At 39.5% G+C, this 58,733-nt stretch overlaps 6 protein-coding genes and 2 long non-coding RNA genes across 11 annotated transcripts; 5 read left to right on the forward strand and 3 right to left on the reverse strand.

Moving 5' to 3' along the window:
• Window positions 4,895–6,238, forward strand: LOC109947996. The gene is made up of 2 exons (XM_020559882.1): window positions 4,895–5,154; window positions 5,233–6,238. The coding sequence occupies exons 1-2, from the start codon at window positions 4,895–4,897 to the stop codon at window positions 6,236–6,238; spliced, it is 1,266 nt and encodes a 421-aa protein (XP_020415471.1).
• LOC109947948 lies at window positions 10,139–11,371 on the forward strand. Its single transcript, XR_002270744.1, has 2 exons — window positions 10,139–10,561; window positions 10,653–11,371. It is a non-coding gene; the product is annotated as an uncharacterized LOC109947948 (long non-coding RNA).
• Window positions 19,759–22,196, forward strand: LOC18784314 (putative pentatricopeptide repeat-containing protein At1g12700, mitochondrial). Its single transcript, XM_007217769.2, has one exon. The coding sequence runs from the start codon at window positions 20,008–20,010 to the stop codon at window positions 21,898–21,900; it is 1,893 nt and encodes a 630-aa protein (XP_007217831.2). The 5' UTR covers window positions 19,759–20,007; the 3' UTR covers window positions 21,901–22,196.
• Window positions 22,880–26,346, forward strand: LOC109947947. The gene is made up of 4 exons (XR_002270743.1): window positions 22,880–23,168; window positions 23,257–23,362; window positions 25,045–25,101; window positions 26,024–26,346. It is a non-coding gene; the product is annotated as an uncharacterized LOC109947947 (long non-coding RNA).
• LOC18784458 (pentatricopeptide repeat-containing protein At1g25360) lies at window positions 32,905–37,417 on the reverse strand. The gene is made up of 2 exons (XM_007216336.2): window positions 37,346–37,417; window positions 32,905–35,793 (listed from the first exon to the last, which is right to left on the reverse strand). Exons 1-2 carry the CDS (start codon window positions 37,415–37,417, stop codon window positions 33,295–33,297), a joined length of 2,571 nt encoding a protein of 856 aa, XP_007216398.2. The 3' UTR covers window positions 32,905–33,294.
• On the forward strand, window positions 40,759–45,982 carry LOC18783045 (aspartate aminotransferase, mitochondrial). Its single transcript, XM_020559649.1, has 10 exons — window positions 40,759–41,085; window positions 41,640–41,725; window positions 42,680–42,886; window positions 43,041–43,146; window positions 43,338–43,442; window positions 43,540–43,712; window positions 44,398–44,557; window positions 44,750–44,845; window positions 45,334–45,428; window positions 45,539–45,982. Exons 1-10 carry the CDS (start codon window positions 40,918–40,920, stop codon window positions 45,609–45,611), a joined length of 1,269 nt encoding a protein of 422 aa, XP_020415238.1. The 5' UTR covers window positions 40,759–40,917; the 3' UTR covers window positions 45,612–45,982.
• On the reverse strand, window positions 45,783–57,431 carry LOC18782772 (shaggy-related protein kinase zeta). 4 transcript variants are annotated; one of them, XM_020559650.1, is made up of 12 exons: window positions 57,208–57,431; window positions 55,595–55,687; window positions 55,224–55,283; window positions 54,871–55,143; window positions 54,678–54,752; window positions 54,539–54,595; window positions 54,086–54,226; window positions 53,930–53,980; window positions 53,757–53,852; window positions 53,354–53,437; window positions 47,013–47,114; window positions 45,783–46,486 (listed from the first exon to the last, which is right to left on the reverse strand). In XM_020559650.1, exons 1-12 carry the CDS (start codon window positions 57,328–57,330, stop codon window positions 46,433–46,435), a joined length of 1,209 nt encoding a protein of 402 aa, XP_020415239.1. In that variant the 5' UTR covers window positions 57,331–57,431; the 3' UTR covers window positions 45,783–46,432. The 4 variants fall into 4 exon arrangements, with proteins under 4 accessions (XP_020415239.1, XP_007215447.1, XP_020415240.1 ...); XM_007215385.2 differs by lacking the exons at window positions 45,783–46,486; window positions 47,013–47,114 and adding exons at window positions 51,878–52,516; window positions 53,006–53,107 and having other exon boundaries at window positions 57,208–57,428; XM_020559651.1 differs by lacking the exons at window positions 45,783–46,486; window positions 47,013–47,114; window positions 57,208–57,431 and adding exons at window positions 51,878–52,516; window positions 53,006–53,107; window positions 57,081–57,169.
• Window positions 47,427–51,077, reverse strand: LOC18782909 (pentatricopeptide repeat-containing protein At1g25360; the record flags this gene model as incomplete). Its single annotated transcript, XM_007216063.2, has 2 exons — window positions 47,427–48,144; window positions 48,501–51,077. A coding segment is annotated over one exon (2,511 nt), but the record flags the coding sequence as incomplete, so codon positions are not given.

A 58,733-nucleotide genomic window follows, 5' to 3' on the forward strand; every position in this document is an offset into this window, starting at 1 on the left:
ATGCGTGAGGGGCATCTGTCGACTGCATTTATGGTCACAGGATTATTTTTTTTATTTTTTTTTATTTAATTTTTTTTAAAATAATTTGACGGATTATTGGATGACATGTTATTGATTTGGACGACAGGGGGAAATTGAGAATAAAATTTAGTTTGAGTCCTTAATTTTTTTTAAAAAGGTCATGGGGTAAATTAATAATTAGGTACAAGTTCGAGAGGCATTTCGGCAGTTTACCCTAATATCTATAAAGTACAAACTAATGCAACTAGAAGAGTCCTTTTTTATTATTAATTTTTTAATTAAATAATATAGCTAGGCGGCCATACCACGATTTTTTTTTATAAAAAAAAAGTATAGCCAAGCGGCTATCCTTTTTTTGACACGTGGCTTTAATCGATAGAGGTTCTTCTTTAATTATAAAATAAAAAATAAAAAAAAGGAGTACAACAGCAGGGCTATACTCCATATTTTTAATTTTTTTAAAAAGACATGTGTTGACATGTGGCACCTAATGGCTGGGAAGTCCTCTTTTTTTATATTTAAAAATAGTATAGCCGTACGGCTATACCCAGTTTTTAAATATTTTTTTAAAACATATAGCCGCACGGCTATGCCTAGTTTTTTCTTTGGAAAATAGTATAGTCGTGCGGCTATACTTTAAAAGAAAAGGAGACAAACGAAGAGGAAGAAGAAGAAGGAAAAGAAAAGAAAAAGAGACAAATGAGATATTGAACAGAAGAAGACGAAAAAAGAAAAAGATAAAAGATAGAGAGAATGAGAGATGGAGACAGATGTGTGTTTTCTTGTTTTGTCTGAGGCATTCCTGTTGGTGGCAGGATAAAGGTTTTTACTTTTATTTTTTACTTCTTATATATTATATATTACTTATAATAATATATTATTTAGTATGTGTAAATACCAGTACTTTGGTTTGGTTAAATTGTGGTTTTCAATATCTAGCACTGAGCCTTTCTCTTAAAACATTCTTGTATCCAGTGACTCGTTTGTATGATGGTGGTCTTTTGGGATTTGTTGTGACAATAATTTGATGGTGGGGGTGGTTGATTAGGTGGAGGATAAGTTGTGGAAACAAACTATTATTTTTGGATATGTTGAAATTGGTGAAAATTGTGTAAATATTATAGCCGCACGGCTATACTCGGATATTTTTTTATAATAAAAATAGGCGTGGCGAAATAGGCGCCAGGCGGGCCTTTTTTTCCAATAAATAGTATAGCCGCTCGGCTATACTCGGATTTTTCAATAATAAAAATAGTATGGTCCCAAATTCAGCTGGGTTAAAATAGAATAGAACCGTTTTTTTTTCCCTCTCACACACAATATAAAATACAAAGCCAAAAGCTAGAAACAAACCCTAAATAACCAATAAGGTAATCATTTACATCCTAAATTAGCAAGGAAACTCAAATGCCTCCCAATCCGCCTAAGATACAAATTTCCAATCCACTACTAATCCTTACAATATCATCAAATATAGCTTCTATTTGGATTTAAGAGACTGAAGAAAAAAAAATTCAATGAAATCACAGACAGAGAAGGCAAATCATTATGAACCATATTAGTCATCCTTTACATTACAAACACTTGACAACACTGACTAAACTAAAAACCATCAAGAGCTTTCTCTCATTCAGCCACATTTTAAGTTTAATTTTGTTTATTCTGAATGGAAGGAATAGCTGCAACACATTTCACACTTGTATTTGCTTTGGTGATTATATCGTTTTTTGCTATGGCGCAACACATTGTCGTTGATGTAGGAGCATAGGGTGGGATGTTGATGATTAATAAAATAGTTTATTTGTGGCATAGATTTGCTACGATATGTGAGTTTGCACTAGCCCTAAATTTCAGTGCTCGTGTATGTGGTTGGTGACCTATGTCCTGACCTCGATCCCCATCAATTGGTATCAGAGCTATGGCTCAAGATCTGCTTTATTGGGGAGGTTTTTGGATGGGGGGTCGTGTTAACAACTACAACGACAATGACATGGAGGAAATTAGGAGGATGCTACGACAACTTAAGGAACGCATTGCTCGCATTGAAGCTCGAACCTGGATAGGTAAGAGTTCTGACGGGATGGGATGTGTGAACTCTTATCTTAACCAAGTAGCTCGCAATCGACACTCTAAGCCGTGGGAGTCTCGACGGGGAGTACAAGGGAGATAGCCTTTTTCATTATTGCGCTCCGTTGTGTGAGTCAAGTGAAGAGGGGCACGGTTATTCTCATTGTGTCTTTGAAGGTATAAATGAATTTGGCAATTTTGGTGCATCTTGTTATTCATCAAAGTTATTAAATTTGGATTTACCTCCAATATTTGATCCTTGCAATTGTGAAAATTGTAATGAAAATTGCTTGGGTGTTCAAAGCAATTTTGATAAATTGACCAGAACAGTAAAGAGATGAAAATTGAGAAAACTTTCGAAGATATTATTGATTTTATGAGCATTGATATTTTCACTTGGAAAGTTGCCAAAAATCTAGTTGATTTTGTCAATCGGTTGAAGATTCTAGAGAGAAACATTTGCATTGCTAGAGGGAGTAAGAAGCCAAGAATAACGAAATATTCCAAATATCTTTTTATTTGGAAAGGAATGTTTCAATTGGATGCTAAAAGATCCAGAATTAATATGAAGCAATTGAAGATTCTATTTGGATTTTCCTCAATCAAAGGCTTGAATTCGAGGACGAATTCTTTCCAACCATAGGAGTCTGATGTAGGAGCATAAGGGTGGATGTTGATGATTAATAAAATAGTTTATTTGTGGCATGGATTTGCTACGATATATGTGAGTTTGAACTAGCCCTAAATTTCGATGCTCGTGTATGTGGTTGGTGACCTGTGTCTGGATCTTGATCCCCATCAGTCGTTGAGGGTTAATATATGTCGTTCTCCTGAAGAGTCCAACTGCCATCCGGAAAATTGTGAAGCTTCATGTGGGAGCATATATTTTCGTCTCCAATTAGGGCACGCCACGTGGAAAAGAAGATTATCTCTTTAATTAATTAATTAAACCAGTTTATCTGGCTAATTAATTAATTGGGATAAATATCTTAATTAATATGATATTATCTTTATTTAAAGAGATAATATCATTAATTAAGATATTATCCTAATAAAGAGAAGATAATATCATTTAAATTAGATATTATCTTTTTAAGAGATAATATCATTTAATTCAGATATTATCTTCTTAAGAGATAATATATATTTAATTCATATATTATCAGGCCCAACTCGATTCCTACGAAACCCTAGCCCCGAGGCTCCTATAAATAGACGACCTCATTCATCATTCAAGGTACATCTAAACCTACTCCTGATACTCGAGAAAAATACCTGAAGCTCTCTCTCCCTCTCCACTCTCCATATTTTCTCCCCGCGGCTCCGGCCACCACACACGGCTCCGGCCACCCGGTTTACACCCTACATAAAACTCCGTACCCTTTGCTTAGCTATTGTTTTCCTACAAACACTCGAACTAACTTAGGCATCGGAGGGCCTTTGGCCAACACCCCCCGGGTGTGGTCTATTTACTCCAGTCTTTTTTACAGGAATCGAGGAAGAGAGAGAAGGAAGATCGAAGGTTGAAGGATCTAGAAGCAAATATTCTCCCGTGAGATTATTTACACAAACATTTGGTGCATTCATTGAGAGCACGAGTTATACTCAACGCGTGCTCAAGGAATCCGTTCCTCCTATTTTTCAATCCACCGAAGCCTTCCAAACATCCATGGTTGGAAGCAAGCGCACGAGGAGCAAAACCGCCGCTATGGCTCAATCCGTGACGGCCCAAAGCTACTCCTCCCATGATCCCACGATCGACAGGGCGGCTCCACCACCTCTCGCCGTCATGAACCCTCAGCAGCCACCCCGTGCGACTGGAACCACCGCACCGGCCTCCGCCGCCGTCGTACCATCTCAAGGCCCCATGGCCGAACCCAGCCACCTTCATAGCACCACCGTTGAGTATGGTGGAACCTCACATCTAGTTGGGCTCACTACCACCGCCGACTTTGGCCCAATCTTGGAGCAACTTCAACCATTCCCTCCATTACCTCCACGCTCGACGCATGCTCCCACGCACACATCCAACGAAAACATAGCCCGTGTGCAATTGGGCTCTACACATTTCTCTCCTCCCGATCCACGAAGTCAAGTAGACCTTAATCTGAGAGTTGACCAGCTAACTCAGAGAATGGACGACCAAAACAATTTGATGAGGCAATTCCTCAATCAAATAAACTTGGCTCAAAACCTTGGCCTTGGACAACATGGCGAAGAGAGAAGGATAAACGAACCCGCCGATAGGCAGTTTGGTGGGAACCAAGCAGGTCGAGCAGGAGTAAGCAGACAAGGAAATGCGCAACAACGAGATCAGCTCGCGGACATGTCGCAAGCATCCGCAAGCCACACTCAGAGCATACGAAGTTTCCCATCCAGATTGAATTTAAGGACCAACGTGCGCAATAGGCTGGGCCCAAGACCTGACATCCACGCTCGCCCGGGCCAGCATGAAGACGTTCATGAAAGGCTAGGCTCCCAGGGAGGTCAACTTGACGTCCATCGAGACGAGGATTGAGAAGAAAGGCAATCCGCTGCCTGCTGACAGAGAAATATTCACGAAAGGATAGGCCCCCAAGGAGGTCAACTCGACAATCATCACAATGAGGACCGTGACAAAAGGCGCTCCACTACTCGCTCTCGAAAAACCTATTCTCGTCGCCAAACTACTGGAAATCCCTCGCAAGCGCAGTCCACCAACACGCCGCCTAGACAGCGCAACCGGGAAGGTCGACCCTCGCAAACCAATGAGGAAGTCAATCAGCATCGTCTAAATCGCGAAGGTCATCAACATGACCGACTAGCCATGCGTGCAGAAGACGTTGAGAAGCTTGTGAATAACCGACTTCGAGACTTAAAGATTGGCGGAAATTTCAAAGATGCACTACGCATTGTGGTAGACCAAGCAAACTCCTCACCTTTCACCGCCAAAATCGAGCAGGCTGCTCCCCCGAAACGATTCTCAACGCCCTCTTTCACATGCTTCAAAGGCGATTCCGACCCCGAAAGTCATCTGAAGCATTTCAAGAGCCTTATGATCCTCTACAAAGCCGAAGACGCGCTAATGTGCAAGGTGTTTGCAATGACTTTGCGAGGAGCAGCTCAAGATTAGTTCCATACCCTGCCATCCGGGTCGATCAACAGCTTCAAGGAGCTTACTTACGTCTTCACTAAAGAATACACTTCTTATCGGACGATCAAGAAGAACCCTGACCATCTGTTCAACCTGTGCAAGAGGCTCCAGGAATCCCTTCGAGATTACATCAAGAGGTTCAAAGCAGAAAAGGCCAACATCGTAGGGTGCGATGACCAAATCGCATCCTCTGCATTCAAGAAAGGTCTTCCAGCAGAACATGACTTATACCGCAAGCTGACTATCACTCCCAGCCAGACTCTGGCAGAGGTTTTCGCGACCGCAGAACGCTACGCACTCTGGGATGACGATCGAATCGCCGCGAAGAAGTCCACTGAGCAGGAAGATCGACCAGCTAAACGGGCAGAACAAAGAGGCGACAGGCTTGGCAGCAGGGACAAAGACAAAGGCAGGTCACACCCACAAAGAGAGGCCACGACGAAAAAGAACTACACCAAGTTCTCTATCCCCGTACATCAAATTTTAGCCCAAGTGAAGAACAAACCTTGGGTAAAAAGACCGCCACCCTTGAAAGGAGATCCAGACAAGAGGGATACCAGAAAATATTGTGCCTTCCATGCGACACATAGGCACAATACGAATAATTGCTTTGCTTGGAAAGCGTATCTCGAAGAACTCGTGAGAGAAGGTCATTGCACGGAGTTCATTGCGAAGCAGGCCATCCAGCAGATAGAAGACCGCGATACCGCTAAGGAGCCACCCCAGAAGGTCATAAGGATTAACACAATCCTAGCCGACTCTGAGGAGTCCGGACTGACCAACAAAGAAAAGAAGAGGAAGATCAAACAGGCTACTATGATCTCCCAAGTCTCAACTAGCTTCTCACTGGCAGAAGACGATCCCGTGATCGGCTTTCAAAAGAAAGACTTAATCGGCCTTGATCTACCGCACAACGACGCCCTTGTCATCAGCATTCAAATCGCTCAGGCCATGGTCGACCGAGTCCATGCAGATGAGGGCAGTGCAGCCAACATCCTACAATTGGCAGTCATCTAACAGATGGGCTTAGAGGCAAAGATAAATAAATCAGCCAAGTCGCTGACTGGTTACAATGGCGCAACGACGGTTATCGTGGGCACGATAGATCTCGACGTCTACTCTCCACCTGTAATCAGCTCGCAAACGTTCATGGTCATTGATGAAGTCTCACCCTACAATGGCATTCTAGGCAGACCATGGATCGGCCAGATCAACGCCATCACCTTTGCCATACATCAGAAGATTCGCTACCCAATCCCTGGGGGTGGTATCGGCCAGATCAACAGCGATCAGGCAATGGCAAGAAAATGCTCAGCTCAAGGGCTGAAGAAAGGCAAGCAAACACAGTTCCTCCCTGTGAATCAGGCAGATCTAAAGGGAGTAGAACAAGCAGAGAAGAAAGCAGATCCCGTTCCTGACGGCCGAGCAGACCAGAAAGGAAAGGGAATAGCTACTCCCCAATAGCAATCAAAAAATCAGGACCAAGTCGAGGGAATCCGTCCGGAGGTCTCTTTTGAAGAAGGATGGAAGCCCGAAGAGGACGTTGAGCTAGTACCCCTTGATCCTGACAAGCCAGAGAGAAAAGCGTGGATCGGCTCGCGCCTAAGCCATGAGGAAAAGATAGAGCTTGCAGCCTTCCTCCGGAACAACAAAGACGTATTTGCATGGTCGCCATCTGACATGCCTGGCATCGATCCCCAGATCATCTGCCATCGCCTACACGTCAACCCAGCCATCAAACCTATAGCGCAGAAGAGACGTAACTTCGCCCCCGAGCGGGTTGCCATCATTGAAGTCGAGATCGATAAGCTTCTAGCTGCTGGTTTCATCGAAAAAGTCTCCTACGCAGAATGGCTGGCGAACATTGTTCTAGTGGCAAAGAAAGATAAAGGTCTATGGAGAGTTTGCGTCGACTATACCGATCTCAACAAGGCATGCCCTAAAGACAACTTTTCACTGCCTAGAATTGATCAGCTCGTCGATTCAACTTCCGGCAACCAACTGCTAAGCTTAATGGGCGCCTACTCCGGCTAAAACCAAATCATGATGCATGAAGATGACAAGGCTAAAACCTCTTTCATCATCGAAAGAGGTACATACTACTACAAAGTCATGCCCTTTGGGCTGAAGAACGCTGGAGCAACCTACCAAAGGCTGGTGAACAAAATTTTCAAGGAGAAAATCGGCAAGACTATGGAGGTCTACGTAGACAACATGCTTGTCAAAGCTCCCGAGCGAGCAGAACACATCAAGAACCTTGCCGAGGCATTCAGGCTGCTCCGAAAATACAACATGAAGTTAAACCCGAGCAAATGCACGTTTGGAGTCTCGTCCGGTCGATTCCTGGGATACTTAGTCACCCAAAGAGGAATTGAGGCACATTCAAATCAAATCAAGGCTATACTCAACATGAAGTCACATGCCACAACAAAGGAGATACAAAGTCTAATGGGTAGGGCGGCAGCTCTCAACTGATTCCTCTCAAAATCTACCGACAAGTGCAGGCCATTTTTTAAAGCCTTGAAGAAAGGACACAAGGACAAGTGGGATGACGAGTGCGAAGTAGCTTTTCAAAACTTGAAAACCTACCTCACTTCACCTCCTTACTGTCAAAACCGATACCAGGCGAAGACTTGTACATCTACCTGGCGGTGTCCGACTCAGCTGTCAGCTCAGCTCTCATCCGAGAAGAGCTGGGGGCACAACATCCGGTATTCTACACTTCAAAAGCTCTCCTTGATGCAGAGACTCGCTATCCGAAAATGGAGAAGCTCATTTTTTCGCTTGTAGTTTTCGCGAGAAAACTAAGGCCCTACTACCAAGCACACCGGATAATTGTCATAACAGAATTTCCTTTGAGATCGATCCTCCACAGCCCCGACGCTTCTCAGCGACTCATGAAATGGACTATTGAACTTAGTCAATACGACCTCCTCTACCGGCCGAAGACTGCTATAAAAGCCCAAGCTTTAGCAGATTTTCTTGTAGAGTTTACTCCGACAGCCGAAGAAGAGAAGATGGTCACGAAAAGCAAGGAAAAAGCAGACGACACCTCCCCTGCCGATTCAAACCTACCTAACGACATGTGGCAATTGCATGTAGACGGAGCATCAAATCATAAAGGATCAGGGGCAGGCGTCGTCATAATCACCCCAGACGGAACCTTGTTGGAACAAGCCATCACACTAGGCTTTTCTGCTTCAAACAACGAGGCAGAATATGAGGCATTGCTCGCAGGACTGCGCATAGCAAAAGAACTGACGATCAAGAGATTAGCCATCTACTCAGACTCCCAGCTGATCACGAATCAAGCCTCAGGCGAGTACATGGCAAAACATCCAAGAATGATTCAGTACCTCGACAAAGTCCAAGGACTTTTGAAATAATTTCCTACTTTCACCATCCAACAAGTTCCACGGGCAGAGAACACTCATGCAGATGCGTTGGCAAGCCTAGGATCAGCGCTGGACAGCCAGTTCAGACGCTCCATCCCAGTCGAACACCTTGACCGACCGAGCATCGAAGAAATAGAGCCAATCGACTCAATGCAGATCGATGAAGACCCCAGCTGGCAATACCCCATCATCGACTACTTAGTGAATGAAAATCTGTCAGTCCGAAGCTAGGAAGGTCCAACAGAAAGCCGCGAGATATTACATGCAAGGTGACAAGCTCATTCGCAGATCATACTCCGGCCCTCATCTCACTTGCATAAAGTACCCTCAAACACTTGAGGTTCTCTGTAAAATTCATGACGGCGAGTGTGGCAACCACTTTGTGGGCAGGTCACTCGCCCAGAAGGCTCTAAACGTAGGCTATTTCTGGCCTACTATGCGCCATGATTCCACTGAATATGTCAAAAGATGTGATCGCTGCCAACGGTACAAACCAGTTCCTAATCTACCTGCCGAAATCTACCATCCGCAGAACAGTCGTGGCCTTTCATGCAATGGGCCATCGACTTAGTAGGTCTCATGCCAACGGCACCAGCCAAGAAAGAAATGATGATCGTCGCCACTGATTACTTTACTAAATGGATCGAGGCCGAAGCTCTATCCTCTACTAAAGAAGATGATGTGGAACGATTTATTTGGAGAAACATTATCTGCCGGTTTGGCTGCCCACAATCACTAGTTACCGACAATGGCTCACAATTCATCGGCAAGAAGATTACTGCCTTCTTCAAAAAATATGGCATCAAGCAGCATCTATCTACCCCGAGATATCCTTAAGGCAACGGCCAGGCCGAGGCATCCAATAAAATAATATTGGACTGTCTAAAGAAGATATTAGAAGGCGCCGAAGGAAAATGGGTAGATGAGCTCCCTGGCGTACTATGGGCTTATCGCACCACCAAGCGAAGATCAACTGGCGAAACCCCGTTTTTCCTCGCCTATGGAACTGAAGCGATCATTCCTCCTCACATCATTGTCCCCTCTATAGGCATCAAAGTGGGCAGTATTGAGCAGAACTCCGAGCAGATGAGACTCAACCTTGACTTACTTGAAGGCGAGCGCGAGAAGGCCATTGTCCGAGTCGCCTCCTATTACATAATGAGCCGGTCCGGGGGCAGAGGAAGCTATATGCTTGATACCATGGAAGGGAAGGAGATTCCGCGACAATGGAACGCCTACCATCTCCAAAGATACTATCCATGACGCTTCCTCCTACCTGCTCAGTCCCCAGCAGACGACTGAGTACTGCACATTTCTGAAAAAGAGAAGCAACTACTGCAAATTCCAGAATGTGTCACAACAAAAGACAGTTGCCTATACGCAGCGTCCTTCTGGAGACGCATGGCGACAACTAAAAGCGTCCTTCGAGAGACGCAGCCCGCAAAAAAGCATCCTAAAGGAGATGTAGGGTGCGCCAAGAATTTCCTGAGGGAGGTATGATCAGTTCACAATTGTTTATCATTTTGTACCCTTCTAGCTTATGATTTGGTTATGTTATTGAGTCAAACGTGTGCTTTTAATCCCTTTTCTGTTTATCATTCAGTTCATTGGGCCTTAGGTAGCAATGGTGTCTTTGGATAAGAAAAGATGCAAAATGGTGCAAAAACGAGCAGACTGGGTTAGCAACTCATTTCGGCCTTAACATCTTTCTCCGAACTTGGATTGGCCTAAATAATATGTAGTTGGAAAGATGAGAGTCTGAACTTCAAGATGGACTACTCAAATGCATCAGATTATGAAGTTGAGCCCAATTCGTGAGCCCATATACACACTAGGCTCAGGATTGCAGTTTCCAGTTGGTGAGCCTTGGATACTTTCTTTGAGCCATGTGACTCACCACAGCTTTCCTTGACTTTAGACCTGACATGTTGAGCAATTAAGGGAGGTCTGTCAGCTACTCAAGTGCTGAGGAGAGCCATGTGACTCACCACAGCTTTCCTTGACTTTAGACCTGACATGTTGAGCAATTAAGGGAGGTGTGTCAGCTACTCAAGTGCAAAGGAGCCTTGACTTTAGACCAGACATGTTGAGCAATTTAGGGAGCAATTTAGGGAGGTGTGTCAGCTACTCAAAGGCAAAGGATTCACTCAATTGACCAATAACTCACTCCAGCCATCCTATATCACTCCATTCAGCCCAAAATCAGAGGGAGGAACAACTCCAACAAGCCTTCCTTCCATTTCCTACGAATTTGTTCTTTCTCTGCCATCACCAACCACCTAAACTCATCCCAAATCACCTCTTTAGTTGCCATACTCTAGACATGAGAAAGTTGTTGGAGTAGCATTAGACGTGGAGAAGCACCTGGAGAAGCCTTGGAAACCACAAGCAACTTCAGAATTGGGTTTCTCTACTCTTATTGCATTCAATATGTTTTCTCATTTTTGCTTAAGTTCCATTTCCATTATGAGTAGCTAAATTCATAACTAGGGCTATGATGTAACCTAACATGAATATTCTGGGTTTATAAGTGTAAGTTTTGAGTTTCAAGTTTGATTCATGATTCATATTCCTATTCTTTATGCTTATCAGTTAATATGCTTGTTTGGATGATTGATCACCATTAGAACTTGTATATTAGCTACCTTGGTTTGAATCAAGAGTAGACACCATGCTTTGATTTGAATTGAACTATGAATAAGAAAAGTATGTATGGACATTCGACAACAGGGATTAGATACATGCTTGGTTGTTTAAATTGTTCTTCTATGCTTAATGGGTTCCTAATGCTTAATTTAGATTAGACAACAAATGATCAAGTTAGGGAATTATGAGCACAAGGTTAGGACCAGACACCATGGCCTAATCATACTTTAGCTAGAATCAATCTTTGAATCCGAATGAGACTTGTCACTTGACTCCTTATAACCCAGAATTGAATTGTTATGGTGAATCGAATGCCCTAGTCTCCCAATCTGTTTTCCAGCCTACAAAAGTACTCTTTGTTACATTTCTTCACTTTGCTTTTGTTTGAAATTTCGTTTTGCCTCATTTGTTCAACAATTACAATCACTCATGCCTTAAATTCTATTTTAGACTTAACCTCCTACTTTCTTGAATTTGGTAATCTAAGTACATAACTAATTTTAACTTCTCAGTCCTCGTGGGTACGACCTCGTACTTGTCTTGCTATACTACTAATTGGCCCGTACAATTGCGAGTTAACATTTTACCAACAAGGTATCCAGGTTCCTATCCGTTTCCTAAGGGAGGCAGGATAGCCAAATAGTTGCCCATAAAAAGCGTCCTAAGGGAGACGCAGGGCGATGACCAAAAGCGTCCTTCGGGAGACGCAGCCCGCAAAGAAGCGTCCTAAGGGGGTTGCAGGGTGCGCCAGGAATTTCCTAAGGGAGGTATCCAGGTTCCTATCTGTTTTCTAAGGGGGGGCAGGATAGTCAGACAGTTGTCCATAAGCAGCATCCTAAGGGAGACGCAGGGCAACGACCAGAAGCGTCTTAAAGCTTCTGGAAAAATGCAGAATATGCCCGGAGTCCCTTAAGGGGGACCCTGGCTTTTGATGAAATCCCAAGGGAAATACACAGCAGGACACTAACCGGTTACTCAAGCAGTTCACAAGACAATGTGCAAATTGGAGTTGAAAAAATAAAGACTGAAATTTCCATAGTAAAGCGACCAACCGGCCAAGTTCAAACAAAAAGCAGACTACAAAAGCTGAAAAGAAATAAAGAAGACTTCGTCTACTCCGAAACGCCAGCAGGAGACCCCTAATCTGCAGCCTCTTCAGCGTCTACCTGATCAGCCACGCTCTCAGCAGCTCCACATGCATGATCTATGACGTCTGCCACCGCCTCATCAGCTGCATCATCCTCTGCTCCATCTTCTTCAGCCACCTGCTCTTCAGCTCCTTCGGTGTTCATAGCATTAGCCTCCTCACCTTGCACAGGGGGCAAGTCAGGATAGAGCATCTCGATGTCTTCATCTCCAATGGCATAGAAGGGATCATATCCAATTGTACAGTCCAAGTAGCCCAACTTGTACGCATCCATGACAGCTTCGGACTTGGATTCTTCAACAGACTTATGATAGGCGTGAAATCTAGCCAAAAGCTTGTCATAACTATGAGAGATGTCGGCATTCTTGCGCTCAAGGCGGAAATAAGCATCTTTTCGACTTGCCAAGTCAACAGCAGAAGAGCTGAGCTCGGAATCTTTCTCAGTAAGGGAACTCTTCAGCTTAGATATCATCGCCCGCAAATCAGACGTCTTCTTCTCATAACGAGTCTGCTCGGCAGAAAGCTTACTAGCCAGCTCAGCATTCTTCTTCTCCAACTCACTAAGCCGAGCAGAAGAGGGGGCAACAGCAGACGACGAGTTCCGGATGGTCTCCGCAGCAAAAACCACTCCTTTTTGAAGCAGATGAAATGTTGCTTCTCTTTGTTTTTCCAAGGAAAGACTTGAAAAAGTACCAAGATCACTAGCCTGACGGACTTGATCAACCAGCTCAGCGCAAGCGGATGGATTTGATAGAAAGTGCGTCTTGAGCAGATCAGACACGCCCGCACCCCCTGTAGGGCTAGGCTTGTCCACCTTTGGATCAGCCGCTGATGTTGCAGAAGAACCTTTTCCCCGAGCAGATGACTCTCTTACTTTCTTAGCCTCTGCCAACCTTACTTCCAAAGGAATTAACGACGATGAATCAACTCCACGCTTGACTGCTTGTGACTCAACAGTTGGATCATGATGGTTGGATGGATGAGCAGACCTCACACATCGACCTCCACTCTTCGACTGGTGCAAACGACCCGAACTTCGGAGAGGAAAATCAGCATCTCTTGGCTTCTCAACAGGTGACCTGGACCGTGCACGAACTACGTCGCGGAGCAGATCACGATCTCCAAACTCATCAGCAAGAGGCTTAAGGGGAACATCCCTAATGTTGCGCATACCACCAATCTTCTTGCTATCTGCACCAACAAGATGTTTGACTCTGGCAGATGACGCGGGAATAGCTCCTACTTGGGTTTTCTCAGCAGAAGGGAGCCTTGGCTTCTTCCTCAATGCAGACACATTCCCCGCCCGTAAAGAAGTAGCTGGAGTTCTCGAAGACTTGACATCGGCCTTCCTTTTTGGTGAGGGTTCAGCAAAGCACTCATCATGTTCAGCAGATAGATCATCAGGGTCCGGACCATTCTGCTTCCATCTCTCGACATCCTCGGCAGGGGGCAGACCACCGTCTTCCTCCCGATACTCGCTTAACACCCAGCGCCACTCACGAAACTTTTGGGGGATGTTCAAAGCACGGCGGACCTTAGTCATGTCAGGCCCAAGCTCTAATTGCTTGCTAATGTCACTCACTACAAGCAGAAGACAGAAGTTAGTCAGCCACACTTGAAGAAACTCAAATAAAAAGGGAACAGATCATAAATCACAAAAAGACACACCATAGCAATAAGTGATAGGAACAAGGGGGCCGTCGCCAACGTCGCCCTCCCAGCGTCCGCTGACTTTCAACAAGTCGTCATGCCAAGCGTGATCTCCTTGACTAAGACCGTCGAACAACCTGGACCTATAGACGAGAACTTGGGCATACTGCTCGAAGTGCCTCACTTCAAAAAAATAAAAGAACTCTCGCACCGTCAACTCCAGCGTAAAGAAACGGCTCAGATTCTCGAAGCACATGATCGCCCGGTAAACGTTGGGAGTACTCTGTCTTGGAGCACACCTCATGGCGCAGAACACCTCCTTGAAGAGCTTCGACAGCGGGAATTTGAAGCCCAGTGAAAAATAAAAAGGACGGAAGGTAATGATCTTAGCACCAGGATCATCCGCATCCTCGAAAGAATCGTTATAAGTCCGAGACCTCAATAGCTTGACTTGCACGTCATCTGGAATGGCAGAAGCGAAAGCAGCCCGCGATTTTAGGAACTGAGCGTCGGTCGTGACTCGGTGCAAGTTGGCCACGAACTTCTTGCTAGGCACTACGGAACCTCCCCACAAATACAAAGGCACCTGAGAGCTTGGAGCCTTGCTACCGTCCCTGGAAGACATGGTTGGTCAATCAACAACTACAAGAAGAGAAGAAAATTCTACAAGTTAGAATCCAAAAAAAAAAAAAAAAAAGAAGGCAACCCAGCATGAGCAGCCCGTCAACCCTTCCAGCCCAGCACGCAGGCGGAGCAGTCCTCCAGCTCCTGCACGCAAGGCCCGCCTTGACAAGACCCGGTCCCAATTCCACTATGGAATTCGAACCAAGTCCTGTGCGTGTCCGACACCTGGCGAATGTCAGGCACAAATGACCTTTTTACCCTTCCTGTTACAATTACTAATAAAACTTCCCTTAGACTCCTGCAGAAAATTCGGCAAAATCTCCTCTGTATTTTGTCTAAACCCAAAATCTTCCACCTATTAAACAAGCGAATAATTTTCCACCAACTGCCAGAATAAAATAATCAAGCAATCACAAGATCAAGTTTCCCACTAAAACGAGATATCAGAGCATTTTCTACTAATTTACAAGATTTCAAGAACTTTTACAATAAAATCCTACGTTTCTTGGTGGTGCGGAAGCTAGGAGTGGCCCGGTGGTGGATGCCTACGCACTTCTACAGCCTGGGGGCGAAAAACAAGTTTGAAAATGTGAGTGGACAAAAATAATGTTCCTAAAATCAGTTTATAATCATAATAACCCCCATGGTAAAAATAACTTGCTAAGTAAGGCTAAAGTTCAACTGTGTTTAATATAAGGTATTCATCTAACTATATATAAATGTATGTATATAAATTCGTAAAACTGAACAATTATATGGAAATATAAAACATGCACGAACATTGAGGAAACTGATATAAAATGACTGAGCGCAATAGCTGTATAAAAGTACTCAAATTCCTTTAAACTACCACCTAAATGTACCCCTGTAAAATCCGTCAAATCCCCTGGCAGGTCTCGGCGACACAAAGTCTATCTGAGCCGCAAACTGGCAGGATTCAGGGGACTATGGTCAGCCTGATCCGCCGGCAGATCTCGATGACACCAAGTCGACTCGAGCCGCTCTGGCAAGATACAGGGGACCGTAGTTAGCCTTATCCGCAATCCTGGCAGGTCTCGGGGACACAGAGTCAGCCGAGCCGCAAATCCTGGCAGGTCTCGGGACACCAAGTCGCCGAGCCGCAAATCCTGGCACTCACGGTCCGAGCGTCCCCGAAACTCGTGAGGCAATGTCAAGTGCACCGACAGAACTGTAAACAGACTGGATGTCCGTACGGTCCGTCTGAGGGTAATCACTAAAAACAAGCGGGTACACGATGGTTCTAATTAGAAAAATCTGATAATTCTCCGAAATCTGATAAATCTGAGCTAAGTTACTATTTCTGTATTAAAAATCTCAAGTCTGCTGCTCAACTAAGTATGATAAAAATAAAGATATTTCACGATGCAATTCATGCTCAGAAAACATGTAATAACACTTATTCAAGATCAAATATAAAAGTTAATTATAAAATCGTTTAAGAAAGAAAAGTCCACTCACTGCTGGTCCGAGCTAGCTGGACCCTTTGAAGGTCCCTCCTGTGGTTCTGCCGGTCCTCTAGTGCCTTATTACCCATAAAGATTAAATTAATAAAACTGCTCAATAAAAGAATTAAATTAAACACCCTGCCCCCGGCTCCTAGAAATGCGTGTACTCAATTTAAAGTCACTCTTATGCCCACTTTAGCCTTTTAGAAAATTAGAACGGTCTTGAAAGACCTGAAGCTGTTCCAAGCGATAAACTATCAGACCGGCCGATCCGGAACCTCGTGGGGTCCACGATCTCCGATGCCCAATCTGGGATTCTCTAAAGGTTCCTTACAGAGAAAGACCCATGTCCTGCGAGTTTGGTCCGAAACGGACGGTCGGATTAGCCAAAATTGCATTATCGCTTAAAATCCAAACTCTAGCCCCAGGGTTCGCGATTTCGGAGTATCCGGGACTCCGATTCGCAATCCGTCGAATCCTACACGATCCTGAAATCATGTAGAATGACATATCTGAATTTGGGTGTGATCCAACGGCTCGACGACACTGCACCCAAGGATCGCGCAATATGGAAAATCTGTTCGGGGCTCAAACGGACTCCAAATCGAGATCTGCAAAATCCTACACGCTCGTGACAACACGAGGATCGCAAAACTACTCAGAGTCACTTCACTACCCTCACTCACGCGCCGCCACACGCGCGGGCAGTTTGGGTGTCCAAAGCGATACCGGGTTGCCGGAAAAACTCGAAACCAAGACTCCAAACTCCTATCCTAGGTAAAACACCCCATTTGGAGTCACTTTTGTTCTTGGACATATCCCAAAAAGTGGCCGAAAATGGCCGATCACGGCGGCCGAAGTTCGGCCGATTCTCAATTCGAAAATCGAGTGATCTAGAGGTAAAATCGATCAAAACCCAACCAACCATCAGTTAGAGCATGAAAAATAGCTGAGAAACCATACCTTACTCGAACGATTTGGTTGAGAAACGAAGGAAATCGAGGAGCTTGAAATTTCGACTGAAAACCAGCGGTTTTCGCCAGTTTCCGGCAAACTCCGGGCCGTGCCGAGGCTGAGACCGGTCGGGAAAGGACGGCGGCCGCGAGGCGGTTCCAACCGTACCGGTGCCGTAGATCGGCTCGGGCTATGGCGTCTGCTGGAGGAGCTGGAAGGCGCGAGGTCGCTGGCGCGCGGGAGGAGAGAGAACTGAGGAGAGAGAGGGGAGAAATGGATAAAAATCTGACTTTTTGTCTAAATTACCGTTTTGCCCTTCGCGGTATTTTGATCTTATTTTCTTCGTCACAACTCCGATTCGAGTCTATTCCGTGTCTATGAACTCATTTCGCCGTGCTCTACGCAACAGCGTAAGCGAAATTGCCAAATTCCTTCTCGATCAAGAAGTCAACTTTTTCCCTATTAAATAATGCGAGGGCAAAATCGTCTTTTTGCTAGAATAAATTAATCCTAATTTTTAGATATTTTGTTTTGGGTTATTACACGCCTGCTTGGCGCAGGCCCAAGTCGCGCAGCCCATCTCTTCCTCGCCCTTCTCGCCAGCGCACCTTTGGCCCAAGCCCGAGCTCAACGCGCAAGGCCCATCTCGCCCAACGGAAGCCCTTCGCGCGCAAGGCCCAGCTCCTTTTCTGCCTCAACTCTGAAGCCCAGCATGCGCCTCATTCTGACTTGGGCTTGGCTCCTCCACGCCCTTGCTTCAGGCCCAGCACGCATATGCTCCAGCCCATGCCAGGTAGCTCTAAGACTAGCATGCACCTCATGCTCCATCTGATCCCAGCATGAACTCCCCAGCTATTTGTCAACTATTGCTCACGAATTGCAACTCATGCTGGACCATCTCCTTGCTGCTAAAAAATAAAAAATATATATATATACATACATATATATTTTTACGGGCTCGACTTACTTGGGATCACGGCAACTCCTCTCCTCAACAAACAGTACAAATTCTCTAAAATCTTTCTCAAGCCAGAAGGTAGAGAAGTTAAGTTTGTGATATGAGAAAGAGTGAAGAGAAGCCCTGTATTTATACAGGTTGGACAACCCGAGTCAAGAAGGAATCACAAACTCATTCCTACTGGGAATCCAACTCCAACAACAGTCAGAAGCCTACACCAATTGGGAATCCAATCTGCGAAGGAGTCCAACTCACATAATAAAGCCCAGACACAGTTGGAGAGCCCGAAAAAAATAATTTCATCTCCTACATGCCAGACAAGCGCCATGCAGAAGCTGGGGGCATTTGTGGGAGCATATATTTTCGTCTCCAATCAGGGCACGCCACGTGGAAAAGAAGATTATCTCTTTAATTAATTAATTAAACCAGTTTATCTGGCTAATTAATTAATTGGGATAAATATCTTAATTAATATGATATTATCTTTATTTAAAGAGATAATATCATTAATTAAGATATTATTCTAATAAAGAGAAGATAATATCATTTAAATCAGATATTATCTTTTTAAGAGATAATATCATTTAATTCAGATATTATCTTCTTAAGAGATAATATATATTTAATTCAGATATTATCAGGCCCAACTCGATTCCTACGAAACCCTAGCCCGGAGGCTCCTATAAATAGACGACCTCATTCATCATTCAAGGTACATCTAAATATACTCCTGATACCCGAGAAAAATACCTGAAGCTCTCTCTCCCTCTCCACTCTCCATATTTTCTCCCCGCGGCTCCGGCCACCACACACGGCTCCGGCCACCCCTTTTACACCCTACATAAAACTCCGTACCCTTTGCTTAGCTATTGTTTTCCTACAAACACTCGAACTAACTTAGGCATCGGAGGGCCTTTGGCCAATACCCCCCAGGTGTGGTCTATTTACTCCAGTCTTTTTTACAGAAATCGAGGAAGAGAGAGAAGGAAGATCGAAGGTTGAAGGATCTAGAAGCGAATATTCTCCCGTGAGATTATTTGCACAAACACTTCATATAAGGATGAACTCAAGGATGATTTCATGAGGTTTGAATGTGTGCCTATTGGTGAAGCAATTGTTTGTGTGTGTTTTAGCAAAAATTACTGGTAATTAACAATACCGATGTTGGCATTGTAAGTGTCTAATAATAATCCATGATGTATTTTTATACGACTGGTGTTGTCGTTTTCTTTATCGTTTATTGTTTCACAAAGCTTCTTCAATTGGACAAAAGAAGAAAAAAAAATCGTAACGAAAAGGCACACTAAACTTCCCAAGCTTACAGATTAAGCATAAAAAATTTCACCAAAGATTGGCTCCATTTCCTTGAGCCAACTTTACAGATAAAACATGAACTTAATGGCATTGCCTCCACCAGCACTCTGGTTTCAAATGCTTTTTCCAATGACCTTAAAGGTTTTCCTGGGCAAATTCAACCACCATTACATCGCTTTTGGCTAGATTGTTCCACACACATCTAGATTGGTCAAACACATTGACTTCAGGAATTATCCTCTGTATCTAATCCTAAACACATTTATTTATGACTGCTTATTTGTTATGCATTTCAAGCATACATATCGTTATATCTTAGTTTGTAGTGGCTCTTTAAACCTCCCCAAATTGTGCTCGTTCATTAAACTGTAAATACGGAAATTATCGAAAGAGAAACGAAATACACACTAAACACTGAAGAAAATTTAGAAAAGAACTAACCCTTACTGAAAATAATGAAAAAAGAAAGAAAGATGGGGGGCATGGTAAAAGTTTGCTTGTAAACGGAAGGTACGGAACTTTTAATCCAAGTTTAGAAAAAGGAAAGTTTTTGTGGAATTCATGATAACACGGACTTGAGCTTTCTCGAGGAAACCAGTTGGAGGGAGGTTTGAGCGCCCTTTTACTCAGAGATGCTGAAGATGATGATACGGACTACAACTGCTGCTACTTCTTCTTCTTGTTATTGCTGGAGCAGCAGAGGTATGAATTGTCTACACTCTAACTCCACTTTTCTCGTTTTCGTCAACAATTACTTTGCTTTCTTTCACTCTCAACCTTCGAAACCGATCAAATCTACAAGAACCCAACTAGAGCAACCAAAAAGAGACTTACCCAAAATCACAAATGTTGAGGATGCTTTCAATTTGTTCGATAGAATGCTTCAAATGCGCCCTCTGCCTTCTGTTGTCCGTTTCACTAAAATCTTGGGTCAAGTTGCCAAATTGAAACATTACTCGGCCGTCATCTCATTAGATAACCAAATGGGTGTGTCCAGAATTCGACATGATATTTATACCCTAACCATTCTCATAAATTGTTATTGTCATCTAAACCAAATGGGGTTTAGTTTATCTGTATTGGGAAAATTCTTCAAACTTGGTCTTGAACCAAATGTCTTTACCTTCGCCACTCTAATCAACGGCTTTCTTCTCGAGAATAGAGTGGTTCAGGCAGCAGAACTTTTCAATAAAATGATCAACGCAGGTAATTGTCAGCCTGATGCTGTTACTTATGGCACGCTAGTAAAGGGCTTTTGCATGAAAGGTAACAACAGTGCTGCTATTCACTTGCTTAGGAAGATGGAGGAAGGAGCTTGCAAGCCTGGCTTAGTTGTCTATAACACAATCATCGACAGTCTTTGTAAGGATAAATTAGTTGATGATGCATTGAACCTCTTATCAGAAATGATGAGCAAGGGTATTGCCCCAAATGTCTTTACCTTTACATCCTTGATTCATGAAGTTTGCAAGTTAGGCAAGTGGAAAGAAGCTAAAGGTTTGTTGAATGAAATGGTGAGTAAAAACGTCTTTCCAGATGTGTACACATTCAGTGTCTTGGTAGACACACTTTGTAAGGAGGGGATGGTTGGGGAAGCAGAAGGCGTGGTCGAAATGATGATTGAAAGGGATATTCAACCAGGTACCGTTACATACAATTCACTTATGGATGGTTACTGTTTGCGGGGAGAAATGAGCAAGGCTAGAAAAGTTTTTAAACTAATGCCTAGCAAGGGCTCTATGGTTAATGTTTTTAGTTACAGCATATTGATAAATGGATATTGTAAGCGTAAAATGATGGATGAGGCCATGATGCTTCTTCAGGAAATGTCTCGTAAGGGATTGGTTCCAGATACTGTTACCTATAGCACTCTTGCAGATGGTTTTTGCAAAGTGGGGAAATTAGGTGATGCACAAAAGTTGTTCTCAGAGATGCAAGCTTGTGGCCAACTTCCAGATGTTCAAACTTATGCTGTTCTACTGGATGGCCTATGTAAAAACCGACAACTTTCTACAGCAATCCAACTGTTTAAAGAGATGGAAGGCAAGAAGTTGGATGTAAATATTGTGATTTACACTATTCTTATTGAAGGTTTGTGCATAGCTGAAAAAATTGAATCTGCAAGGGAACTCTTTTTTGGTTTATCATCAAGAGGGCTTCAACCCAATGTAAGGACATATACCATAATGATTAATGGACTCTGTATTGGGGGCCGAACAAGTGAAGCAGAAAAGCTGCTTATCGAAATGGAAGAGAAAGGTTGTTCTCCAAATGGTTGGACCTACAACATAATTATTCGAGGGTTTATCAATAACAATGAGTCAGTAAGGGCGATGGAACTTATTCAACAAATGGTGGAGAAGGGTTTCTCTGCAGATGCTTCAACTACAGAATTGATAATTGATCTATTGTGTAAAGATAAAGTAGATCCTGCATTGTTGCCATTGATGCAAAAAGAGAATTATGAACTGAATTTGCCTCAGTTAAAGTTGAACAGATCTTCTGACCATCCCAATAAACATTGAAGCTCTTCCACCTCCGGCAACCATGGATGTGTTATATCTGTTATCTCTTAATCCATCATGTGACAATGTCGAGTAGTAGATATAACTTTTCCGATAATCGTAACATCTTTGAAACAATTGGCTTGTTTTTTTGTCCGCAGGTCTTTTTTAGTTTCTTTCACACAAACATTGTGCAATTGACTGACTCTGCATGTTTTTGTTATTTTGCGGTATACAGACTTGGTTATATAAAGACATCATTGGGGGATATCCTGTGATCATGATAGAGAAATTTCAATGTTACTCTTTTAAGGTTGTTAAATTTATTAGAGAGAAGCAGGGTATTTGGACTGATATAATCAGATTTTTCAGCTGACCAAGACTTTGCAGTTTCGGCAAAAACGCCTCTGAAGTTGAGACTTGGTTTAATTGATTTGCCTATGGTTATTTTATTCATCGGTCAATCAAATTTTTAGATGAAGCCAAATTTTTACCAAAGCTTCTATTAGCCAAAAAGCAAAGAACGGTTGGGAAACCTTGGAAATTCTATATATACTAAAACCCAGTGCAACTAAACACTGTAGCTAAGCACAGTATAATGACGGAAATGTCCCTTATTTTGCTGTTGTTTTCGTTTTGTTTTTTCTTCATAACAGTAAATTGACGAAACTGCCCTCAACTAAACAGCTTCTTCTGTTCCCGTTTTTGCCCCTTCCCCTTCGTTGCGAAGGTTTTGTCCGCTCAGAGAAGTGCCCATTTTCAGTCCGTTTCGAACCAGCTAGTTGGGGGGCGGCCATGGAAGATCTGCATTCATTGTTAGACATGCGTGGGGGGCCGTCGATTTTTGTTTGGGAGGTGCGCTGCAAATCCAGCCGCACTTTTGGTCTTTGTCTCACAGATTTGTGGTCGGGAGATTTCTCATCCTTTCTACAGCCTTCGACTCAGACTTCCATCTTTCTTGCTTGCGAATTTTTGCATCCTTTGTCTTCAGGTATGCATCCCGTCAACTTTTTAACAGATCTTTTGGTCTTCATTTCATGAATTTGATTGTTGGCTGGGAGATTTTTCGTCCTTTGTAGAGCGTGGGTGTGAGCCATGTTCTATCTTTAGGGTATTTTTTATTTATTTTTTACGAATTTGGGTTCATTTATTTGGTTACTTTGATTTCAGGTTCTTGGGTAATCCCTAATGCTTTTTTTATTTATTTTTTACGAATTTGGGTTCATTTATTTGGTTACTTTGATTTCAGGTTCTTGGGTAATCCCTAATGCTATATAAGAGGAGCTGAGGTATTTATATTTCACAACATATCTTTAGGGTATTTTTTATTTATTTTTTACGAATTTGGGTTCATTTATTTGGTTAATTTGATTTCAGGTTCTTGGGTAATCCCTAATGTTATATAAGAGGAGTTGAGGTATTTATATTTCACAACATATTGGGTTCTATGAGGAAGGGGATTGAATCTCACAGATTAGCTCAGGTATTTCCATCATTCTTATTATTAATTTTTTTTAATCAATTGTCGATTCAATGACTTTGCTCTCTTGGAGAAATCTTACAAATGGAAATCATTCTCAATTTCTGTTTTGGCTGCTGATAAAACACTGGAAAGCAAAGACTAAGCATGCTTTTTTTTATTGAAAAAATTTTCTTTTTTTATCTGCTGTTGGTTGTTGTATTCTAAATATGGAGAAAAAAATTAATGATAAAACACAAGGAAAAAAGAAGTGAAGATTAATCACGTTTTGACAAAATAGAAATTAGGAATGATTAACCAGCAACCATGCTGATAAAGTGCCATCTCCCCTTCTTAGATTGACTCTCCAGCATATGGTGTCTGGGGAAACATATGGTTTACTTTCTCAGTTCGATATGCTTGGTACATAAGTTCTGAAAATTGTATGGCCTGATTGAGCAGGCATGCTGTAGAGTTCTTGCTTGAATGTGTATGGTTTGTCCTTTAAAATTACAATTGAACATAATATCCTAGATATTAGGATTGCCGCAGGCTGAGGTAGATCACAGTCTCTGCAACGATTCAATCCTGAGTGAGAGAGTGGTTTTGTGATTTTGATTGTTTAGGGTGACTTTTGATTGAGATGTTCGATTGAGTTGTCAGGACAAAGGGAATGTAAATCTAGATCAACACTTACAGAAAATTAAAGTTATATATTGAAGTTTTTGGTTTTTAGAATTAGAGAGGCTGAGAAAACAGAAATCATGCTACAATGTACTTGGAATGAATATTTGTGCTGCCTCCTTTAAGGAACCTAAATCTGTTATGTCTTTGGCCTGTCCAAGTTAGCATATATTAGATAAACTGTACATTAGTATTTATCAAGCAGTTTAGAAAGTGTCACCTTATAAAACAGGGCCAAATCCTCCCTCTCCCAGTTTATTCGCTACATTGAAGTTGTTTGTTGCAGCTAAAACTCTTTTTAAATTGAAGAGTGGTGGTTCTGCATCATTTTTCGCAGCTTCAGCTCTTTCTTTACTTATACTCTCACTCATACAGCCTTCCGTGCTCCCTGTTTCATTCTTATTATTAGAGCATTGGTTGTTTGGAACAATAGAATATATGTGTTTGTGTGAGTGAGAAAGAGAACAATAGAATGTGTTTAGGATTAGAATTTTGAAGGGTGGTAGCATTATACCTTCCATTCCCAAGTATTTCTTCCATATGAAGAATTTGTTGGCTGGGAGATTTTTTGTCAAGAGACTTTCTTTCTTTTAGTTTTTTGTCAAGAGACTTTTTTTTTTGTCAAAATAGAAATTGGCAATTATTTTATCTTAACCTCTTTTGGTTTTCTTTGGGGTTCTCAGGAAACATTTCACTTGATTCCTTGACTTGGTGGGCTTGATTGATTATGAGTTTTGAGTCAAATGTGCTCACTGTGTATATCTGTTTAACTAGGCTTGATATTAATATATGCATATTGTTTGATCGTTATAGAATTCAGTTAATTCTTTGATATAATAACATATATTTGTAATTGTGAAGTTGTTTACACAAAACTAAATTTATGTTGGTGTTAAAAATATAAGCAGGATTTCATATAGTGATGTAAATTTTTTCATCTTTTTCTCATCCTGTGATAACCTATATTTCTCTAAAAATGTGATTCGATCCAAATATAATTCAATTATTTGTTTATTTCACAGCTTGAATACACCAAAAGGCAAGGGACTAGACATTTGCATTCTGCTGTCATTTTCGAGGTATAAAACTCCTCTAATTCATTGTTTTTTTAAATTGAGCATTATTAGTCATGTTAGTCAATTGATTTTAATTATTTTGTAAGATTTTATATTTGCTTTTCATCGATTATTCTTGCATACAAGTTATTTACAAATAATCTTTATTTTGTTGATTGATACAAGTTGGATATGCTTATTGCTAAAAAATTTCTCCTCTTTTAAATATTTTCCCTTTGATGTTCTCATTGAACATTTTATCTAAATCATTAATCTGGTGAACTTGGTTGATTATAAATTTTGAGTTCAATGTCTCAATTGTACATATGAATTTAACAAGACTTTATATTAATATATATATATATATATATATACTGTTTAATCATTATGAAACGAAGTTGATTGTCTGATAAAATAATAGATATCTAGAATTGTTATATTATATTTTAATCATATTTACAGGTGAATTTTTTTGGAAAATGTCCGTTTTTCAGGGGAGGTTCTGCCCCTTTTTCAACAGAAATGTCTAGCCCTTAAATAAGTTTTACTCTAAATAAGAGCAAAAGAGTCATATGTTCCTAATACATAAGAGAATTAAAAGCCTAAACATTATATTTACATCCTTTTTTTCAATTTTTCTTCAATATATCCAACCATGATTATTTTACCTCTCCTCAACTTTTCCTTTAGATAAACACAGAATTTAAAATATGTTTACTTTGTGTTACTTCAATTGGAAAACCATCTACAGCTTGCTCATTAGTTCTCTTAATTTTGTAACTTTGTATTTCCTAGATTGGAAAACTATTTATAACTTTCTTATTAAATTGTTAAAATATATTATTCATGTTTATACATAATTAAATGTTTATGATTATTGTCCTAACTCAATTTTCCCCATTCATCAATATTAACATTTACTATTTTCCCACTTTTTTATAACAAGGTCAAGACCTCCATCAAAGAGAAGAAAAATCATAAAGAACTTGCAAAACAAAACTCGCCCAATTAAACAGCATGCTGCTCAAAACTATCCAAATTTTGCTATTTTGATGGCTACTTCCCACTATTAACATCTCAATGTATATACAAACAAGTCTACTATTTTAACATAACAAGTAGCCTGTAAAATATGTTATTACTTACTTTTTTTGCAACTTATACTCCCTTAGTTAAACATAATGCTATAAGTTAAATCTCATTGTATATATAAACAATCTTACTTTGTCTACGCAATTTTAAAACCCGCAGCATCGCGCGGGCTTTTCTGCTAGTGGAGACAATATTGTTGATGGGCTAGGACATGGTTTTGTCATCATGGAATTATTCATTTGGCCGTTAATAAATACGAGGTTCTCTAATGAAGAGAGTTTTTGGTCATTTCGCAAAAAGAAACGAAGCCAAAGAAACCCCATGGATATATTATGCCTGCAATCTAAACCGTATGCATAAACAACCCAAATATTGGATCGGCCATATTGCTCAATGTACATTATGAACTACTTTTCTTTTTCCTTTTTTTAGCATAATCTACATATAAAGACCAAAAAAATTTATTTATCGAAGGCAGAACTATATATAGATATACTTGTTTTTGACACGTGGCTTTAATCGATAAAGGTTCTTCTTTATTAAAAAAAAGAAAAAAAAGAGTACAGCCGCACGGTTATACTCCTTGTTTTTAATTTTTTTGAACACTAAACAGCAATAGTTTGATTCTCCCATTTGTTATATATAATACATGATAAGCCATATGGTTTATATATGAAGCCTGACAGTCGATAATATAGTTTATAACAAACAGACCATGCGAAGCAGCAATAGTTGTGAAGGACATGAAGCAATACCACCGAGTAGCAGCAAACCCACGAAGAGCCAAAGACACAGACTATATACAAAAACATGGCATATAGCAAATATAAAGACAATAAAATAGGCCAAACTCAAGAAGTAGCCTACTCATTGTGTTTTTCAGAACATTCTCAGCAGCAAGACGATTGGTTGTGGTACTAGGAGGGGCAAACTCTACTATATGGACGTGGCATCTGACAGTAAAGCCAACCTCAGTCACGCTTACAAAATTGGGGGTACGAGTGTTGAGAAGCAAACTTCCAAAGTATGGTTATGGCATCAGTGTCTTGGACATGCTTCGTTTGGATATTTACAGAAGCTATTTCCTTCCTTATTTTTCAATTAGATATCTTCAGTTTTACGTGTGACATCTGTGAACTAGCCAAGAGCCATCGTGTTCCTTTTCCCTTAAGTTCACATAAAAGTTTGGTTCCCTTTTCTCTTGTTCATTCTGATGTTTGGGGCCCGACTAAAATTACCACTACAGCGGGAGCTAGATGGTTTGTCACGTTTATCGATAATTGCACACGTATGACCTGGGTTTCCCTTCTCCAAACAAAAAGGGAAGTCAGTTCCAAGTTTCAACAGTTTTATCAAATGGTGGAGACACAATTTCATACCAGAATTAAGGTTCTTTGGTCTGACAATGGCGGAGAATTTCTCAACCATGATCTTAATCAGTTCTTACAAGATCATGGCATCATACATCAACGCTCATGCCCTTACACTCCCCAACAGAATGGTGTGGCTGAACGAAAGAATAGACACTTATTGGAAGTAGTTCATGCCTCTCTCTTTGGTGCTAATATGCCTTGGTCTTTTTGGGGGAGAAGCTGTTCTCTTTGCAGCATACCTTATCAATCGGATTCCTTCCAGTATCCTCAATTTCCAAACCCCCTTCAAACACTCTACCACCATATCCAAATACCTCATACTAAAAATCTAGAACCACAGATTTTTGGCTGTGTGGTCTTTATCCACTTATATGATCACCAACGGAGCAAATTGAATCCCCACGCCAAAAAGTGTGTTTTTATTGGTTACGCACCTCATTAGAAAGCTTACCGGTGTTATCATCCTCCTAGTCAGAAGGTCTATACTTCTATGGATGTTGTGTTCTGGGAACACAACATATATTTTTCAACCATACAGGAGGAGCATTGCAATGCCAACACTTCTCAAATTTCAAGACTTTTTCCTTCAGAATTGTCACATACTGAAAACGACAGGTTGCAAAACACAAGCGACCGGTCGTCGAAGAGTCTGTCTGAAAAAGACCAGTCGCAGGAAGCAAGTGACTAGTCGCCCGAGACTCTACCTGAAAGCGACCAGTCGTTGGTTGAAAACGACCAGTCGTCCCCCAAAAATCCAAATCTGCTTCAAAACGACTAGTCGCCAAAGGACCGTGACCAGTCGTCTCCCTGCTCTCAAACTCATGAGGAGAACATTGAGGAGTTTGTGCCCGCTCAGGAGAATTCTTTAGCTCCAGTACCACACCAATCACCTACTGAGGACGTCATTCAGGTAACATCTTTTCCTGAAACTGATAACATTAATGAAATATCCCATGATAATTTAATTTCAGAAGGCACAGAGCCTGTATATCAGATTCCAAAACGGAAGAACTGTGGAAAACCTCCAGTTCACTATGAAGCAGATCTTAATGCAAAAGGGAAATATCCCATCAACAATTATGTATCCATCAGCAAACTATCAGAGTCACGGGTACACTTTGTGAAGCAATTGGCAGACATACCCGTTCCTAACAGTGTAACTGAAGCACTAGAAGACTCAAAATGGAAAGAAGCCATGAATGAAGAAATGCGAGCTTTCCAGAAGAATGGCACATGGGAACTCGTGTCATTACCTCATAGAAAGAAGACAGTGGAATGTAGGTGGATTTATACCGTGAAACTCTAAGCAGATGGATCCATTGAAAGATATAAAGTTAGATTGGTGGCGAAGGGGTACACACAAAGATATGGGATAGACTACCAAGAGACCTTTGCCCCAGTAGCCAAGATTAAAACTATCAGAGTCCTTCTGTTTCTAGCAGCAAATCTCGATTGGCCATTACATCAGTTTGATGTCAAAAATGCTTTCTTACATGGAGACTTGGAAGAAGAAGTATATATGGACTTTGCGCCAGGATGTAACTTAGCTCGTGACAAAGAGAATCAAGTTTGCAAGCTCAGAAAGTCATTGTATGGGTTAAAGCAATCCCCCAGGGCATGGTTTGGCAGATTCACTAAATCCATGAAGAATTTTGGATATATATAGAGTAATGCAAATCACACTTTGTTCTTGAAGCATGATGAAAGAAGACTTACTGCATTGATTGTTTATGTGGATGACATAGTCGTAACTGGAAACGACACAGGAGAACAACTGAAACTGCAGAAGTATTTGTCTCAGGAATTTGAGATGAAGGATTTAGGTGATCTGAAGTACTTTCTAGGAATTGAAGTAGCCAGGTCCACAACTGGTATATTTTTGTCTCAAAGGAAGTATGTATTAGATCTGCTCATTGAAACAGGAATGCTTGGATGCAAACCTGTTGATACATCCATCGAGATGAATCACAAGTTATGTGAAGACATGGATCAATAACCAACCAATAAGGAACAGTACCAATGCCTTGTTGGAAGGTTGATATATTTAGCTCACACAAGACCAGATATTGCATATGTTGTGAGTGTGGTTAGTCAGTTTATGCATTCACTTAGTGTGTCCCACAGGAATACAGTTGATCGGATCTTAAGATACTTAAAGTCAGCACTTGGGAAAGGGTTAACATTCTCCAAAAATAGAGATCTCGAAGTTGTTAGATATACAGATGCTGATTGGGCTGGCTCTGTGACTAACAAACGCTCTACTTCAGGTTACTTCACTTTTGTGGGAGGTAACCTAATCACTTGGCGGAGTAAGAAACAAAATGTGGTTTCTCAATCTAGTGCTGAAGCAGAGTATCGAGGAATGTCTCACGGAGTTTGTGAATTACTATGGATCAGAAGACTATTGACAGAATTGGAGTTCAAGCCAGACAAGCCAATGGAGTTACATTGTGATAACAAGTCAACCATCGATATTGCCCATAATCCAGTTCAACATGATCAAACTAAACATGCTTAAGTGGATAGACATTTTATCAAAGAAAAACTTGAGAAGAGATCGTCCGCCTACCATTAGTAAAATCAGAAGATCAATTGGCAGATATCTTAACCAAAGTTGTTTGTGGAAAAGTATTTTATGACTCACTTATCAAGTTGGGCATTGGTGACATATATGCACTAACTTGAGGAGGAGTGTTGACGTGAGTCTTCTAATTAATCAAAGAGATTTACTTCCTTGATTAATTAAGGGATTTACTTTCCTATTTTTATGTAGTTGATAAATTATTGTATAATTAGGAGATACTTTCCTAATTCTTTATTGTATCTAATTCCTTGTATAGCACCTTGTAAACTCTTATATATACCTCCTTATGGAGAAGAATAAAGTTAACATAATACATTCAAACCATATTCATATTTTAGCATGGTATCAGAGGATGTATTCAATTGAGATTTTAAAAGATTATTTTGGGATAAATAAGTCTTATGGTATTCAATTAAGACTTTTCAATAATCTAAACGAGTCTTGTGGTATTCCATTAAGACTATTATGATTTTTTTAAAAGAGTGTCAAAATCTTGTGGTATTCAATCAAGCCTTTAAACAAGTAACAAAAAGTCTTATGGTATTCAAAAACTTGTTAATTTCGAAGGATTTTTTCAAATGCGAAATTGTGTGAGACTTTTTAGTGAGATGTATCCCTATCTCAAATCCCACCCTAACCCATGAGACTTTTTTTTTTTTTTTTTTTTCACGTGAGATTGTTTTTTGTGCTCATCCACTTCGCCTTCTCTCAAAGCCAACTTCAACACCCAAAGCTTCACCGCCACCAGCCATCTCTGCAACTCTACCTGCAAACCCACTTCACCTTCTCTACTATACATGCAAACCCACTTCACCTTCTCTGCATATAGCCATGATTCATGTTGTTTACTCATAGGAGGTTTGGGAGAATTTCAAGGGAAATAATTTTTCGTCTTTTCTTTCCTTTTTCCTTTTTTTCCTGGGAAATAGTTTACAGTTTAGCCAAATCATATTGTTACTCTATACATGTCAAATTTCTTTATGCATTTTTTTTTTTTTGGGAGCTTTGAGATTCAATGAAACTATCCATTAGACGAACAAGACTAGAAATTCACACACAAGATGATCAACAAGAATACTTTTTTTTTTTTTTTGTTCTTGTTGCCTCGGTCAACATGGATAGAAGAGAAAAAGAAGGTGGTAGGGGATAGAAGAGAAAATACTACCACCGAAAAAAACATAGGGCAGAAACTCCACTTGCATAGAACCACATGATATCTCATAACAGTAACAGTTCATAAGGTAACACAAGCAAGTTCCTTTTATACTATTTGACTGGAGTTACCAACTGTGCAGCAGGCCAGCGTTAAGATCGTAAAACCAGCAGCCTCCCCTGTTCTGGGTTCACTATATTTGTCGGGCTAAATATTTAAAAAAGTTTCAAATTTTGGTTTGGGCTATGGCCCTCTTTTGTCAGACCCATATATAAATCCTGTAATATAAATCTATGTGGTCCTTTCAAATTTTATAAAATCTTATGATATAATCTTTAAAATCCAAAAGTTAAAAATCTTGAATATACAAAATTATCAATAAAATCTTATAAGTCATTACATTCTGATTAAATCCGCTGAATTTTTTAAAATAATTTTTTAAAATCTCAAGTGAATACACAGGGCTGCCTTGTAGATGATTGGGACTGCTTTTGAGCTTCCGTTTTCTCCTGAGAGCCAGTTCGAGGCTTCGAGCTCTTTGGAACTGAAAATCAAAAGGAAACGACTCGTAAGAAAAACGTTTCAAAACGGAAATTTTCTCTTACTAGAAAATTCGACATATCCTGCTGTTGTTAGATTGTAAATCTAAACCACTAACCAGTACATATATATATATATATATATATGTGATGCAAGCATATTATAGGATAATTTATAACAGCATACCTTGTGCTGCAAATAAAGGAGGGTCGCGTCACATTGACTAACAACCCCTGAGATTGATGGTGAAGGAAGAGGCATCTTTGGTAGAAGTATAGCCATGAGCTGCAGGATCTCCACCCATGTAAGTAAAGAGGAAATCCTGCCTATGACTCATATCTCCGTACTGGACAACGTGAGTTTTAATTGTTCTTCTTCAAACCTGTAATTAGTTAGTAATGTTGTCTTGTTAGATTTACATGGTTAGGTAGATGCTCATGAGTTTTAAACATCCATACGAAATTCAAATTCACCGTCTCGCATGAGAACATCTTCTAATCAATCTATACTCTAACAAAAAAAATAAAAACTAAAAATGAAAAAATAAAATGGTTACTAAACGACCCTTAAGTATCGATGGTTACAAAAGTGTTGAATTGATGAGTTAAAATGGAAGCCGAAATGTGTCCCTTGTGACACATTGGAGTGGCTTGAGGTTAGTGAGTCACTTGTTTTCTCCCATCCATAATATTTGTTGTGATTTGAATATTGATATAATGCTGCATCGAGCATATGGTGTGGTCTAGTCTACCAAACGTGGGCAAAATTTGAGAGGCTTCTCTTTATAGAGCATACTCATTTGGCTCAAAGACAAACTAACCTAATTAGTTTTGTCTACAACTTTGGATGTACTAACTAGGGTGTACAAAGATCTAATCCAATCTAATCTTCACAAATTGACCGATTCAATTCAATTCAATTTTAATTGGTTTTGATGATTTAATGGATTGGATTGGATCCCTAATTTCTAAAACTGACATAATTGGATTGTGGATTTGCTTGTGAGAATCCAATCTAATCTAGTTAGTTTCATGTTTATTTTGCTCATGTAGGTATTTGTAATTAAAAAAGTTATGAAAAACAAGTTGGTCCACTGCATCCTCGCCTGGAAACAATGGCTGTAGAAGACTTTGGATTGTTTTGATCAGTTAAAAAGTAAATATTCTTTAACCCAAGTTAACTTAGGCCAACAATAAGCCAAAGCAGTCGATAACCTGGGCCAGAAGAAGCTCAGCAAGGACACAACCAGCTGCCCAGACACCAATGGGTGTTGAATATTCTTTGCACCAAAGATTAGTTCGGGAGCCTGATAGCCACGAGAACATATGTTTGATTTACACTTGCATTCAATCATGTCATGAAGACAAACACACCAGAACTTTTTCACTTCCGAAATCACAAAGCTTCACCTGGTGGTTGAGGGGATCAACCTGCCAAGTATTTATAAAACCTCCTCCCATCAAGCTCGGGCCAGATTACCAGTAATTGCCACAAGAGCATTCACCATTCCTAAAATGATGAAACCTCTTTGCATCCCTCACAATTATGTCTCTTCCAACCACTCTTGACATAAACTTAATTGCAGTGTGGCAATCCCCACAACTCCTAAGATTCTTAAAAACTCTGATTGTGGCTCCGAGAGGAAGCTTCATGAGCCCAAATGCAACTGCAAGCTTCTCACTGTGAGTAGACAAGGAATACTCCTTATGCTCAGACTCCATATCATGCAACACAAACTTTGTGTCAGGGAGATATCCTAACTTCCTCATTTCAAGTCCTAGTTGCTCAAGATATTTGTACACAGCTTGGACCTCAGGGTGCTCAGTATCACCAACTAAGAAGACGTGGACCATGTTTTCAACGTCAATCCAACTACAACCAGGCTCTTTCTTAACCCCTCGATCTCTCATTAGTTTCCGCACCTTAGCCACATCATCCCAACGGCCTATAGCGGCATACAGGTTTGACAAAAGTATGTAAGTTCCATCATGTTGTGGCACCAACTCAAAGAGTCGTTCTGCTGCTTGAATTCCTAAATCCATATTCCCATGAGTCCGACAACCAGCAAGAAGAGCCTCCCAAATTGGTCCACCTGGCTCAAAAGGCATCGATTCAATCAAGCCCTTGGCTTCTGTGAACTCCCCACATCGACACAACAGATCAATCATGCGAGCATAATGGCCTTCATCAGGGCTAATACCATAACAGACACGCATTGAACTAAAATAATGGCGCCCTTCCTTGACTAAACCAGCATGACTACAAGCTGATAGAATGATGAGGAAAGTTATTCTATCTGGTAGTATATCTGCCTTCAACATTTGTTCAAAAAGGTCTATTGCTTGAACACCATGTCCATGTTGTGCCAGAGCTGCAATCATAGCATTCCAAGACACTGAATCAATACAAGGCATGGTAAGAAACACAGAGTTTGCATCCTTGAAAACTCCGCATCTTGCATACATTGTGATGAGTGCATTTGCAGCTGAAAGGCTTGAATCAAAACCCAAGCTAATTAGTTGAGCATGGAGCTGGCGTCCATGCTCCAATGCTCCGAGCGCAGCACAAGATGTAATTGCTCCAGAAAATGCATAATCACACGGCTCAAAACCTTCTGATCGCATTTGGTTGAATAGCGTCATCGCTTCTTCTCCTAATCCATTTTGAGCTAAACCAGATATCATCACAGTCCATGTCAGAATGCTCCTCTCTGGCATTTCCTTAAAAAAGGATTTTGCTTCCTGGATGCGCCCTGCACTAACATACCCTGAAAGGATTGCATTCCAAGAAACAAGATCTTTAACAGGCATATTATTAAAAATATACCGTGCTTCATCAAGTTTACCACATTTGTAATATAGTGTAAGCAATGTATTGTTCACAGATAATGAAAAATCCACAGTAGGCTTCGCTTCGGTTCTAAGTATGTAAGCATGCACCTGCTTCCCAAGCTGAAATTGTCCATTATTAGCGCAAGTACTAATAACACTAGTGTATGTAAATTCATCCTGATGAATCCCCAGTAACCGCATTTTCCTAAACAAAAGCAATGCTTCTTGAAAAGAATTGTGGTGAGCATAACCCGAAATCATCGCATTCCATACAACTTCCATCCTTTCATCCATCCCATCTAGCAATTCCCGAGCTGCATGAAGGTCTTCATTCCTTATGTACCCAGTAATCATCGTTGTCCATGATAGTTCATCTCTCTCAGGCATCTCATTAAACAAATTCCTAGCTTCACCCATCAATGATGATGATGATACTAATGGTGAAGAAGCACATCTAACATAAACAGATAACAGCGCATTCCACACCGAAGTGGCAAACCCTGTTCCTGACTTAACTACTGCACAATGTAGTTGCTGGCACTGCTTTTCAGCATCCACTATCTGTGCCACACCACTTAGTACAGTCGTATATGTGAAATCGTTAGGCCTAAAACCACCTTGCCTCATCTCACAAAATAGTCTAATAGAGGCATAGCCATCATTGTTACGAGAATAGCCTGTGATCATCGCATTGTAACAAACAGTGTCTCGCATGCTCAATGGAGTTTCATTGAATATCTTCCGAGCCAGCGTTAGATTCCCAATGGCAGAGTACGCCGTAATCAAGGTGGTTCTAGCAACAATGTCTGGTTTGGGAATTTGATCGAACAGTTGGTGGGCATAACTAAAATTTGAAGATTTACAGTAGACATCAATCAAGCGGTTAAGAATATGGTCACGTGGCTTGAACCCAGAAACTATCATGTGGGCATGGGCCGTTCGAGCTATAGAGTATGAGACGGGGCTTTGAGGGCAGCACAGCTGCAGTTGGGCTAAGTAACGGTGAGCCACTGTAAAGAAGATGAAGCGAGGCAGAGGGCAAATGATGGGAAAGCGGGCAATATTGAAATGGGATTCTCCTTTTTTTCTTTTTTTTTTTTGGGCACCCAAACAGAATGGATTCTCAGACGCAGGTAGGAATTCCTACATATTTACCTTTATTTGCCCCCAGAACATTTTTTATGTCTTTTTCTCTTTTTTGTCGTAAATTGGTCCTTAAGATCTTGAAGGCATGCTTGATATGTTACGAAAATAATTAAGAGTATTTACTTATGCACTCAAGATCTTAGGGTTAATTTTCCCACCCCAATATCCTTGTATTAAAAACAAAAACAAAAACAAAAGTGAAAAGGGAGAAGTAGTTTAGAGAAAAAATAAGAGCTTAAAAACAATTGAAGAGGTTGTTGTAGTCCATCTCCTTCCATCCAAATGCACTTTGAAAAGTAGTCAAGGTGTTGGGGTGGACAACTTCACAACCATTAAGACATTTAGTTTTGATTAATAAAACAAATAAATCGGGCATTTCAAGAAAACACTAAAATAACAATTATTTAATTAAATAATTATATGATTTTTGAATTGAAGTGATTCTTTATAGAGATGATATTTAAGAGAATATCTAAAAAATAAACGGTTTAGATCATTATAATACTCTACCTATGTTCAATCAAGATATCATATAAATACAATATCTTATGATACATATAATCTTAATCTGAGTCATAGTAAGTCATTGTCAGCAATGCAAGTCTCAATGAGGTCACCATGGTCAATGTGGTTAAACCATCTCCCAAATCCGACCTTCACTTAATGATCCTGGTTTAATATATAATCAAATCAATGAGATTCGAAGTAGGCTCAGATACGTACAACTAAGACATTGATACATTAATTGACAGGACCCGATTCAAATTCTACTTTGGAATCCGAGCCGAATTCTGTGCGTGTCCGACACCTGGTGGTTGCCGGACACAATTGACCAAACTGCCCTTCTAACAAAAATTCTATCAAATTTAAGTACGACTTCCGCCGAAAATTCGGCAGAATCTCCCCTGTAAATTGAACATTTCCCAAAAATTCCACCTATAAAACAAGCATATATGTTTATATATAACCCAATTGCCAGCATGCATTAGATTATATTCAAGCAATCAAGCATCATATCATTCTGGCCTCAGGCCTCAACAAATTGAAATAAATCACTACGTTAATAAAACTCATCTCAACTTCCAGACATCAATTGTACATTAGAAATCTCAAACACTCCAACTCGTGGCTGCACCTTGTAACATTAAGCTACCTACGTACCCTTACTAAGGGATCAAGCCACACGTAGTTCTTTCCAATACTCGTATCATCATACCCACGATCGCACGATCGGATAATTACTGTAAACCTAGCCCTATGGTTGTCATTTCCAGAGTATCCGGGACTCCGTTTTACAGTTCGTCGAATCCTCTACGATCCTGGAATTACCTAAATCAACATATACGAAATTGACTATGATCCAACGGTTCAAAGGTATCGAACCTGAAAATCGGACAGTGGGCGAGAACCGTTCGGGGTTCAAACGTTGTCTGAATTGAAATCCGAAAGTACCTACATGCTCGTGAGGACCAGGAGATCATTCTGAAACCCTAAATTGGTCCAAAGCCTGGCCCACGCGTCGGCAGCGCTTGGGTGTCCCAAGCGATACCGGCGGACGGAAAATCTCAAAACCAATGGCCACCCTTCCAGCTATAGCTACTACTCGACGTGTGGAACACATTATTCAACTGCGGAAACGTCCAATTCGGACGGCAAGTGGTCGGAAATTCACTTGGAAAACCTGCCAAAACCTAATTTACACATCAAGTTATCTAGGCTAGAAATTGATCAAATCCTACCCAACCATCAACTAGAGCTCGAGACGTAGATGAGAAACCATACCTCACTGGCCGGAGATGGTGGCCGGAAACGGCCGAAAAAGACCAAGAAAGGCAGCTGATTTTCGCACAGCAGTTCGGGCTCGTTTTTGGCTCAACTTTGGCTCGATTTTCAAGTGGATTCACTTGGAATCAAGGCTGGATATGGATATTTATGGAAAGAGGAGAGAGAGACGAAGAAATTGCAAGTTGTGGCACTCGATTTGGTGACTGGACGGAGGAGAAATCGAAGTTTGAAAATGGCTGGTCGTCCCCCACCCCCCCCAAAATCGCGAAACAGCAGAATCTGGGTTTAGAAAAATCTGAACTTCGAAATATTTACGATTGTGCCACTGAACTTCTTTTGACCGTAACTTTTTCGTTACAACTCCGATTTGAGCCCACTATGTGTCTACGGACTCATCTCGACGTGCTCTACGCAACAGTATAACTGAAATTTCCAAATTCATTCCTGGTCAAAAGGTCAACTTTTTCTCTAATAAAATATTCTAGGGGTATAATTGTCTTATCCTAGAATAAATTAATAATTAAAATTTAATTAAGGATCAGGTTGTTACATTAATGGGATCCAAAATTTGAAGGGCTTTGATGATGGCATTACTATTAAAATTTACACCAAGCAGTAATTTTATGTTACTGCCAACCCCATAAATACCAACTTCAAATACTGAGCAAGAATGTTCTATTAAATTATGAAGCTCAAACCTCCGCCCCATTAAACAGCAGAGATTTGAAATTATCCAGAAGAAGGCAGTATTGAAGAAATTAGAAAAAATACATAAATCAACAATAGCAAAATATAATTCGAGACAAGACAGCGACAAACAGCAGAAACAACACCATAATTAAAAGATAAACGACAAGCCGCACTACTATTATGCCCCTCGGGGCACCGGACTTTTACAGCCCCTACCCTAGCTAGATTTGAATAAACTTATACATATGGTGTGGTCTAGTCTACCAAACGTGGGCAAAATTTGAGAGGCTTCTCTTTATAGAGAACATAATCATTTTGGCTCAAAGACTAGCTAACCTAATTAGTTTTGTCTACAACTTGGGATGTACTAACTAGGGTGTACAAGATCTAATCCAAATTAAACTTCACAAATTGGCCGATTCAATTCAATTCAATTTTAATTGGTTTTGATGATTTAAAGGATGGGATTGGATCCCTAATTTCTAAAACTGATATAATTGGATGGTGGATTTGCTTGTGATAATCCAATCTAATCTAGTTAGTTTTATGTTTATTTTGTTCATGTAGGTATTTGTAATTAAAAAAGTTATGAACATTTTAAGTCATTTGATGGAGTTATGCTTTAATATATTATAGAATCAAAACAATTTTCTCTAACTTTTCATTTATATTTTACATTTACGTCTACTAATATATTTGATTATATTAAATCTAACAAAAAAATGTTTCATATTTCATTATTATATTTTTTTCATTATAAAAACCGATCATCCAATCTAATTCGATTGGATTTGATTGGAAAAATCACAATCCAATCTATATTAGGTTGGATGCAGATTGGCTAAGTTGTATGGGTTTCGAACCAACGTACACCCCTAGTACTATCCTTAAGATGTCTCTCCAAGCATAGTAGACTTTCTTTTGTGGACTTCATTCGTGAGTACCTTGGAATATTGTGGCGTGGCCTAGATTTGCCTTAGTAAACTTTATTTGTGCTTACCCTTCGAGTTATATTGGGGTATAAAAAAATAAACTCCAAACTTACTAATGATATGATAAATCATTTCTTGGTATTCTTTAATTTTTTTGTTTTTTTGTTTTTAAAAATAAGAAAGATAAAAAAAAGTCTATTTGTGTTCCATAAAAATAGGACCTTGTTTTGCTTTTATTTTTTATGTTAATTTTTTATGAAAAAGTATGCATTATCCTTATTTAATCAATACTTTCAATTCTTACTATTTTGATTAACTAAGGGAATAATTTTTGGTCAAGGGACTTCTAACTTAAGTGGTTAAAAACATTTACTCCTGTACTCGAGCTCCAAGGTTTAATTCCCCACCCCCATCCAAATATCGCTTGCATAAAAAATAAAAATAAAGGACTTTTATTTTTTGTATTTCGAATGTTTTACCATTTTATGCATGCATGTTCAATTCCCCCCACCCGTAATTTCCCAATATCGCTTGTATAAAAAAAAATAATAACTTTTTTGTTGTTGTTGGTATTTTGAATGTGGCAAACCATTTCTTAACTAGCCAGGAGACATCAAATAATTTTAGTCAAATATTGGTTCCCTCTTCCTCTAAATAATTCAATCTCATTAAAATAAAAATAAAAGTATTCAAATGTCCAAACTAAAAAGAGTTAACACTAACACTTTTTGAGATTTATTTACAAATTTATGGGATTTCACCGACACTCTCTGAGGTTTCAAATTGATTTTTTCTTCTTTCCTTTTTCTGGGTATTATGGAGACCCCAAAAAGTCTAAAAGAACAGATAAAAGGGCATATCCACCAAAGCTAATTCAAATTTTGGTTAAATTTGATTTCAAGTGACACAAAAAATATTTATTAGTTGGGTCACTATAATTGAATGCGACTCTATCAATATTTTTTAGTTGAGTTATTTATAAAATTCTTTGAGATTTCAGAAATTATACTAACAACTCTTAATGTTTCAAAATAATTTCACAAAACCGATTTCATTAGTTTTCCACTTAAAAAATTGTTGATATAAAAATAAAAAAATTTCTCCAAGTGTGTCAGTGTTCTTTTGGGACCTTTTGCAAATGATCCACTAGTTTAGTGGTTTGGAGTAATTGCTTATCCATAAAAGATTTTGAGTTTGAATTCTAGTATTCGTGTAGTGTGTTTAAGTTTAGTATACTATTGCTCATTTTAATAAAAAAAAAAGGTCACAAATTTAAATAAAAACAAAGTAAAAAAAGGATACTTATTAGTGAGTGGGCTGCGAAGTGACGTGTGCTCATTAATGACTATTAACAACAGAAGCAGACAAAATAGAAAACAGATATAATCCACAAATTAATCAAATAATTGTAGTAAAAAAGAGAGAGGGGAGAGAGAGAGAGAGAGAGTGACAATACAATTTACAAAGAAAGGAGGAGATGCCAAAAGCAAGCGTCAGCACCTATAAAGCGTAATTTATTAATTATTAATAATATTCTAGAAAAAGCGTCACGCACTTCAAGGTCGTTGCAACCAACAAAACAACGAAAAACCCAAATCATAATCACTATATATATATATATATATATATACACTTGGCTTCCTTCTCTCTCAATCTTACCATTTTAGTTTTAGAAACCAAATAGCTTCCTTGTTGCTTGGTCTACCGAATTCCAATGGCGCTTTCCAGAAAACTTTTTCAGCACCGGAGCTCCGTATCCTTCTTCGGAGCCCGATCCATGTCGTGGTGGAGGAGCGTGGAGCCAGCTCCAAAGGATCCGATTCTCGGCGTCACAGAGGCCTTCCTCGCCGATCCAAGTCCCGACAAAATCAATGTTGGAGTTGTGAGTATCTGCTCTGCCTTTGATCTAACATTACCTTCTGAATCATGAGCTTTAAGCTTTTGAAAATATTGTATTCTTTTGGATCATCATTTCTGTTTTATTTTCCTTCTTCATCCACCCGACGAGTTAGCTACACAGTATGGAGTGGAAGTGTTCAGTTTTATTTTAATTATGTTTTTCTTCTCTCTTCTTGTCCTGGAAATTGAGTAATTTTTTGGTATGAAACCGGACCTGGAAATGAATAAAACAGTAACTTTCTCGGAAGCCAAACAGCAACCAAATCAAGGGGAAAAGGAAAAGCTGAGAATAATTTTCTTTTTCTTTTTTTAAAATTTTAAAATGTCTCATTTCTGTTTTTTTTATAAATATTTGGTGCTTCGTTGGCGAGCTTTTGTTGGCTTCCAAAGGACAAAAATGTTCTAATTGAATGTTTTTGTAGTAATTTTTATTCTGACGCATTTTTTGTAGTACTTTAACAATAGCTAAACAGTTATGAATATGTGCTTGATTTTTTTTTTTTAATACATATTTATTTTCGAATTTATGGATTAAAGGGTGCGTACCGAGATGATAAGGGCAAGCCAGTTGTTCTCGAATGCGTCAGAGAAGCAGAGCGGAGAATTGCGGGAAACTTGAACATGTAAGTGGGTATATTTTCTGAAGTTTAGAACCACTTTTGTTATTAATTGATTGATTGCTTTCCTTATATGCATCATCTCATTTTAGATTTTGCATTTTTGTAATGGGAGCTGTGACATGTGGCTTTTTTTTCTTTTTTTGTTTTTGTCTTGGAGAATGCTAATAGTGTTTTACAACTTGCTACTTTTGCAGTGGTCCCTTTAAGTTAGCTTTTATATTGCCCAATGCCCACTACGGCCACAAACATATCCTTGGTTCTTTTGTCACACCTACTCTGGAGTCATGATACTGCTCGTACGCTTGAGAATATTTTTCTTTTTCGCTATTTGCATTTGGATATAGATTCTTAACTTTATTCTGTCTTGATCGTTCGAGTAGATTTATTTATTTTTGGGGAGTGGTGGGGCTTTTATAGTTTTGGGTATTTGATATAGTGGAAATTGGGCTAGCAATTGGCAACTTTAGAACCATATTGTACTCTCCACGCTGGGACTTATTGTCTTGATAGCCAGGTCGTGGTGAAGGGTAATCTTTATCTGTTGTTGTAACCGTGACTCTGCAATTTGAGTTTCCTAATGTTGAGTTTGATGCTTTATAATTGGAATTGGATTGAGTTTGTAGGATGTTAGGATTATGTTAGCAGCAGTGAAGGTTTATGTATTCATTTTCAGTTGTGAGAGATGAAGGAAGAATGAGTAGATAGATTCCTTCAATCTCTCTTGTTCATAGACACTATAAACTACAACTCTTCTTATACTTCAAAAAAACCCATGCTAGATAAGTTAATGCGGAAAATTTTGTGCAAACCGGCTACTAAGGACTGGAATATTGCATATGCATCTTTACAATTAGAACTAAAAACCAAACCTTCCACTGTATCATGTAAGTTCCCTTAGTTTCTTAATTTTTTCGTAGCACTAATGTATATAATTTACAATTGGTTTGTTCTTGCCAGGGAGTATCTTCCTATGGGAGGAAGTGTGAACATGGTTGAAGAAACATTGAAGCTGGCCTATGGGGAGAATTCTGAGCTCATTAAAGATAAAAGGATAGCAGCAGTGCAAGCTCTCTCGGGGACAGGTGCATGCCGTCTTTTTGCAGATTTTCAAAAGCGTTTTTGTCCAGATTCTCAAATCTATATACCAGTGCCTACATGGGCCAAGTGAGCATTGCTTAGAACTTTTGATTCTTAAGAATCTCTCTCTCTCTCTCTCTCTCTCTCTCTCTCTCTCTCTCTCTCTCTCTCTCTCCACATTTAAACGGCCAATGTGAACAATTTCTGATGCAAATGGTCTTCCAAAATAAAATTTCAACAGCCATCATAACATCTGGAGAGATGCTCATGTCCCTCAAAAGACTTTCCATTACTATCACCCACAGTCTAAGGGGTTGGACTTTGCAGGACTGGTTGACGACATAAAGGTATAGGACTCATTCTTACTTTCAATTTGATTGTTTTAATTATTTCAGCTACGTTCTTGTTTTAAAACAATTAATCTACCACATTAAGCTTTCCTTGTAGATATAATTTGTTTTTACTCTTTGCCCTCTACATTCTCTTCACTGACGCCCTGTTCCTTCCCCTGCAAACTGGGCATCAATGTTTTGTATAGAATGCTCCAAATGGCTCGTTCTTTCTACTTCATGCGTGTGCTCACAATCCTACTGGAGTGGATCCCTCAGAGGAACAATGGAAAGAGATCTCAAAAAAGATTAAGGTAAATTTCGCAGAATATTTTCCTTATGTTTTTTCTTCTTTTACCCCTAATACCTTTCTTTACTCTTGGGTTGATTTGGATTTTGTGATTGGTTCAGGAAAAGGGCCATTTTCCTTTCTTTGACATGGCATATCAAGGTTTTGCTAGTGGTGACCCGGAGAGAGATGCGAAAGCCATCAGGATTTTTCTTGAGGATGGCCATCTACTTGGAATTGCCCAATCATATGCCAAAAATATGGGACTTTATGGCCAGAGAGTAGGATGTCTTAGGTAATTGTGTGTTGTTAAATACGGTTTCAATTTAATTTGGCACTTTTAATACTTCTGTTTAGTATTTCAGTCTTAATGAAAGTAGCAACTGCATGCTTCTTCTTGTTCTGTCTGTCATCTCTATAACCCTGGCTAAACATTAACTACATGTTCAATTGGCAATTCTGTAAAAAATGACATAAACGTAGGACATTATAGTAGTGTATACAACCTGTACATTTGATGCGTAAATGATTATACGCATTTTATGTTATCACCAATTGAAATATGAAACTATATGATTTATTCTCATGTATCACTTTGCTCAATGCCAAACTGGTTTTATCAAGATCGCTGTACTGCATGCTTTATAAGTGTTTGAATACTCTTGTCTGGGCTTCAGCCTTCACCTGTTCATGCCTTTAACATTGTTATCTACATATGAAGGGGACATATGTTATATATGATAGGTGAGCATTCTGCATCTCTCAGGTACTGTAAGCTGCACTCATGGTGAATATGACTTTTTATTTTTCCTCCTTTAAATGGTTGCGCCTAGTCTCATCTCATACCTTACTCCCTACTGGTCTTTAGGAAAATTTTGTAACATAGGGCTTATATGTCAACTCCACTTATAAAGTAGACTAAGAAAGCGGAGGGTCTTTTGGTACATCTTTTATGCTGATGTTGCTCTCTATGTTTGCAGCGTGCTTTGTGAGGATGAAAAACAGGCAGTGGCTGTAAAAAGCCAGTTGCAGATGCTTGCCAGACCCATGTATAGTAATCCACCTGTTCATGGAGCGCTTATAGTTTCAACGATCCTTGGTGATCCAGGCTTGAAGAAGTTATGGCTCAAGGAAGTTAAGGTAATTCATCATTCCTTTGCTTCTTTCTTTAGTTAATCTTTTAAATCTCATTTTGAGCTGGATAGATATCCTTTCTCTTTACCATAAATACAAAGGCCTGACTTTTGTTTAATATTAATTATTTTTGGAAGGAGTTGTATCTTTGTTTCGTGATCATCTGATGTTTATGTCCTTCGTCATTCTTCTCTCCAGGGCATGGCAGATCGCATCATTGGAATGCGAACTGCTCTACGAGAGAACCTTGAGAAACTTGGGTCCCCCTTATCATGGGAGCACATAACTAATCAGGTTTGTTAGATTCTTTCTAGTCCATCATCTATGAGGCACAGACAGGAGGCTTGGACACATGTCCACATAATAAATGGTTCCTCGAGGAAAAATTATATTCCTCAAAATAAGATTTTCTTTCTTAATGGAGAAAAGGACTTGGAAGTGTGCGAAATTGCCACTATTTGAACCTAAATGATTTCGTAATAGCAATGTTCAACTTCCATATTATAAAAATATTGTTTACTGTTATGTCCAAGCCCTAAATTCTTGGTATTTTCTTTGTTTGATAATGATCGAGAAGGTTAAACAAAACAATACAAACAATTTAGGGCCCTGGACATAACAGTCTTTTGGGGTATTTCATGTGTCAATGTTCATGTGTTTTTTACCTAGGGATCCTTGTCTGTGCTACGTAGTCTGTTAATTTGTATTGCTTGGCCGCGTTTGATCTCCACCTTGTTTTCTAGTCTATGTTATTTAAAAATCTTGTTGATTCTTGCAAACAGATTGGTATGTTTTGCTATAGTGGAATGACACCTGAACAGGTTGATCGCTTGACAAATGAATTTCATATCTATATGACTCGCAATGGTCGAATAAGGTTCTCTCTCTCTCTCTCTCTCTCTCTCACACACACACACACACAAACAATCATATGCGTGCTGCAGTCTCTAGTTCGATATGTCTCACGTATGGTATTTATATGCACAGTATGGCGGGTGTTACAACCGGTAATGTTGGATATTTGGCAAATGCTATACATGAAGTCACAAAATCAGCATAGAGATCCAGTCATAGGTCACTTACTCCTCGACAGGATATACGAACTTTAGCAGATACTGATTTTCTTATCTTCTTCATCTCCTTATGATAGAGATAAGGAAGGAGCAATAAACTACAACCACCATTGATGCGCTCTTCTCAGTTCCTTCCTCCATTTTTTTATTGTACCGGAGGGGAGTTTTTATCTGGGTTACATATTAAGTCCTCTAATTCAAGAAGCACAAAATAAAGAGCGACATTTTATCGATATCATTTGTAGTCTGATTCCTGGATTTTGCCTTCACCAATAAATTAGGTCTGAAGCATTTTGTTGCATCAAAATATCATAAGGAATAAAGATTTATAAGCTATTTGCGTGCTTTTGTCAGCAAATTGACAAATTAATATATGAATGGTGGCTAATCATTTCTCCAATACAAGTTAATTAATTTCCACCAAGCAGCTGTGTTACTACCAATTGCACAGATACCACCTCCAAACACTAGGCAAGAATATTGTATTGCATGATGCTCAAGCTCAAGCTCTAGCTCTGCGCTGTCAAACATACTTCGAGGCAGGACCACAACGAACACTAGATTTGAATGCATTATGCACTTGGTTTCCCTTAATCCTTGCAATCAAAACGATGCACAGATGCAGGAAGACGGTAATTTTCCGCTAAACTGGTATAGTAGACAGGATCAACCATTTCCAGGTTAAGCCAGAGAGCAGCAGATTAGGCTAAAATGCTGAGTGTGTTATATAAGACCACAAAGAGGCCCTCGTGTGCTTCACATCCATCCACTAGTACAAGAAATAATTCCTTGTTTCATGACTTTACATTCAAGTACGAACTGGGTGTGGGAATCCAAGACCAGTCTGCTGCCGCATATGCTCCTGTATGAGCCTCTTGATCAGTTCCGGTGAAGCTCCATTTAACGGCAAATCAATTTTGGAGGCAGAGTTGGGGGAATAAGTAAATTGAAACTTTTAGTAGAATATGTGATTGCCAAGAAAAAACAACTGAAAATTTTCATCTTAGATGCCCCTACTGTACTCTTTCCAGGTTATGCAACCATACCAAACCTAGGTAAATTTGAAGAAATTTCATATAACTCGAGATTTATTTAACAATACACGTACGTAAAAGGGCATGTCCTCTATCACGTTATTACCCGCAAGCACTTAAGTTTAAGTGGCAAAAAGCTCAGCATATCTGAATCAGTAGAGTTCTGTGTTGGTCAGCTTTAAGGCGCTAAGATTGATCACAGGCACCTCTATAGTCCATAAAAGAAGCAAGGAAAAATGCATATAGGGGCATGAACAAGCAACAAATATAGATACTTAACACGTGACGTACTTTGATGTTTTGTCATGTGAATGATTAACAGATAAAAAAAAAAAAATTAAATCTGAAACTCACTTCTTGTTTGAAGTAGAAAACTGGTGACAACAGGCGCCTATTTGGAAGGAGAACATTGGGCTCACGAAGTTGATCAATGAAAGAATGTGTGCATGCTTCTAGCTGTAATGGGGCGATCAGTGAGAATTTGGATATTATGCATGTCATGAAGTGGAAGTATCAAACTCAAGCAGCTCAGCACCAAAATGAAACTTGCCAAATAGAGCCAACTCATCTAAAATCTTTATGACAAGGCATAATTGCTTGGGTTTTATCTCGAAACAACAGAAGAGCTCCGTGGGAAGAAAAGTCCAACTCACTGCGGTGCAGAGTTGGAGCATTGTCTGCTTCAGGTGGCAAACCTGAATTAAGGAGCATTATTGCAGATAAACTATAGGAATACTGGCAAAAACAAAATAATCCCACAGATACCACTAAGTGTTTTAATAGTTAATAATTTTATAGTTACAGGTATGGACATGGACAAGAACAGTACGTGTTCAGGACATAAAAGGAAAAGGAAAAAACCACCCAAATTTGTACACATAAGGTTTCCTTGCACACAGAACAAAGACACATATGTAAGTATGCGCGTGTACATGTGCCCATGTGCGAATATAAAGTCTGCCCTCTATAACTATAAGCAGCCCTGAGAACCAACTTATTTGAAGGGTTATAATCAAAATGCATACCTTATGCCAAGGACGAGCTTTAATATGAAGGAACCTAAAATCTGTACGATTTGGAATCCATGCATCAAATTTATAGTCTAGTTGCAGTGCAAAGAACCTGCAAGAAGACACCTAAACTGTATGCTTACACAATTACATGATCCACTTAGTTCAGCAGCGATAGTGAGGCTTGACCTTGATAATCTCTACAAGTTGGTCCACTGCATCCTCTCCTGGAAACAATGGCTGTAGAAGACTTTGAATTGTTTTGATCAGTTAAGAAGTAAATATTGTTTAACCCAAGCTAACTTAGGCCAACAAGAAGCCAAGCAGTCCATAACCTGTCCCAGAAGAAGCTCAGCAAGGACACAACCAGCTGCCCAGATATTAATGGGTGTTGAATATTCTTTGCACCAAAGATTAGTTCAGGAGCCTGATAGCGACGAGAACATATGTTTGAAATTTTTGCTTCTCTCTCGAACCTGATTAGCAAGAAAATCACTGAAATGAAATCATACAAGGAAACTGATTTTCTTAGGAAAATAGCAACTGTATTAGCATGAAGCCTTTAAAAAGAAAGGTGGTTGACGTATAGACAGACATTAACTCAAACAAGTACTAATATCTTGAGTTGAAGCCATGCATTAATTTTCACCAAATGGACAGGTGATTGACTATCGGTTTATCAACAAGAAAAAATTATCCATCATAAAAGCAACTGGTCATTCTGCCTCTAAGTTCTAAAACGTAGTGTCGTGACATGATTGAATGCAAGTGTAAAATGTCATGAAGACAAACACACCAGAACTTTTTCACTTCCGAAATCACAAAGCTTCACCTGGTGGTTAGGGGGATCAACCCGCCAAGTATTTATAAAACCTCCTCCCATCAAGCTCGGGCCAGATTACCAGTAATTGCCACAAGAGCATTCACCATTCCTAAAATGATGAAACCTCTTTGCATCCCTCACAATTATGTCTCTTCCAACCACTCTTGACATAAACTTAATTGCAGTATGGCAATCCCCACAAATCCTAAGATTCTTAAAAACTCTGATTGTGGCTCCAAGAGGAAGCTTCATGAGCCCAAATGCAACTGCAAGCTTCTCACTGTGAGTGGACAAGGAATACTCCTTATGCTCAGACTCCATATCATGCAACACAAACTTTGTGTCAGGGAGATATCCTAACTTCCTCATTTCAAGTCCTAGTTGCTCAAGATATTTGTACACGGCTTGGACCTCAGGGTGCACAGTATCACCAACTAAGAAGACGTGGACCATGTTTTCAACGTCAATCCAACTACAACCAGGCTCTTTCTTAACCCCTCGATCTCTCATTAGTTGCCGCACCTTAGCCACATCATCCCAACGGCCTATAGCGGCATACAGGTTTGACAAAAGTATGTAAGTTCCATCGTGTTGTGGCACCAACTCAAAGAGTCGTTCTGCTGCTTGAATTCCTAAATCCATATTCCCATGAGTCCGACAACCAGCAAGAAGAGCCTCCCAAATCGGTGCACCTGGCTCAAAAGGCATTGATTCAATCAAGCCCTTGGCTTCTGTGAACTCCCCACATCGACACAACAGATCAATCATGCGAGCATAATGGCCTTCATCAGGGCTAATACCATAAGAGACACGCATTGAACTAAAATAATGGCGCCCTTCCTTGACTAAACCAGCATGACTACAAGCTGATAGAATGATGAGGAAAGTTATTCTATCTGGTAGTATATCTGCCTTCAACATTTTTTCAAAAAGGTCTATTGCTTGAACACCATGTCCATGTTGGGCCAGAGCTGCAATCATAGCATTCCAAGACACTGAATCAATATAAGGCATGGTAAGAAACACAGAGTTCGCATCCTCGAAAACTCCGCATCTTGCATACATTGTGATAAGTGCATTTGCAGCTGAAAGGCTTGAATCAAACCCCAAGCTAATTAGTTGAGCATGGAGCTGGCGTCCATGCTCCAATGCTCCAAGCGCAGCACAAGATGTAATTGCTCCAGAAAATGCATAATCACACGGTTCAAAACCTTCTGATCGCATTTGGTTGAATAGCTTCATCGCTTCTTCTCCTAATCCATTTTGAGCTAAACCAGATATCATCACAGTCCATGTCAGAATGCTCCTCTCTGGCATTTCCTTAAAAAAGGATTTTGCTTCCTGGATGCGCCCTGCACTAACATACCCTGAAAGGATTGCATTCCAAGAAACAAGATCTTTAACAGGCATATTATTAAAAATATACCGTGCTTCATCAAGTTTACCACATTTGTAATATAGTGTAAGCAATGTATTGTTCACAGATAATGAAAAATCCACAGTAGGCTTCGCTTCAGTTCTAAGTATGTAAGCATGCACCTGCTTCCCAAGCTGAAATAGTCCATTATTAGCGCAAGTACTAATAACACTAGTGTAAGTAAATTCATCCTGATGAATCCCCAGTAACCGCATTTTCCTAAACAATAGCAATGCTTCTTGAAAAGAATTGTGGTGAGCATAACCCGAAATCATCGCATTCCATACAACTTCCATCCTTTCATCCATTCCATCTAGCAATTCCCGAGCTGCATGAAGGTCTTCATTCCTTATGTACCCAGTAATCATCGTTGTCCATGATAGTTCATCTCTCTCAGGCATCTCATTAAACAAATTCCTAGCTTCACCCATCAATGATGATGATGATACTAATGGTGAAGAAGCACATCTAACATAAACAGATAACAGCGCATTCCATACCGAAGTGGCAAACCCTGTTCCTGACTTAACTACTGCACAATGTAGTTGCTGGCACTGCTTTTCAACATCCACTATCTGTGCCGCACCACTTAGTACAGTCGTATATGTGAAATCGTCAGGCCTAAAACCACCTTGCCTCATCTCACAAAATAGTCTAATAGAGGCATAGCCATCATTGTTACGAGAATAGCCTGTGATCATCGCATTGTAACAAACAGTGTCTCGCATGCTCAATGGAGTTTCATTGAATATCTTCCGAGCCAGCGTTAGATTCCCAATGGCAGAGTACGCCGTAATCAAGGTGGTTCTAGCAACAATGTCTGGTTTTGGAATTTGATCGAACAGTTGGTGGGCATAACTAAAATTTGAAGATTTACAGTAGACATCAATCAAGCGGTTAAGAATATGGCCACGTGGCTTGAACCCAGAAGCTATCATGTGGGCATGGGTCGTTCGAGCTATAGAGTATGAGACGGGGCTTTGAGGGCAGCATAGCTGCAGTTGGGCTGCGTAACGGTGAGCCACTGTAAAGAAGATGAAGAGATTGAAAGCGAGGCAGAGGGCAAAAGATGGGAAAGCGGGCAAAATTGAAATGGGATTCTCCTTTTTTTTTTTTTTGGGCACACAAACAGAAAGGATTCTCGGACGTAGGAAGGAATTCCTATATATTTACCTTTATTTGCCCCCAAAAACATTTTTTTATGTCTTATTTCTTTTTTGTCGTAAGTTGGTCCTTAAGATTTTGAAGGCATGCTGGATGGGGACAAATAGTGTGATGTTGCGAAAGTGATTAAGAGCATTCACCTATGCACTCAAGATATTATGTTCGATTTTCCCACCCCAATATCACTTGTATGAAAAACAAAAGTAAAAAAGGAGTAGTTTAGAGAAAAAATAAGAGCTCAAAAATAATTCAAGAGGTTGTTGTAGTCCATCTCCTTTCATCCAAATGCACTTGAAAAGTAGTCAAAGTGTTGGGGTGGACAACTTCAAAACCATTAAGACATTTAATTTTGATTAACAAACTAAATAAACTGGGCATTTCAACAAAATAGACAATTATTTAATTGAATAGTTATATAATTTTTGAATTCAAGGGATTCTTTGTAGAGATGATATTTGAGAGAATACTAAAAAATAAATGATTTAGATCATTATAATACAATATCTTATGAAACATATAATCTTAATCTGAGTGGTGGTAAGTCATTGTCAGCAATGCAAGTCTCAATGAGGTCACCATGGTCAATGTGGTTAAACCATCTCCCAAATCCGACCTTCACTTAATGACCCTGGTTTAATATATAATCAAATCAATGAGATTCGAAGTAGGCTCAGATACGTACAACTAAGACATTGCTACATTAATGGGATGCAAAATTTGAAGGGCTTTGATGATGGCATTACTATTAAAATTTACACCAAGCAGTAATTTTCCGTTACTGCCAACCCCATAGATACCAACTTCAAACACACTGAGCAAGAATGTTCTATTAAATTATGAAGCTCAAACCTCTGCCCCATTAAACAGCAGAGATTTGAAATTATCCAGAAGAAGGCAGTATTGAAGAAATTAAAAAAATACAGAAATCAACAATAGCAAAATATAATTCGAGACAAGACAGCAACAGACAGCAGAAACAACACCATAATTAAAAGGTAAACGACAAGCCGCACTACTATTATGCCCCTCGGGGCACCGGACTTTTACAGCCCCTACCCTAGCTAGATTTGAATAAACTTATACACTTGGCTTTCTGGAATCATTACAATCAAAACGATATACAGATGCAGGAAGACAGTATGTTTGGGCTAAAATGACATAGAAGACAGGATCAACAATTTCCAGGTTAAGCTGGAGAGCCACTATATGTATACATCATCGGAGGGGAGGGCGAGAACAGCATATTAGGCCAGAATGCTGAGTGTTATATAGACCACAAAGAGGCCCTCTTTTGCTTCACATCCATCCACTAGTAGAACAGATAATTCCTTGTTTCACGACTTTATATTCAAGTACCAACTGGGTGTGGGAATCCAAGACCAGTCTGCTGCCGCATATGCTCTGGTATGAGCTTGTTGATCAGTTCGGGTGACGCTCCACTTAACTGCAAGTCAATTTTCAAAGCACTGGTGAGAGGGATGAGTCAATTAAAACTTCCAAGAGTAGAAAATGCGTTCGCTAAGAAAATCAGCTAAAAAATTTCACTTCAACTTGTCGATGGCAAAGAAAATGACAAGAAGAAATGTATATATGTCATCCTATGCTCATCGAACTGGTTCCTAATTCTTCCAAGTTACAAAACAGGACTCAACCTAGGAAAATGGTATATTTGACCTTCATGGTACTGAAAATTTGAAGAAATCCAAATAACTCAGGACTTATTCAACCAGACAAGATATCACGGAATTTCTCTCACACCAGGTGGCTATTAGCCACTCTTCAAAGACGAGTAGAATGAATCAACATCATGTTCACAAGTGCCAAGTTAAAGTGCCGAAAGGCCCAGCACATCTGAATCAGTGGCATTGAGTATTGGCCTACCTCAAGGTGTCAAGATTGATAACAGGTAAAAATAAATAAATCTGAAACTCACTTCTTGTTTGAAGTTGAAAAGTGGTGGCAGTGGGCGACCATTTGGAAGGCGAGCATTGGGCTCCCGAAGTTCGTCAAAGAAAGGATGTGTGCACGCTTCTAGCTGTAATTGGGCAATCAGTGAGAATTTAGATATTATGCACGTTGCGGAGTGAAACTATCCAAAATTGACAAATAAACATTTCCATCCCTACAGCTAAGTGCAAAAGTTGCAGCTCAGCACCAAGATAGATTCTAAACAGAGGCAGCTCTGCTCTAATCTTTATTCAAAACTACATCCCAAAGCATGATGTCTTGGGCTTTATCTTGAAACAATAGAAGTACTCCATGCGAAGGGAGTCCTACTCACCGCAGTGCAACGTAGACTCGGCGAATATTGAAGAAGTCGTGAGGCAAGGTCAATTGCTTCAGGCGGCATTCGCTTGTGGAAAACCTGAATAAAGGAACATTGGTGCAGATGCATAAACTATAATAATCCCACAGATAACAGTAATTAAAACGCTATAATCCTAGTGTAAACATAATTAATAATGTTATTGGTCAGCACAGCTAAGTATGGACAAGCACAAGGAAGAGTACGATCAGGAAATAAAAGGAAAATCCCAGGAAATTTTGGGACAGAAGGGGTCCAGAACATAAAGACATGAACGTATCTGTACATTATGCCCATGTGCGAATTATGTTATCACACCTTCCTCTATGCGCAGCCCTTAGGATCAACTTATTTGAAGGGTTATAATCTAAATGCATACCTTATGCCAAGGATGAGCTTTAATCTGAGGGAACCTAAAATCTGTGTAGTTCGGATTCATGCATCGAATTTCTTCTCTGGTTGGAGTACCAAGAACCTGCAAGAAGACATTGACAGTGTAAGCACATGCACTTGCATGCACCACTTAATTCAACAGAGAAAGTGAGGCTAGACCTTGATAATCTCTACAAGTTGGTCCACTGCATTCTCTCCTGGAAACAATGGCTGTAGAAGAGCGGGAAATTCTTTTGATGAGTCAAAAACCAAATATAGTCTAACCAAAAAACTTAGGCCAAGAACAAGAATATTATTTACAAAGAAGTCGATAACCTGGCCTAGAAGGAGCTCAGCAAGGACACAACCAGCTGACCAGATATCAATGGATGTTGTATATTCTGTTGCACCAAAGATGAGTTCAGGAGCCCGATAGTAACGAGAACATATGTACGATATATTTGCTTCCCCCTTGACCTGATAGAAAGAAAAAATAAATCATTAAACTGAAATATAAAAGGAAACTGATTTTCTTAGCAACATAGAAACTGCATCAGCATTTAGCATAGACAAGTGATTTAAGTATAGCCAGACTGGCAAAAACATCTTGCTTTGAAATCATGCAATATTTTTTATCCAACAGGCAGCTGATTAATTATTGGTTTATTAAGAAGTAAAGATTAACAACCATCAAAGAAAATCGTCATTCAGCCATCAAAATTCCCCCCCAAAAAAAAGTCTGATAATTGAATAAAAGTAAAGTGTTAAATGATGTGAGGAAAAACATACCAGAACTTTTGCACTTCCGAAGTCGCAAAGCTTAACCTGATGGGTGAGGGGATCAACCTGCCAAGTATATTGGAAAATGGGGGATAAAAAATCCAATTCATTTTAGAGAGAACAAACACAATAAACAAAAAACACATACCAAAAGATTTTGAGGCTTCACATCTCTATGGCAAACACCAGGTACAGCATGAATATAAGCCAGGCCCCTAAAAATCTGAAATGGTTTTTTTTTTTCTTTTCCATTTATTATAAGGGCATAAGCCAGTATAAATGATTACCAACATAAAAACCAACAATAAGTTAACTAACACAAAACGAAAAAGGATTCATACTTGATATGTATAAAGTTTCACATAGATTAGTGGCATCCTTTGGTTCATACTACTGTAGTGCTTCAGAACCCTGTACATAGTCTCGGGTACATATTCCATAACAAGATTCAAGAAAAGCTCATCTTTACTTGTTGTAGAGAAGAAACAATGCTTCAGGGAAACAACATTTGGGTGATCCATCAAGCGCATCAACTGCAACTCACGATTTTTATACCTCCTGTCCTGCAAGACCTTCTTTATGGCCACCGTTTCTCCAGTTTCAATGCATTTAGCCTGAAAGAAAAAAGAGTGCCAAATACTCAAATGAGGAAAAGAAATTAAGAATACTTTGTTCCATTAAGTAAAATCCATACCTGAAAAACGATTCCAAATGATCCAGTACCTACAACACGCTCTGCCATGTAACTGATCGTCTGCAACCAACATCAGAGGAACACCTCAGAATACAAAAAGAATGGAAAACCAAATAATTCTTCAGAAGTTCGACATATCAGAATCATAGGTAAAGGGCCTCAGCTGTTAGCACCTCTTATGACCAAAAGGAACCAAGGAACAGTGTTCATAAAGAATTTATCATCTCTCAAGTCAAGTAATCCTTGATTATGAAGGCGAAAAGTGTACAAATTTTTGTGCAATAGATGGAATTCAAGGGGAAGAAGAAAGAGTTTGGTCAAATTGTAGCCACCAAATGGGGTAAAAGAAGAAAGAAAGAGCCAGTACTAACCCGTTTGGGTTCACCATTTTTGCCACCAATGGTTGTTGAAATGATGTGACCGGTGACTGCATCATTTCCCTCAATAACAGGAGCTGACATTTCCTGCAATTCATAGCAACACAACATACAAACATAAGCACAAACTGCAGAATAGCCATAAAAGAGTGCAGATGAACACATGGACAATGCCTCTATGTTATTATACCAATTCTAACATTTATCAATCTTCATTCTTCATCTGAGTTCGGCTCTGTTGGTCTACAACTGCCGTCTACAAACTAATTGCATGTATCTAATACATAAATCCTATTGTTTGTATGATTGTGTCTTATGCTGCACTACATTCTTTGTATGGAAAAAATATAAAAACATGCAACCCCCTCTATATTAGTGAGAATTTTGAAATTTTTGTGCTTGGAAACCTGTCCTACACAAAGTGAAAAATTAGTGTACACTTAACAACAGTCTAAAGCAATTAAATGTTGAATGCATTGATGATAACAAAAGTTAATACTTACAAATTTGAAAAAGACTTAACGATACAGCATAACAGACACAAACTGATGGATATTCAGAATGAGATTTAGGAAAGGGGAAAGCACAAAGATCTCAACAGAGATTTAAACTAAAGCAAAATCAGGTAACCCTAGTTTACAAGAAAGCATCACATGCTATAAAACTTGCATTTTAAAGAAACTACTGTTAATAAAGAATCAAAGAACATCAACTTCCTGAAGCAAACTAGAATACTTTGAAGAACAATCCACGTAGAGGAAAGAAAAAGAACAAAAAGTCAGCAAAAATTACGACATTATTAAGAAACTGGAAAACCCAAAAGATATCGGATTGACAACAGCCTCCAAAAACCACCAAATGAGTACCAATACAAGCATGAGATCAGAAAAAACCTATTCAAGAAGCAAAGATAAAAATAAATAAAACATAAAAGAAGAAAGAAAGTTCAGTAGTGTCCAATAAGATTAACCGAAATAATGTAGCGTCAAACTTAAACCAGTAGAGAATTTTTCAAAAATAGATCACATGAGATAGTTGAAAGTTAAAGCGAAAACTGGACAAAAGGGCTAGTATGCAAAAGCAACAAAACCCAATTGCCCAGATTGGCAAAATGGGAAAGTTAGAGCAATCACAATTTCTAAATTCGGCTCAATTAAGTCTTTAATACTTCCATTTTAGGTAACAAAACAGCTAATGAACACAAATAAAATTAGCCAACGCCGCATTTTCTATAATTTTCTCCTCCTAATTTTCCTAAAGCAACGTGATCTCAGACAAAAATAATAGAGGGAAATAAAAATTAATGCGAAAGAAAAAAAAAAGTACAAAAAAAGTTATAAAATCGAAGCCGAGCCCGGAGAGAAGCTCCGGCAAGGCGACTCTAACCTCAGAACACAGAGAAAGTTGCAGATCGCTTCTAATTAGTGAGGAAATTGAAGCTTTTAGCTGGATCAAGGTCGATCTAAGCACCGAAACCTACCTCTACGAACATGAAGACGGAGACAGAAGAGAGAAGGAGAATCTCTAAGAGAGCAAACAGCAAAGCTCAAAGAGGTGGCTGTGAAATGCGAGAGCGAGAGCTAGAAAGAGAGAGAGAGAGAGAGTACCTTGTCGGAGTCCATATCGGGGGCTCGGCGAGTCACGTGGTTCAGTGGCTCATTGTGGTCTTGCTGTCGCTGTGGCTGTGCCTCTGCTTGTTGATGCTTTGGCCCCAAAGCCAAAGACCCCATGTGATAGTGAGATTGCGACTCTCTCACACACCCACCTTCTCTCTTTTTCGCTCTCTACTCTCTCACACCATTTAGCTCTTGGTCTAGTTGTATTTTTCTCCACAATCGGAGGAGTATAGATGAAAGAAAACATATTTGTGATGAGTTCAATATCTAGGTAGTTACTCTAATAAATATTTAAATTAAGAATTGATTACATACTTCGAATAAATATTTAAGTTAAGAATTAATTAAGTATTTAAGTTAATGTCTTATAATATAATAAGCATAAGTATAATTTTGTTTGTGAATGTATTGGCTGATTCTAAATTATTGTGAGTGCCTTAACCATTCATAAAAGTATATTGTAAGTATTTTATCGCTTGTAAAATAGAAAGGGTTAAATACTTTTTTGGTTAGTGAATTTTGCTTGAAAGTTCAATTTGGTCAATGAGAAAAAAAAAAAATTAGCCAAATTAGTAACTGTGTTTTCTAAAGTTTACAATTTATAAGCATTCCATTATCTTCTGTTAAGTGAAGTTTTTATTTTATTTTTATTTTTTTACAAAGCATGTTCAATCTTCTTCCTCTAACTCAATGAGTTAGGGTATATTGTGTTATTAGGGTTTAACAAATTGGAGAAAATCTTGGATTGAAATCGGAATTATGAGGTATAACTTATAAGGTTACGAACTAGATGCTATATTGAAGCCTCAATCGATTGAATAAGAATCGTATTGCGACTTTGGATGGCAAGGAGACGTAATCAAGGTGATAGAGCACCAAAATATATTGGTAAGTTGTTGATTTCATTTTAATTTGGTTTGACTTTTTTTATTTTCCTCATACCTCACAATTTTGATTTCAACCCAAGATTTTCCCAAATTTGTTAAATCCTAATAGCATAACATACCCTAACTCGTTGAGTTAGAGGAAGAAGACTGAAGGTACTTCCTAAAAAAAACTGCATTTAACTGAAGATAAAAGCATGTCTATAAATTGTAAATTTAGGAAAACAGTGACCAATTTGGCTAAATACCAAATCAAATTTTCATATAAAATCCAATGAGCAAAAAAGTATTTAACCCAAATAAAAATAAAATAAACTCTCTTTTTATTTCCTTACAAAAGGAACTAAAGAGGCAAATTGAGTCTAGCATAATGGAAAAAGACCTTAATTAACATGCTAGTGATTTTAAATTCGAATCCTCATACATTGATACATTGATTGTGTGTGTGTAAAATACATTTTGTTTTTAATTATATAGAAAAACAAAGAAGAGTAGAAGAGCCACGCACGGCTAGGGGAGCGTGATATCACGCTCCCATCTAGCTGCGGGCGAGAATCCAGTGCCTTTGGTGCAGGGCAAGTGTTGTGGACAGTTGTTGGCAAAACAGAGAGACAAGAATCACATGGGATGGAA

Source organism: Prunus persica, chromosome G3 (assembly GCF_000346465.2).
Source record: "Prunus persica cultivar Lovell chromosome G3, Prunus_persica_NCBIv2, whole genome shotgun sequence".
Classification (NCBI taxonomy): domain Eukaryota; kingdom Viridiplantae; phylum Streptophyta; class Magnoliopsida; order Rosales; family Rosaceae; genus Prunus; species Prunus persica.

What these genes read in the sequence shown, in the direction of transcription:
- LOC18784314 (XM_007217769.2), top strand. Translation starts at nt 20,008, where the DNA reads ATGCTGAAGATGATGATACGGACTACAACTGCTGCTACTTCTTCTTCT.
- LOC18782772 (XM_007215385.2), bottom strand. Translation starts at nt 57,330, where the DNA reads ATGGGGTCTTTGGCTTTGGGGCCAAAGCATCAACAAGCAGAGGCACAG. An exon ending in CCGATATGGACTCCGACAAG is followed by an intron (nt 55,688 to 57,207) that starts GTACTCTCTCTC and finishes TATGAATTGCAG; the next exon opens with GAAATGTCAGCTCCTGTTAT. An exon ending in TTTTCAACTTCAAACAAGAA is followed by an intron (nt 52,517 to 53,005) that starts GTGAGTTTCAGA and finishes ATTGACTTGCAG; the next exon opens with TTAAGTGGAGCGTCACCCGA.
- LOC18784458 (XM_007216336.2), bottom strand. Translation starts at nt 37,417, where the DNA reads ATGTGTTCCACACGTCGAGTAGTAGCTATAGCTGGAAGGGTGGCCATT. An exon ending in TTGAGATTTTCCGTCCGCCG is followed by an intron (nt 35,794 to 37,345) that starts GTATCGCTTGGG and finishes GTAAATATGTAG; the next exon opens with GAATTCCTACCTGCGTCTGA.
- LOC18783045 (XM_020559649.1), top strand. Translation starts at nt 40,918, where the DNA reads ATGGCGCTTTCCAGAAAACTTTTTCAGCACCGGAGCTCCGTATCCTTC. An exon ending in ACAAAATCAATGTTGGAGTT is followed by an intron (nt 41,086 to 41,639) that starts GTGAGTATCTGC and finishes TATGGATTAAAG; the next exon opens with GGTGCGTACCGAGATGATAA. An exon ending in GGGAGCACATAACTAATCAG is followed by an intron (nt 44,846 to 45,333) that starts GTTTGTTAGATT and finishes TCTTGCAAACAG; the next exon opens with ATTGGTATGTTTTGCTATAG.
- LOC109947996 (XM_020559882.1), top strand. Translation starts at nt 4,895, where the DNA reads ATGCGTGCAGAAGACGTTGAGAAGCTTGTGAATAACCGACTTCGAGAC. An exon ending in AAAGCCGAAGACGCGCTAAT is followed by an intron (nt 5,155 to 5,232) that starts GTGCAAGGTGTT and finishes GTCGATCAACAG; the next exon opens with CTTCAAGGAGCTTACTTACG.